Here is a 59,568-nt window from a genome sequence, read left to right as displayed (position 1 = left end):
GGTATGGAACAGCTTCCACACGTGGCGGTATTAAAAAGACAGAGACTGTTCATCTTAGAAAAGAAACAACTAAGATGATAGAGGGTCTATACAATCATGAATGGCTTGGAGAAAGTGAATAAGGAAGTGTTGTTTACTACTTCACATAACAGAAGAACTAGGGGGACACCCACTTCACACAGCGCACAGTCAGTCAATGGAACTCATTGCCAGGGGATGCTGTGAAGGCCAAAATTATAACTGGGTTCAAAAAAGAATTAGATAAGTTCATGGAAGATAGGCCCATCAATGGCTATTAGCCAAGATGGTCAGGGATATAACCCGACACTCCAGATATCCCTAAACCTTCAACTACCAGAAGCTGGACTAGACAACAGGGAATGGATCACTTCCAATTTCCGTGTTCTGTTCATTCTCTTGAAAGCTCCTGGCAGTATCAGAAGACAGGATACTAGGCTAGATAGACCACTGATCTGATCCAGTATGGGCATTATTTGTGGCTGACGCTACAGTGGGGGGAGAGGTAGATACACTGGAGGGTAGGGATAGGGATGGGTCCAGAGTGACCTAGACAAATTGGAGGATTGGGCCAAAAGAAATCTAATGAGGTTCAAGAAGGACAAGTGCAGAGTCCTGCACTTAGGATGGAAGAATCCCATGCACTGCTACAAACTAGGGACCTACTGACTAAGCAGCAGTTCTGCAGAAAATGACCTGGGGATTACAATGGACAAGATGCTGGATATGAGTCAGCAGTGTGTCCTTGTTGCCAAGAAGGCTAACGGCATTTTGGGCTGCATTAGTAGGAGCATTGCCAGCAGATCGAGAGAAGTGATTATTCCTCTCTATTCGGCATTGGTGAGGCCTCATCTGCAGTATGGTGTCCAGTTTTGGTCCCCTTGGAGAGAGTCCAGCGGAGGGCAACACAAATGGGGCACATGACTTACAAGGAGAGGCTGAGGGAACTGGGGCTTATTTAGTCTGCAGACGAGAACAGTGCGGGAGGGGGGTTTGATAGCAGCTTTCAACTACCTGAAGGGGAGGGGGTCCAAGGAGGATGGAGCTAGGCCGTTCACCTCCCCCTCCTTTTTTTTTGGCGAAGGGGTGAGAAAGTTGCGCTGTGGTGTGTAAAGGTGTAGAGATACTGCTGTGTATTGTGGAGGGGTTAAAATACTGTAAATAAACGGTACAAGCAAGGGCTCTGTGTGGCCTGTGTGGTAGAAGAGGTGGGGGTGCAGCACGCTGCCCCATCACAGTCTCTGCCATCCTGGATTGAGTTCTCTAACTAGTGGGCTATTGGGCATAAGGGGGGCTGGCACTGCTACCAACACCTCGGTTTTTTGGCTTGGGCACCTGGCTCCAGCGGAGGATTTGCAGCCGTGAATCCCAAGCAGAGGAAGGTGCCTCCTTCTAGCCCCGAGTTCCCTAAGAGGATGGGGCTTAGGCCACTTCCCTTCTCCTCACTCTATTCTGTTGGGTAGGTTGGGCAGCCCCCCTGCTCAGCATACTGCTTTTGTGGAGCCCATTCTTGGGCACTGCGATGCTCCCTGTGTCCTGGGCAGAGAGCCTAAGGGTTTGGCTACACTTGCAGCTGTGCAGCGCTGGGAGTTAAAGCTGTCTTCGTACAGCTGAGTAGGGAAAGCGCTGCTGCGTGGCCACACTGACAGCTACCAGCGCACTGTCGTGGCCACATTTGCAGCGGTGTTGGGAGTGGTGCATTATGGGCAGCTGTCCCAGCATTCAAGTGGCTGCAATGTGCTTTTCAAAAGAGGGGGGTGGGGTGGAGTGTGACAGGGAGCGAGGGGGGGGGGAGAGAGAGTGGATTTTTGGAGCCGATCCTCTGTCAGCTCCCTGCCTTGCAAATTCCGACCCCCTCCCCCACCCCTCTCTCACTCACTGAAAGCAAACAGCAGCTGATAAGCAGCCTCCCCAAAACGGACCCCCGCTCCCTCCCTCCCACGTGCCGTGCCGTTTCTCTCCTCAAGCCCCCTCCCTCCCCCTCTCTTCAAGCAAACACTAGCTGTGGGTGTTCCAAAGGGAGCCCCCTCCCTGCCTCTGCTCATTCACAGCAAACAGTAGCTGTGTTTGTTTTTTTGATAAGCAGCTTTGGGAGCCCCAAGTTCACAACAAAACAAAGAGTGTAATCTTTACTTAAAAGGATTATGGGAAGGTTCCGGAGGTCAGTTACAGCGTAGTAAGATTATTCCCTGTTTACACTGGCACCCCAGCGCTGCAGCAGCGGCACTATACTCTTTATTCCTCTTGTGGAGGTGGAGTACAAGCAGTGCTGTAGCCAGGGAGATACAGCGCTGTGTGTGCCTTGCCAGTGTGGACGGGAAGTGAGTTACAGTGCTATGAAGCCACTAACAGTGCTGTAACTCTCAAGTGTAGCCAAGGCCTAAGTCAAGGCTGAAAATTCCACTGAGCGGTAGGGCAGCTGTCGTTAGATACTGCAATGCTGATGCTCAGTCACCTTCTGGCTCTAGTGTTGAGTGCACCATGCAGTGCCCTTTAAATATTGCCGCCTTTATGGGCTGTATTCATGCTCATTGTTTGGAAGCTGAATGCAGGATGTTCAGTGTTTCTCCTTGGCATCAGTTCTTAAACCTCCCCTCCCCACAAAAAAACAACCTGCTGCTTTTCTCTCGCCTCTAGTGACTCTGACATCACTGCATCAGTTAGACCAACTCCAGCAAGGACAAGTGTGATATTGCTTTAAATACAAGGGCCTAGGATGCTAGGACTCTAGCTACTTGCACTGTAACTCTGCTCCTGCGTGAATGTCTAGCCTTTGCTACTCTCCATGGTGATGTGACGCATCCCAGCACTGGGACGAGCAATTCCACAGCTCTTTGAAGGGATGGTATTCAGAGCACTGGGGGAATAAATATTTAGCACTCATGACAGCAGCCAGATTGGGTCCTCTTTGAGCTAGGAAAGGAATGCATGTCAGCCAGTTAGGGAATAGCAGAGATTCCACTCCCGCCTGTCAGGGAGAAAAGCTTACATTGCACTCAGGCCTCTTGGTCTGACACTGCACTAGTTCTTCCCTCTCACTTTCCTTGCCATACTCCCAAACCTTCCCCACCCAGTTGCTGTGGGCCAGCACAGCTAATGTTTAGAAATCTCTATGAAAACTGTGAGCAACATGATCTCACCTCATTCAGCACCTTTGCCCCTAGCTGCCTCAATTTCCCTGCGCTCAGGCTTTCAAATCATGTCCCAGAAGCTTGGGCAAGCCAAATATCCCTTCCAGGAGATGGTATTAAAACACCCCAGGTCAGCTAAACAAAACAGACACTCGCAACGTCATGCTGGGCCTTCCCTGGATTGCTAGGGGGGCCTTACCAGGGCCTTGCACTGAGCAAATCAGGGCGATAGAAGAGAGACTTCCCCTCCCCCTTAATGAACAAGGGCAAGTGTCCAAGCCCCTCTTTGCTGTCGGCTTTTCCGTACCCCCTTTCCCAGAGCCAGCTTGTTCTCCCTGAATGCTTCCCTCCAATGCTCCCTTTCCTGGCCGGGCACTTTTACCAGCCCCTCTCTCTGGGAAGCCTGGAGAGCCCCTTCCCCAGGCCGCCCTGACGCTGGCCTGCCTGTACATTCCCCTGTATCTTTGTATCAGGACAGCCCCAGCTCTTTCCTTCAGCCCCCACAGCTCTCTGCGCAGGGGAGTGCTGCCAGCCCTGCTCCACAGAGGCCTCCTAGGGCCTTCCTGGGCTCTTGAGCCCGCCTCTTATGGGAAGCTTTGCCTGGGGCTACCAGCGCGTGATGCCTGGTCACCTGCCCCAAGTCCAACCCCATCCCGTGCCTGGCAGGCGGGCTGTGCCTTTTCCCCCCCCCCCCCCCCCGAAGGACCAGGCCACCCTATGACACGGGTTTCCGGGCTGGATTCACAAAGGGATGTGGGCACCTAACTGCCTCTTTCAATATTTAGGTGCCACTGATGTTCCCAAAAGCCCTGCTCAGCTGCCATCTCAATGCCCACAGGCACCTAGGTTCGCCTGGTAGGCAGCCTTGCGTGTGCCTAAGTCCTGACGCTGCCCCAGCAGGATGCTCCAGCCAGGCAATTCCCTGCCTCTCTCCTGTGAGGGACCCACTCTGGTAGGGGTGCGCCGATCTCACCCAGACAGGGTGAGTGGGGATGTGTTCCAGGAGTCAGGTGGGCAGGGTGTTTCCTGGGGAGAGGGACGATCCAAATTCAAATCCCTGCTCTGTCTGCTTTGGAGAAGGGACTTCAACCAGGCTCTGGCATCGTCTAGTTGAGGGCCCCAGTCACTGGGTTAGAGTCAATCCCTCACTTGCTGTCTCTGAGCCAGGTGACTAGTTATACCTGGTGGAATGACTTTAACAGGAGAGACTGAGCCATCCCCGCCCCTGAATATCCCACAGGGCCTCTCCTGAGAGCTGGGAGCCCTGGCTGCGCGTCCCTGCTCCAATCAGTCAGAGCAGGGCTTGAATCTGGGTGTCTCATGCTCAAGGGAGGGCACTGGCTGCTGGCTGTAACGGGAGGGGCCCCTTTCTGCTCTTTTCGTGAGAAAGGGCTGAGCGTGGGGCCAATGCCAGGAACAGGTTCATGGCTGAGGTGCCGGAGCAGAGACAGACCCGTCCGTCAAAAGCAATGGAAGTTAGGTGCCTGCACCCCACCTCCTTCCTCTGCAGTTCAGTCCTGGTTAGCTTAGGTGGCTCCTGCTTTGAGATTCCCTTTCTTAGCCCCTAGCTCTCCCCATGCATTCTATGGGGCGCCTGGGCCCCTAACTCAGGGCTGGGCGTTCCAGGGGCTGGAGGAGTGCCCAGGCGTTAGGCTTTCAAACGGCACAATGTTAAAGCGCACCAGGAAGCCAGGCCTGCACTTGCGACCCCCCCCAAACCTGGCTGTGACCTCCCTGGGGGGTCACAACCCCCAGGCTGAGAAACACAGCTTTAGCTTGACTAGTGACTCTCGCCAGTACAGTGGGAGCTGAGCTTTGGGGTACACTAATGATTCCCACCCCTTGGTTTGGTCTAAAGCAGTGGGTCTCAACCCAGGGTCCATGACCCCTTGGGGACCACGAGCCAGTTTCAGGGGGGTCTGCCAAACAGAGCTGGCGTTAGACTGGCTGGTGCCCAGCGGGACTGGAGCCCTGAGCCTGAGCATCTGAGCTGGACTGTGGAGTTTTTATAACATGTTGTGGGGAGTGTGGGGGTTAGAAAGAAAAAGTTTGAGAACCCCTGGTAAATCAGAGTCATCTCAGTAACCTGCATTGCCACACGTCATTTCCTGAGCTTGGAAATTGGAGGACAAATAATACACATCCAAAAGCTTTTTAAAAATACAACAGTGGGACAAAACCCCTCCGGTCATGAGACTGCCCTAGGGTCTGCCACATGCGGAAGGCCTGCAAAATGGCCAGCAACCTTTTAAAGACAGTTAGTGTGGAAGGGAAGAAAAGCCCTATGTTGTCACAGTGAATGCTTTGGATGGGCTGTGAGTGAGGTCGTGAGCATGTGCTAAGAGCACCCCAGGCTGAAGAATGTGAACATCTACTTCGGGTTGTTTGGCTTGGCATGCGGGTGGCAGGATGGTGGTCATTGCCCTGTGACTAGGTGATCTGAGGGTGGGGGCTCGTCTGGCCTTGAACTGACTTTAGTGTGACCAGAACACAAATATTTTCAGTTTTTAACAAAAAGTTATAATTTTATTAATACGTCAGAGAAATATTCCTTTTCATTTAGTGACATTTATTAGACACACTTCAGATAAAATCAAGGGTTCTTGGCATGATCTAGTAATTACGGACGTCCTCAGTTCTCCTCTGTGGTGACTTTCAATGCTCTGTGTGTTGAGTTGAGGAAGCTCAGGTTAAGGACACATCTGGTTTTCTGTTCCGGGAACCGAGAGGATGTTAATGCTGGCACTGAGTGTGCATACGGGGATCAGAAGAAAAGGACATTTTTCATACTATCATTCTGCCCTTTCGTAGTAGCTTTGCTCAGAGGTCCTTAACTGGTTCTGCTCTGTGCAGCTGACATTACATTTATATGCCATATGGAACTCTAATCCACACAGGGTACAGCTGCTCTCCTCTTAGCCACTTGTAATACGTTACAAGAACTGTATACAATTTTATATCATTATTTTTTTCTGGTTATGTACACTTTAAATAAAACACCATGTTAAATAGCAGGATGTTACTTTGGATCATAAATTCTATTGCGAGAAGGAAAAGCAAAATCAGTTGTTTTCAGTGCGTAGGGAAAAAGCGAGTCATCTTCCTTAGTCTCTAACGGATCCACTCTCTGAAGGGAGTCCTTCGGATTTTCTCCACTCTGCAAGACGCTGCTTGAACCATTTCTAGAGAACAGAGAATTGTACAAAGATGAATATTTTGAAGGAAATTAGAATGATGCACTTAACAACTTCTTTGCATTGCTATAACTTCCTATTCCATTGCAATCACACATAAGATAAAATTTTTGGAAGTGCCTATTTGATTTAGGAGCCTAAAGTCCCACCAAAAATCAACAGGAGTAAAGTCCCTAAGTCAGTTAGGTGCTTTTGACAGTGTTACCCATAGGCTTATGTTCTTGCTTTCTAAAGACTCTGTCAGTAGGATCTAGCTTTCCACTAGTCTTACATCACAACCAGATGAATCCGGAATGGGAGAAAGCATCAGAGAGAATGAGAGATGTGGCTGTCTTGGGTCTGCTTTGCTACCAGGTGTGCAGCAGTCATGTGCTCCCAGTTCATGTAGACATCAGAGTGTGGGGAAAGAAATGTGGGTCACTGGACTGAATCTTTTACATATAAAATAGGTATGAAAGCTCCCTAGGGCAGATACTATAGCCCTAATCCTGCATGGGCAAAGTATCTGCAGGCAGTTTTGTGCACGATGGGAGTTGATGTTTGCACATCTCCAAGCACACAAATAGGGCTTGGTTGGTGGTAGTGAGTACAAGTGTATGTGCATATTGAAGGCTGTGATCACAGTGCACCTTAATATGTGTGGAAATTATCTTCACTATAGGACTAAATTCTGTCTTTTTGCTGCAGATTTTGCAGGACAGATCATCTAAGTCACATTTTTAACACTGGCATTTTTGATTTTCTACTTCACAGAAGTAAGTATTGCCTAAATGGCCAGAATATGATTGGCACTGCATGAGCAGCAATGCTGGGAAACCTGGAGTAGTGAAACTCCCCTTGTCCTCCAATCCAATGGTGGGACCAACATAAGCTTTAGATGACAAGGGTGGTAATCAAAGAGGAAACTATTTCAAAGTGCACGAGGAAGAAGCAGAATGGCTCTCTGTGGATATAGGTACAGTTTGGTTAAAAATTTAGATCTCTGTGGTGCAGATAGGCTATTTTCTAGATTCTGCACCTTTAAGAGTAAAGTGAACTCCCTAGCCTGTCTGGAGGGGCGTGCCCTGTGAGTTAGCCCAAGATGGCAGCTAGTATAGAGTGAGTCACACACACTGTGCTCTCCACAGGAGACTGTATATTGTTTTTTCTTTGCCTCGTTTCCCTTAATCTAAAAGAAGTCATCCCCAGTAGATGCCTACTATACAACATTATAATGCCTCAGTTCTGCTGTATTTCCTTAGTGTTCACCTTTGCCACCTTTTAACACTTACATAATAAAATGTGTCTTGTCATCAATTCCATGTGCCTTCAATAAAAAGCCAGCAGCTGAAATAAGTCATCCATAGGGACAGTCCAATGTTGCCCTTTGTCTGTGAATAAGCACAGCACTCCTATGCCTGTGATCGGCTATTTTGCAGTTAGCAGTTATGTTTGGAGCTATTGTGGTCACTAGAAACACCAGTGCAACAACACTTTTCCTAACACTTATCATCATTAACAGGGATATTGGCCCAACTTCAGCCCGGTAACTAGCGACTTAAACTTCTCCCTGTCAGTTCGATTAGCTGGACTGTTTGACATGTCCTGTCCTAAACAGGTGACCAGTTACCACTTTGCACTTCATCAGTAGTCTCTCTGGTGTCTGACTAGTGACTGCAGGGCACTGCAGATGGAAAACACTGATATTAATAGTATTAGACGCAGTACATGTGCTATATAACTAAAACCTCAGTCTTGATTTATTACATAAACAACCCTTTTTTCAAACATCCTCAGCTCTATAGGAGTATTTCAGGTTCAGGAGCAGACAAGCTTGTCTAGGAAGGTCAAATTTTAATGTGCAGTAATTTTCACGAGAGAGACGTGAGTTCTGTGCGCCCTTTGCCCTGTGTGATGTTTGATCGTTACTTTGTAAAGAAAGAAGAAGTGAAACTTCAGAGCCATAGCACATCTCTAACAAACTAACACACAGCAGGGCCTCTGCCCATTGGCTGATGTCACCGTTTAACCGGGGAAATAAGTCTCTTAAGGGGAGACTCCAGTGAGGAGCATGGATTCTCTCTTGGGGCTTGTTTTAATCAGGAGATCGGCACGAAGAGGCTCGTGTGTGACTGATTCCCACCCCGCAGCAGACCTGGAACCAGCAGCGCAGTGTGGTGTTAGACACAGAGACCTGCACTGCTCCCCATTGGAGTATTACTTTCACTCACTGATGTCAGTTGCACTCTGGGTAAACCGAAGAGGGAGAAGGGTGCTGTGAACAAAGGAATGAATATTACACCAGCGCCACTTATGCAGGCCAGGCCAGAGACTGGGCTCACTATGTTTACACCATTGTGACTCCATTGACTGCAATGGTACTTCTGAGCTATAGAGTGTGAGAGGTGAACTGGACCCTTTCCATGCCACTTCCCCGGAGCTCAGAGACAGCCTGCAGCCCGTGGTGCAGTGGTTTTCCTGGGGTGACTTTCTCTTTAGATGCAACTTTGGCACTTTTCAAAAAGAAAGCTATCAAATGGAAATGGCCCAGTGGGTGCTTTGCTATCAGGGCCGGCTCCAAGTTTTTTGCCACCCCAAGCAAAAAATTTTCCCGTGCCCCCCCCCGGCCCCACCCCAACTCCGCCCCTTCCCCGCCCCATTCCAACCCCTTCCCCAAATCCCCAGCCCCGACTCCTCCCCCGGGCGTGCCATATTTCCCCTCCTTACCCTGGGAGGGAGGGGGGAGAAGCGGAGCGGCGGCATGCTCAGGGGAGGAGGCAGAGGTGAGCTGGGGGGAAGCAGTTCTTCTGCCTCCCCAGGGTTACTTCCTGCGGCCCTCCCCGCGCCCCCCACCGCCGCAGCTCACCTCCGCTCTGCCTGCTCCCCTGAGCGCACCGCCGCCACTCCGCTTCTCCCCCCTCCCTCCCAGGCTTGCCGCACAACAGCTGAGCAGGCGGCAGTGGAGCAGAGGTGAGCTGGGGGGGAGGGTTACTTCCTGTGGCCCTCCCCATGGCCCCCGCCCCCCACCGCCGCAGCTCACCTCCGCTCAGGGCCGGCTCCCGGCTTTTTGCGCCCTAAGCCCCTTGGAAAGTGCCGCCCCAAGCACATGCTTGGAGTGTGGTGCCTAGAGCCGGCCCTGTTTGCTGTTCCACCCCCCTGGGTCTGCTCATTGTGCTTGGTGCTATCCGGGGCTCATCTGGCCCCCTTCACTGTAGAAGAGAAGTAACAATCCTAGTCTCGCTTTTCAGCCTGTAGGAGAACTAATGTAGTATGACTGGGTGTCTCTGGGTGTGGGTTTGAGTGAAACACTCCCTGGGGAAGCTAACAGCTGACGTTTGTCTCTCATTGTGTAAGTGGCTAGGTCTGCAGTCACTCTCCTCTCCGGTGGGCGTGAGTCTCACGTAGGCCTAGCTGCAGGGTGAGGATCTGTTTCCTGGCCTCATGCGCTTGCCTCCTACTGGCCAGCAGTGTCTGCGCTCCAGTAGGCTGTAGCTGTGGTGCAGAGCAGAACACCAGGACTATGTGTTCTCGGTGACCCGGGCTGCTGCGTTGTGTGTATGTGTATGGACTGGAACGGTCTCAGGGCTGGTGGCGTCAGCCCCAGATAGAATGAGCTGCATCAATTCAGCCTTGAGCTGGCCACGAAGGCATGGATCACCGTGGGCAGGTCTGTGCCCAACAGCACGGGGCACCAGCTTCTGGCCAGCCCCGGAGGGAAGGGAGTATAGTGGGGTGTCCTGGCTGTATGGGCATTCAAGAGCACAGAACAGGCCAAGAGTACCGCTTGGCCCTGGCCTGATCTAAGAAGGTGAGGGCAGGGCCCCAAGGTGGTGAGGAATAGAAAGGAGGTAGCAAGCTCTTTAGATGGGGGACTTTTTCACTGATCTGATCTGAATGTGGGAGAGCTGGTGTCTCCTCACGCAGCCTGGAGAAGAGTATGGCAGCTGTCTTGGGAAGTAGTAAGGCCCTGTTCTCCCCCTGCCCCTGTATATTCACAGGTCTTCTCCAGAGAAGAATGAAAGAAAACAAACACATTTGTAATGCTCAGGGGAGGAGGACGAGGTACTCAGCCCATGCTGAGCTTGTTAGTAGGTTACACCCAGAGTATCGGCCTGAGCTGTATGCATGCCCTTGTGTCTCTGGGTATTGGAATGAACTCAGGCTGCAGCGTGCCTGGGGGAAGCTCCTGACTCTGCTGACCGCCCTGACCAGCGTGGGCTCGGCAGTGCGCAGGAGCTGTGCTGGCTGGCGCCGAGTTAGCCTGTCTGCCCTGCTCAGCCCTGGGAGCTAGCTCTGGTCCCAAATCAGGGAAGATCGTACTGGAACCAACCACAGGCCTCTGAGCTCGGGTCAAGGCTGGAGGCTGTGGTGGGCCATGACGTTCTGCGGGAGGAAACGTCTCTCTCACCTCAGCAGGGAAGCTCCAGCCATGCCCATTGCCAACCAAAAGTGCAACTAGCCCCCTGAGCAATGCGATCCCGAGAGAGGGGATGGTTCCTGAGCCTGGCTAACCCTGTAATGGCAGCAGCCCTGCTGGGCACTGCAGCTGCTGTCCTTCCTGCTGGCCCTCTTTGCCTTGCAGCTTTCCAGCCCAAGCTACTCCCACAGGCTAATGAAATGCGGCATCGAAATGTATTCCCTTGGCTCCTTTTCAACCAGTTACTGTTTTAATGTCCCTGGTGCCCTTTCATCCTGGCGCTAGCAGCAGGCAGGACGCAAGCTTTCCAGCTGCTGCGTGTGGCTGGCTAAAGAGCAACACATCACAGGGCCTGCACTGGGGGGCAGCACTGAGCTTGTGCCATGGGGCGGCTGTGCCTAGGAATCACCATACGTCCTGCCTGCCTGCGTGCTGGGGGACTGTGTGCGCTGCACCGCCCCTAAGGAGAATGCCGCATGCTCTTCCCGGTGCACCCAGCTAGCCTGTGCTGGCCGGGGGGGTCCCTGCCTCCATCTCCTCCCTGCTCTCTGTAGGGGTGCTTGGGAGCACACGCAGGAGGGGTGGGTTGGAGGCTTTTTGTGTGTTCTCTCCCAGCAGCGCCTGCTCACTTTGGCCTTAATCCATATAATAAGATGCCAGGATTGTCTCTGCCTGTGTCACACAGAAGCCTCGAATAGCTGAGCCAGCGAGCAGCGATGGGAGCAGCTACCAGCATGGCTGAGAGCTTTTTGTTCAGCAGATCACCAGGTTCAATCAGCCCTGGGATTTGCGGCCTGGTGCTGTGCAGGCTAAGTTCTGACGTGACACCTGGGCGCCAGCACGACCTTTCAGCCATGCACTAACTTTCCAGTGATGAGCTCCAAACCGTTACATGAGCCGGGCCTTGCACCCAACACACGTGGCTCATAAGTAGGAGAGGCGGAATAAAGCAGTCAGGCCACGAGCGAGTGTGTGTCTGTGTGAGTCTGTCCAAGCAGTTCCCCAAGAAAAATCGATGGCCGGGAGTCTCTCAGCCGTGAGCGAGCTGTGTGTGCGGACAATCCCCCAAAGACTCTGTGTGCACGCACAGCGCCCCACGGACAGTCCGACCCACCTCTCAGGCCTGACCCTGCAGCTTGCAGCCAGTCTGGCAGCTCCTGCCTCCTACTGAAGGAGCTTCCAGGATTTCTTTGACCCCTTTTAGTCCACAGAGAATTCTGCTGATGCTACTGATCTGATCGAAAGGGACGGGAATGAGGACACAGAGAGTTAAAGGGGCCACAAAGCAGCCGGCTGGGGGTGAGGTGGCAAAAGGAGAGACCAGGCAGCGGGAAAGGGGCCGTTGTCAAGGTGCTGTAAATGGCCTGGCCGGCATTGTAAGAGCAGAGCCAGCCAGGGCTGCTGCTGGGAACCCAGCAATAGAGGAGCCGCGGGGAGCCCAGCCGGGAGGGGAAGCGACAGCTAGAGCCAGCCAGCGAGCGGGAAAGAAACATGCCTGAAAGGCAGAGAGAGAGCGAGATGACAAGGGGCAGGCCGGGCGGGCCGGTGGGAAGGGACGGAGCCCTGGGGTAGCAAGGGCAGGTGCTGGCGAAGTTCTGGGGAGCAAACTGAGGCTATGGGAGGGAGTAGGGGAGCACTAACAGGGATATGGGGGCGGGCTCATGGGTGTGTGGGGCTGTGGCGTGGGGCGAGGAGTGGTGGGGTGGGAGATGGACGGCATAGCTATGGGGGAGAGCGGTGAGCTTGTGGGGCTGTGCTCCGGACAGCAGGGTTATGGCAGTGTGATGCAGCTGTGGGAAGGTGTGTTGTGAGATGAGGAGTTATGGGGTGGGTTGTGAAGTGGGTCGGGGCTGTAGGGTTATGGGGCAAGGAGGGCGTTACGGGGTGGAGTGGGTCGGAGCCGTAGGTTATGGAGCGAAAAGTGGAGTTATGGGGTGGGTGGGGGCTCTAGGGTTATAGGGCAAGGAGGGACTTATGGGGTGGGTCGGGGCAGTAGAGTGATGGGGGCAAGGAGGGAATTATGGCATGGGGTGTGGAATGGGTCGGGGCTGTAGGGTTATGGGTCGAGGAGGGAGTTATGGGGTGTGGTGTGGAGTGGGTTGGGGCTGTAGGGTAACGGGGCAAGGAGAGAGTTATGGGGTGGGGTGTGGAGTGGGTTGATGCTGTAGGTTTTGTGGTGAAGAGTGGAGTTATGGGGTGTGGTATGAGTGGGTCAGGGCTGTAGGTTATGGGGTGAGGAATGGAGTTATGGAGTGGGTCGCGGGGGACAGGTTACCAGGTGAGGATTTATGGGGTGCAGTGTGGAGTGGGTTGGGGCTGTAAGGAGTGGAGTTATGGGGTGTGGTGTGGAGTGGGTTGGGGCTGTAAGTTATGAGGCGAGGAATGGAGTTATGAGTAGGTCACGGCTCTAGGGTATGGGACAAGGAGGGAGTCATGGGGTTAGGTGTGAACTGGGTCGGGGCTGTAGGGGTATGGGTCGAGGAGGGAGTTATGGGGTGGGGTGTGGAGTGGGTTGGGTCTGTAGGGTTGTGGGCTGAGGAATCTAGTTATGGGGTGGGTTTTGGGGTGGGTCTGGTCTGTAGGGTTATGGGGAGAGAAATGGAATTATGGGGTGATATATGGAGTGGGATGGGGCTGTAGATTATGGGGTGAGGAGTGGAGTTCCGGGGTGGGTTGTGGAGTGGGTCGGGGCTGTAGGGTAACGGGGCGAAGGGTGGAGTTATGAGGTGGGTTGTGGAGTGGGTCGGGGCTGTAGGATTACGGCGCGAGGGGTGGAATTATAGGGTGGGGACTGGATCGGGTCTGTAGGGTTACGGGGAGAGGAGTGGGTGTTATGGGGTGGGTTGTGGAGTGGGTCGGAGCTGTAGGGTTATGGGGTGAGTAGGGAGTTATGGGGTGGGTTTTGGACTGGATCGGGGCTGTAGGGTTATGGGGCGAAGGGTGGAATTATGGGGTGGGTTGTGGAGTGGGTTGTAGTTGTAGGGTTATGGGGTGAAGGGTGGAGTTATGGGGTGGGTTGTGGTGTGGGTCGGGGCTGTAGGATTACGGAGCGAGGGGTGAAATTATGGGGTGCGGAGTGGATCGGGGTGGTAGTGTTATGGGGCGAGAAGTGGGTGTTACGGGGTGGCTTGTGGAGTAGGTCGGGGCTGCAGGGTTATGGGGTGAGTAAGGAGTTATGGGGTGGGGTGTGGAGTGCTCTGGGCTGTATGGTTACGGTGCGAGGAGTGTAGTTATGGAGTGGGTTGTGGAGTGGGTCGGGGCTGTAGGGTTATGGGGTGAAGGGTGGAGTTACAGGGTGGGTTGTGGAGTGTATCGGGGCTGTAGGATATGGGACGAATGGTGGAGTTATGGGGTGGGTTGTGGAGTGAGTATCAGGGGATAGGGTTACGGGGCGAGGAGGGAGTCATGGGGTGGGTTGTAAAATTGGTTGGGGCTGTAGGGGTACGCCGCGAGGAGTGGAGTTATGGGGCGGGTGGTGGCGTGGGTCGGGCCTGCAGGGTTAAGGGGCGAGGAATGGAGTTATGGGGCGGGTTGTGTGGTGGATCACTGCTGTAGGGTTACGGGGCGAGGTATGAGATATGGGGTGGGTTGTGGTGTGGGTTGGTGCTGTAGGGTTACGGGGCGAGGAATGGAGTTATGGGGCGGGTTGTGTGGTGGATCACTGCTGTAGGGTTACGGGGCGAGGTATGGAGTTATGGGGTGGGTTGTGGTGTGGGTTGGTGCTGTAGGGTTACGGGGCGAGCAGTGGAGTTATGGGGCTGGTTGTGAGATGGGTCGGGGCTGTAGGGTTAAGGGGCGAGCAGTGGAGTTATGGGGCGGGTTGTGGGGTGGATCACTGCTGTAGGGTTACGGGGCGAGGTATGGAGTTATGGGGTGGGCTGTGGTGTGGGTTGGTGCTGTAGGGTTACGGGGCGAGCAGTGGAGTTATGGGGCGGGTTGTGGGGTGGATCACTGCTGTAGGGTTACGGGGCGAGGTATGGAGTTATGGGGTGGGTTGTGCTGTGGGTTGGTGCTGTAGGGTTACGGGGCGAGCAGTGGAGTTATGGGGCGGGTTGTTAGGTGGGTCGGGGCTGTAGGGTTACGGGGCAAGGACTGGAGTTATGGGGGGGTTGTGAGGTGGGTTGGTGCTGTAGGGTTCCGGGGCGAGGAATGGCGTTATGGGGTGGGTTGTGAGGTGGGTCGGAGCTGTAGGGTTACGGGGCGAGCAGTGGAGTTATGGGGTGGGTGGTGGTGTGGGTCGGTGCTGTGGGGTTACGGGGCGAGCAGTGGAGTTATGGGGCGGGTGGTGGTGTGGGTCGGTGCTGTAGGGTTACGGGGCGAGCAGTGGAGTTATGGGGCGGGTGGTGGTGTGGGTCGGGGCTGTAGGGCTACTGGGCGAGGAATGGAGTTATGGGGTGGGTTGTGGGGTGGGTCGGTGCTGTAGGGTTACGGCGCGAGGAATGGAGTTATGGGGCGTGTTGTGGGGTGGGTTGGGCTGTAGGGTTATGGGGCGAGCAGTGGAGTTATGGGCAGGTTGTGGGGTGGGTCGGGGCTGTAGGGTTATGGGGCAAGGACTGGAGTTATGGGGGGGTTGTGAGGTGGGTCGGTGCTGTAGGGTTACGGGGCGAGGAATGGAGTTATGGGGTGGGTTGTGAGGTGGGTCGGGGCTGTAGGGTTACAGGGCAAGGAGTGGAGTTATGGGGCGGGTGGTGGCGTGGGTCGGGGCTGTAGGGTTAAGGGGCGAGCAGTGGAGTTATGGGGTGGGTTGTGCAGTGGGTCGGGGCTGTAGGGTTACAGGGCGAGGTATGGAGTTATGGGGTGGCTTGTGGGGTGGGTTGGTGCTGCAGGGTTACGGGGCGAGCAGTGGAGTTATGGGGTGGGTTGTGGTGAGGTTCGGTGCTGTAGGGTTATGGGGCGAGCAGTGGAGTTATGGGGTGGGTTGTGGTGAGGGTCGGTGCTGTAGGGTTATGGGGCAAGGAATGGAGTTATGGGGGGGTTGTGGGGTGGGTCGGTGCTGCATGGTTACGGGGCGAGGAATGGAGTTATGGGGCGGGTTGTGAGGTGGATCGGGACTGTAGGGTTACGGGGCGAGGTATGGAGTTATGGGGTGGGTTGTAGAGTGAGTCAGTGCTGTAGGATTTCGGTGCGAGAAGTGGAGTTATGGGGCAGGCTGTGGGTGGGTCACTGCTGTAGGGTTACGGGGCGAGGTATGGAGTTATTGGGTGGTTTGTGGGGTGGGTCGGGTCTGTAGGGTTACGGGGCGAGGAATGGAGTTATGGGGGGGTTGTGAGGTGGGTCGGGGCTGTGGGGTTATGGGGCGAGGAATGGAGTTATGGGGCGGGTTGTGAGGTGGGTCGGGGTTGCAGGGTTACGGGGCCGGGAATGGAGTTATCGGGCGGGTTGTGAGGTGGGTCGGGGTTGTAGGGTTACCGGGTGGGGAATGGAGTTATGGGGCGGGTTGTGAGGTGGGTCGCGGTTGTAGGGTTACGGGGCGGGGAATGGAGTTATGCGGTGGGTTGTGGGGTGGGTCGGGACTGTAGGGTTACGGGGCGAGCAGTGGAGTTATGGGGCGGGTTGTTAGGTGGGTCGGGGTTGTAGGGTTACGGGCGGGGAATGGAGTTATGGGGTGGGTTGTGAGGTGGGTCGGGGCTGTAGGGGTACGGGGTCAGGAATGGAGTTATAGGATGGGTTGTGGGGTGGGTCTGGGCTGTAGGGTTACGGGGTGAGGAATGGAGTTATGGGGCGAGTTGTGAGGTGGGTCGGGGCTGTAGGGTTACAGGGCGAGGAATGGAGTTATGGGGGGGTTGTGAGGTCGTTCGGGGCTGTAGGGTTACGGGGCGAGGAATGGAGTTATGGGGCGGGTTGTGAGGTGGGTCGGGGCTGTAGGGTTACGGGGTGAGGAATGGAGTTATGGGGCGGGTTGTGAGGTGGGTCAGGGTTGTAGGGTTACGGGGCGGGGAATGGAGTTATGGGGTGTGTCGTGAGGTGGGTCGGGGCTGTAGGGTTACGGGGCGAGGAATGGAGTTATGGGGTGTGTTGTGAGGTGGGTCGGGGTTGTAGGGTTACGGGGCGAGCAGTGGAGTTATGGGCAGGTTGTGGGGTGGGTCGGGGCTGTAGGGTTACGGGGCGAAGAATGGAGTTATGGGGTGGGTTGTGAGGTGGGTCGGGGCTGTAGGGGTACGGGGCGAGGAATGGAGTTATGGGGCGGGTTGTGGGGTGGGTCGGGGCTGTAGGGTTACGGGGCGAGGAATGGAGTTATGGGGCGGGTTGTGAGGTGGGTCGGGGCTGTAGGGGTACGGGGTGAGGAATGAAGTTATAGGATGGGTTGTGGGGTGGGTCGGGGCTGTAGGGTTACGGGGTGAGCAGTGGAGTTATGGGGTGGGTGGTTGGTTGGGTTGGGGCTGTAGGGTTACGGGGTGAGGAATGGAGTTATGGGGCGAGTTGTGAGGTGGGTCGGGGCTGTAGGGTTACAGGGCGAGGAATGGAGTTATGGGGGGGTTGTGAGGTGGGTCGGGGCTGTAGGGTTACGGGGCGAGCAGTGGAGTTATGGTGCGGGTTGTGAGGTGGGTCGGGGCTGTAGGGTTACGGGGCGAGGAATGGAGTTATGGTGCGGGTTGTGAGGTGGGTCGGGGTTGTAGTGTTACGGGGCGGGGAATGGAGTTATGGGGTATGTTGTGAGGTGGGTCGGGGTTGTAGGTTTACGGGGCGGGGAATGGAGTTATGGGGTGTGTTGTGAGGTGGGTCAGGGTTGTAGGTTTACGGGGCGAGCAGTGGAGTTATGGGCAGGTTGTGGGGTGGGTCGGGGCTGTAGGGTTACGGGGCGAGGAATGGAGTTATGGGGTGTGTTGTGATGTGGGTCGGGGTTGTAGGGTTATGGGGCGAGCAGGGGACTTATGGGCAGGTTGTGGGGTGGGTCGGGGCTGTAGGGTTACGGGGCGAGGAATGGAGTTATGGGCAGGTTGTGGGGTGGGTCGGGGCTGTAGGGTTACGGGGCGAGGAATGGAGTTATGGGCAGGTTGTGGGGTGGGTCGGGGCTGTAGGGTTATGGGGTGGGGAATGGAGTTATGGGGGGGTTGTGGGGTGGGTCGGGGCTGTAGGGTTACGGGGCGAGGAATGGAGTTATGGGGTGGGTTGTGAGGTGGGTCGGGGCTGTAGGGTTACGGGGCGATGAATGGAGTTATGGGGCGGGTTGTGAGGTGGGTCTGGGCTGTAGGGTTACAGGGCGGGGAATGGAGTTATGGGGTGGGTTGTGAGGTGGGTCGGGGCTGTAGGGTTACGGGGTGAGGAATGGAGTTATGGGGCGGGTTGTGAGGTGGGTCTGGGCTGTAGGGTTACAGGGCGGGGAATGGAGTTATGGGGCAGGTTGTGAGGTGGGTCGGGGCTGTAGGGTTACAGGGCGGGGAATGGAGTTATGGGGTGGATTGTGAGGTGGGTCGGGGTTGTAGGGTTACGGGGCGAGGAATGGAGTTATGGGGCGAGTTGTGAAGTGGGTCGGGGCTGTAGGGTTACGGGGTGAGGAATGGAGTTATGGGGCGGGTTGTGAGGTGGGTCGGGGTTGTAGGGTTACGGGGTGAGGAATGGAGTTATGGGGTGGGTTGTGGGGTGGGTCGGGGCTGTAGGGTTACGGGGCGAGGAATGGAGTTATGGGGCGGATTGTGGGGTGGGTAGGGGCTGTAGGGTTACGGGGCGGGGAATGGAGTTATGGGGGGGGTGTGAGGTGGGTCGGGGCTGTAGGGTTACGGGGCGAGGAATGGAGTTATGGGGGGGTTGTGGGGTGGGTAGGGGCTGTAGGGTTACGGGGCGGGGAATGGAGTTATGGGGCGGGTTGTGGGGTGGGTCGGGGCTGTAGGATTACGGGGCGAGGAATGGAGTTATGGAGTGGGTTGTGAGGTGGGTCGGGGCTGTAGGGTTACGGGGCGAGGAATGGAGTTATGGGGCGGGTTGTGGGGTGGGTCGGGGTTGTAGGGTTACGGGGCGAGGAATGGAGTTATGGGGTGGGTTGTGAGGTGGGTCGGTGCTGTAGGGTTACGGGGCGAGGAATGGAGTTATGGGGTGGGTTGTGAGGTGGGTCGGGGCTGTAGGGTTACGGGGTGAGCAGTGGAGTTATGGGGCGGGTTGTGAGGTGGGTCGGGGCTGTAGGGTTATGGGGCGAGGAATGGAGTTATGGGGGGGTTGTGAGGTGGGTCGGGGCTGTAGGGTTATGGGGCGAGGAATGGAGTTATGGGGCGGGTTGTGAGGTGGGTCGGGGTTGTAGGGTTACGGGGCGGGGAATGGAGTTATGGGGCGGGTTGTGAGGTGGGTCGGGGTTGTAGGGTTACGGGGCGAGGAATGGAGTTATTGGGCGGGTTGTGAGGTGGGTCGGGGCTGTAGGGTTACGGTGCGAGGAATGGAGTTATGGGGGGGTTGTGGGGTGGGTCGGGGCTGTATGGTTACGGGGCGAGGAATGGAGTTATGGGGCGGGTTGTGGGGTGGGTAGGGGCTGTAGGGTTACGGTGCGAGGAATGGAGTTATGGGGTGGATTGTGAGGTGGGTCGGGGTTGTAGGGTTACGGGGCGAGGAATGGAGTTATGGGGGGGTTGTGAGGTGGGTCGGGGCTGTAGGGTTACGGGGCGAGGAATGGAGTTATAGGATGGGTTGCGAGGTGGGTCGGTGCTGTAGGGTTACGGGGCGAGGAATGGAGTTATGGGGTGGGTTGTGAGGTGGGTCGGGGCTGTAGGGTCACAGGGCGAGCAGTGGAGTTATGGGGCGGGTTGTGAGGTGGGTCGGAGCTGTAGGGTTACGGGGCGGGGTATGGAGTTATGGGGTGGGTTGTGAGGTGGGTCGGGGCTGTAGGGTCACGGGGCGAGCAGTGGAGTTATGGGGCGGGTTGTGAGGTGGGTCGGAGCTGTAGGGTTACGGGGCGGGGAATGGAGTTATGGGGTGGGTTGTGGGGTGGGTAGGGGCTGTAGGGTTACGGGGCGAGCAGTGGAGTTATGGGGTGGGTTGTGGGGTGGGTAGGGGCTGGGTCACGGGGCGAGCAGTGGAGTTATGGGGCGGGTTGTGAGGTGGGTCGGGGCTGTAGGGTTACGGGGCGAGGAATGGAGTTATGGGGTGGGTTGTGGGGTGGGTAGGGTTGGGGGCGGGATGGCTTTCTGGGCTTCAGAGCAGGGCTGTGGGCGCTGGGGCACTCACCAGGGTCTGCTCTTCGGAGAGCCCCGCCTCGGCCGCGATGAGGCAGAGGGTGGTGGGGTCTGGGTGCTTGTTGACCTTGCTGAAGTTGTACTCCAGGATCTCCAGCTGCTCCTGCGTGGGGCCCACTGGCTGCTCGGTGGCCATTTCCTCTGCACACGGGGCGCTGGGCGAGGGGCTGAGGAGGCACCTGGGGAGAAGCAGGTTCTTCCTGAGCCCAGAGCAGGGAGTGGAGCTGCGTCCTCGTGGCCTGTGCTGCTGGTGCTCAGCTCAGGCCTTGACACCCAGCTCCAGCCTGCACCCCCCCAGCCAGCTCTGCTCAGCAGCCAGAGCCGCCGTGTTAGCAGGGCACTGCTGCCGCGCCGCACGTGCAGCACCTGGTCTCTGGGCCCTGCGGGGCCTGCGTGCGCTGTGACTGCCATACTGGCAAACGCCAGGGGCATCTCATGCTGGGGGCTGTCCCAAACCAGGCTAATCTGAATGAGTGAGATTTAGTGCCCTGGCTCATTGGGACCCCCCCAGCAAAGCCCTTCATCGTGGGCAGGGCAGAAACAGCCGCCAAATAGTAACCGGGCCCCCGATGCACAGGCCCAGCGGGCTAGTTAATGCGAGGCAATGTGCACCCAGGGCAATGCTCAGTCTGCTGCGTGTAAACCAGTCAGAGGCTCCATATCATTGTGTTCCCTGTTCCCACTTGGGTTTGAGCAGAGCCCCTTCACCGGGAACACCAGGAGCTGCTTCCCCGTGAGCAAAGGCATCGCTCCTTCCCCTGGGAGCTGGCAGAGACCCTTCCCCGCGTGGTGGAAGGGACAGAGTATCGGGCCGGTGTGATTACAACTGCTCAGCCCAAAGATTAGCAGAAAGGCCTAATTGAAATTGTTTAGGGGGATCTGGAACAGAGGAAATGGGGGGAGATGTTAGCTAGTTCACATCAGTGTGTATCTGCGTGAGATGTCAGAGCCTGCAGAGCAGAAAACACCACCTCTTTCCGTGCTGATTCTGTGCTGTGCTGGGCAAAGCTATTTTGCCATGTTTACAGTTCCAGCAGACTCCTGCAGGGCTGATTCCTGTCCGCAACTTTAGGTGTTGGCATTGCTGGTTGGGGAGGTTACAGGAATGTGCAGGACTCTGGGAAGGAAGGCTGCTAGTTATAGCACTGGGAGAGCCAGTCCTCTGGATCCTGTAGTGCCCTGCAAGCCCTGGTAACAAATTAGTGCATTAAGGGTAACTGTTAAGGGGAAAAAAATGCATTGTGCTTTTGGATGTTGAAAGAATGTCTGAAAGGTTTTTTTATGGCCTGCTTTTTTCCTTGGGTGTATCAGCAATAGAATGGCTTCCCTGCAAGGCTGGACTCCTTATAGAACCGCTGCATTGGAGTGTGACCTATTGGCCGTGATTAGAGCAGCGTGGGGAATGATTTCCCTTCCCAGGAGAACTGTCCAGAGTTCAAAAGACATTTCTGTCTCAAAATTGTCAGAAAAGTCAAAATGTCAGAAATGTTCACGAACTGAAAAATCTGCATTTTGTTTCAGATTGGGTCAATTGAAATGTTTCATTTTGATTTTGACCTTTCTTTGAAAACCTTTTTTTTTAAACTATAAATTAACTTAAAAGTTGAACCAAAGTCATTTTAAACTGAAAATGGGATTTTTCATTTTGAAAATGTCAAAACGGGACATTTTTGACAATTGTGATTTGTCTCTCAACTTTTTTGAAAGGGGAAATGTGTCAAACTTGCCCCTTTCCCAGGAGACGTTTGGGTTTTGACAAACTGGCATTTTTCCAACAAAAAAAGTTATGTGAAAAATTCCCACCCAGCTCTATGTGGGACATGATAATGGCAGGAGACGTTTTGCTCCCTTGGGGTCAGTGGGAGCCTTTCCAACCTCTGGGTGTGCACAAGGAGGGGACAGAGGAAGGGGGCTCTGTCCCTGTTTGGAGGGGTGAGAGGGACAGGACGGGGGGCGGCTGCGGATGTGAGGCGGGTTGGGTGAAGCCTGTGTATGAGTTCTCCTGGGGGAGCTGGCGTATGTGTGTGTGGCTGGAGCTGAGAGTGACCAGAGAGCAAGTGTGAAAAATCAGGACGGGGTGTGGGTAACAGGCACCTATAAAAGGCATCAGGGCTGTCCTTATAAACACAGGCCAGCTGGTCACCCTACTGAAGCTGGGGCCGGGGGAGGTGTCTGCATGGACGGGTGGGTGCATGCTGGCTGGATTTTCAGGGGGAGGCAGTGTGAGATTTTGGGGCAGGGGTCTGGAGAGATGGAGAAGACAGAGGCAGCACAGAGAGGTTGGAAAGGGGCACATAAGAGCAGGAAGGAGCACAGCGGATCTACACAGCCCGTTTTCTTGAATAGAAAGTGTAGGCACAAAAGGATTCACTAACAAGCCGTGCTTGAAGCAGGGCTGGGATGCAATGGGCCCAGCTGGCTCCCACCGTGTCTATGTTGAACAGTCCCCTCGTGCCCCCATTCCATTATTTCTCCTGCAGGTCCACCTTGGCGTGTCCCAGTCCTGAGTTTGGTCACTGTGCATGCCAGGCCCAACACCTCCTGGTCTTTCCCAGCCTTTTCCCCCATCCCTTGTTTATTAGCATTGGTAATGGTGTATGGCCAACATATAGACCTGTCCTGCAAAGATTTAAGAATATGAGGAACTTTCCTCACATGAGTAAAGCTCCATTGGACTCAATTATTCACATGCTTAAGTCTTTGTAGATGCAGATCTTTAGCTTGCAAGCCCCTTAGCACAGGGACGCTCCAGTATTTAGTTTTTGGTCTGTTAAGTGTCGTGTTCTCCTATGTCACTTCAACAAATGAGAAGGCCAGGGCAGATTCTACTGTCAGTCAAAGCAGTGCATCTCCCCACACAGCCCGGGGCCCCATGGTTTGTTCTCAGTGATCCCCACAAGTGCTTTATGGCTCTACTGGACAGCTCCTGCTGGGCTCTCAGGGGGATGAACATCCATTCCCAAAGAGCCCAACCTAGACAGAAGGAATGCAGTCCTCCAGGAACGCATCAACTGAAGTGCAAGATTTTCCACACCTGAGATCACCTTGGGGAAATGTTACCCAGTGAGCTTCCAAGGCAATACATTTGCTTGGCACCTAAACGACTCCGACACAACTTTTGAACTACTGATTGTGGAAATATTTCTTGTATGTGCTAAGCCTGAGTTTCCCATGCCCATCTTCAGTTTCATTGCTGGGGGATTTCTGTAGAATCTTGACACACTTCTCATTCTAAGGCTGAGCAGGTCACACTATTTCACATGGTTGTGACACGTGTTCATACCCTGTTAGAGAACTGCAGAATAAAGGTTTGTTTGCTAGCTCTTAGACACCAAGAGGACATAGCTGCATAAACTCTAATCTTAATAGCCCCAAAATATTCCTGTGTTCTCCCCGGTTACCGTTCTGTTCGTAGGCCCTAGTGCATTTCTAGTACACAGCGTTGGGGGAAATACTTCATGCAAAACCTTTGTTTGCCAAAAAATAATAATAATGAAGATTCGGGTCAGCCAAAACAATTTGTGAATTCAGCAAATTGTTTTGGTTGGATTTTTTTTCCATTGGAAAGGTTGAAACAGTTTGTTTCAGCAGTTTTGAGATTAAATGTTTTGACTTTTCATTTCAGAAAGGCGATTTGTATTGGGATGTCCCTTGGTCACTGGCAGGTGACCTGCAAAACGCTGACCTCTGCTACCACTCAGCAGAGGGGCAGAAACCTAATTTGTGCATCAATCTACAAGCTGTTGCACAGGCAGAGGATGCAAAGGCCACCTGAGCATGCCACTGCATCCTGCTTCTCCCCACTCCCAGCGCTTGCGCCGCGAAACAGCTGTTTTGTGCGACAAGTCTGGGAGGGAGGGGGGAGGAGGGGGAACGCGGTGTGCTTGGGGAGGAGGCGGGGTTGGGGTGGGAATTTGGAGAGGGGTCCAATAGGGGCAGAGAGGGGCAGAGTTAGGGAGGGTACTTTGGGGCAGGGGTGGAGTCGGAGCAGGGGCGCGAGCACCCACCGGCACAGAAAAAAGTTGGCGCCTGTGATGTCAATCACCCTGATATCTGCTGGGAGAGCAATACAAAGCGGTGCACAGACAATCTGGGAAGTTTTTGGAAAGTGTAGGCGACAATTTCCTGGTCCAATGCTCTAGGAACCAACTAGGGGCAGAGCTCTTCTCGACCTGCTGCTCACAAACCAGGAAGAATTAGTAGGGGAAGCAAAAGTGGATGGGAACCTGGGAGGCAGTGACCATGAGATGGTCGAGTTCAGGATCCTGACACAAGGAAGAAAGGAGAGCAGCAGAATACAGACCCTGGACTTCAGAAAAGCAGACTTTGACTCCCTCAGGGAACTGATGGGCAGGATCCCCTGGGAGAACAACATGAGGGGGAAAGGAGTCCAGGAGAGCTGGCTGTATTTTAAAGAATCCTTATTGAGGTTGCAGGAAAAAAACATCCCGATGTGTAGAAAGAATAGTAAATATGGCAGGTGACCAGCTTAGCTTTACAGTGAAATACTTGCTGATCTTAAACACAAAAAAGAAGCTTACAAGAAGTGGAAGACTGGATAAACGACCAGAGAGGAGTATAAAAGTATTGCTCAGGCATGCAGGAGTGAAATCAGGAAGGCCAAATCACACTTGGAGTTGCAGCTAGCAAGAGATGTTAAGAGTAACAAGAAGGGTTTCTTCAGGTATGTTAGCAACAAGAAGGTCAGGGAAAGTGTGGGCCCCTTACTGAATGGGGGAGGGAACCTAGTGACAGAGGATGTGGAGAAAGCTAGTGTACTCAATGCTTTTTTGCCTCTGTCTTCACAGACAAGGTCAGCTCCCAGACAGCTGCACTCTGCAGCACGGTATGGGGAGGAGGTGACCAGCTCTCTGTGGAGAAAGAAGTGGTTCAGGACTATTTAGAAAAGCTGGATGAGCACAAATCCATGGGGCCGGATGCGCTGCATCCGAGAGTGCTAAAGGAGTTGGCAGATGTGATTGCAGAGCCATTGGCCATTATCTTCAAAAACTCCTGGCGATCGGGGGAGGTCCCGGATGACTGGAAAAAGGCTACTATAGTGCCTATCTTTAAAAAAGTGAAGGAGGATCAGGCCAGTCAGCCTCACCTCAGTTCCTGGAAAAATCATGGAGCAGGTCCTCAAGGAATCAATTTTGAAGCACTTAGAGGAGAGGAAAGTGATCAGGAACAGTCAACATGGATTCACCAAGGGCAAGTCATGCCTGACTAACCTCATTGCCTTCTATGAGGAGATCTGTGAATGAGGGGAAAGCAGTGGATGTGTTATTCCTTGACTTTAGCAAAGCTTCTGATACAGTCTCCCACAGTATTCTTGCCAGCAAGTTAAAGAAGTATGGGCTGGATGAATGGATTATAAGGTGGATAGAAAGCTGGCTAGATCGTCGGGCTCAATGGGTAGCGATCAATGGCTCCATGTCTAGTTGGCAGTGGTATCAAGTGGAGTGCCCCAAGAGGGTTCCAAAGAGGATGGATCTAGACTGTTCTCAGTGGTAGCAGATGACAGAACAAGGAGTAATGGTCTCAAGTTGCAGTGGGGAAGGTTTAGGTTGGACATTAGGAAAAACTTTTTCACTAGTAGGGTGGTGAAGCACTGGAATGGGTTCCCTAGGGAGGTGGTGGAATCTCCTTCCTCAGAGGTTTTTAACGTCAGGCTTGACAAAGCCCTGGCTGGGATGATTTAGTTGGGTTTGGTCCTGCTTTGAGCAGGCGGTTGGACTAGATGACCTCCTGAGGTCCCTTCCAACCCTGAGATTCTATGGCGTGTTGTGTTGCATTGTCTGGAATCTGTTTGTGTTCTGTTTCTAGGAATGACAGCAGTTTGTTAACATGGCTGGTTATGAAAAGGCATTTGAATTGTGCAAGATACACCCAGTAGGAAGTGGGTCACCCTGAGCTGACAGGGTGTGTGTGGTTTGATAGGCTGGGAATGCATGTTTCTGAAGGGAAGGGAGGGGCTGTGCTGGAAAGGGAAGTGGTTTGACCAGGAGTCCTGCCTGGCTCTGGGTTTTGTACCTGGGGATAGATCCGGCTTTAGGTAGCGCGGGGCCCAATTCGAAAGAGCCGCTGCCGAAATGCCACCGAAGACGGCAGCAATTCGGCGGCAGCTCAATCGGTTGCCACTGTTTCCGGCGGCACTTCGGTGGAGGTGCGGGGCCCCTCTTCTGGACACTGCGGGGCCCAATTCCCTGGAATCCAGGGAATCGCCCTAAAGCCGGCCCTGCCTGGGGACCCTGAGCCCTCCATAGCGCTGTCTTCACTGCATTGGGCTTCCTGGTGGCAGAGATGAACTTCGTGGGGCCTGCGCAATGGCTGAACATCATGTGTGCCCTGAGTGCCGGGGCAGGAGCTGAACCGGCTGAGACAGCCACAGATCAGCAGGGGGCCTGGTCGGGTGGGTGTTGCTGGTACAGAGCAGCCTGGCTGAGGGGCCGCCTCCTAGCGCCCACTTGATCAGCACTGGGCCTAATGGGATCGGTGAGGGAGCTTTTAGATGGATGTGGGCCCTCAACAAGCAGGACACCTAATAACTGGGATTGTGGCGTGAGATCATAGAACCACAGGGTTAGGAGGGACCGCCAGGGTCAGTCTAACCCCCTGCCAGGATGCAGGATTTGTTGTCTCTAAACCATCCGAGACAGGTGGCTCTGTCCAGCCTCCTTTTGAAAACCTCCAGTGAAGGAGTTTCCACAACCTCCCTAGGCGTCTGTTCCATTCTCCTACTGTTCTGACAGTTGGCAAGTTTTTCCTGAGCTTTAATCTAAATCTGCTGTGCTGTAGTTTGATCCCATTGCCTCTTGTCCTGCCCTCTGTGGCAAGAGAGAACAACTTCTCTCCATCTTTTTATGGCAGCCTTTCAAATATCTGAAGACAGCTTTCATATCTCCCCCTTAATCTCCTCTTGTCCAAACTAAACATACCCAGGCCCTTCAGCCTTTGCTCCTATGGCTGCATTCCATCCCTTGGATCATCTTTGTCGCTCGTCTCTGGATCCTTTCCAGTTTCTGCACATCCTTTCTATACACCAGTGACCAGAATTGGACAGCTTGGGTTTTGCCCATTTTATTGCAGGTAAATATATAGTGACTGTGTTTTTCCCAAATAAAAGGTGTGCGCGGTTCCTTGTTCCCACGGACTCTGAGTGCTGGGAAATGGGGAAGAACTGCCTGCAATGGTGACCAGGGAATTTAAAAGTTAAGTTCCTGAAAGATGGACATGGCTAAGGTTTTAATGGGGGAGAGGGGGAGGCTAGAGCCACATGTTTCTAGAAAGGTCCCCATGGCATCTCATTGGAGCTGGCCTGGATTAGAGCCATGGACAGCTGACTGCCCCACCAGCTGAGGAAAAATGGTCTCCAGGCACAGGTGTACTTGTGGAGGTGGAAATTCCACCCTCCCCATTCCTATTCCCCTTCTCCAAAACACAACCAAGATCTGGCTTGAACTTGCTGTGAAAAGGCAGCAAATTCTGACTTCAGAATCAAACCTTGTATCCTGCTTTGTCACCAGCTATTGCTAGGACTATTGGCCTCTCTCAGGAGCCCCCTGTAGCAGCTTTATTTTCATGTCCCAGAAGGACTTGGTACAACCCCCCAGGCCCACAAACCAGGGCGGCTCTCTCGAGGCTGACAGTCATAGTCTTTAAAGTGCTGAGGTCTTATTGAAAGCAGATGGGCCTATGACTCCTAACTGCCAAAGTCATTTCTGAAAACGGGGCAAATGCTCGTAAGTCACAGACAGGACTGGTGCAACCATTTAGGCGACCTAGGCGGCCGCCTACGGCACTAGGATTTGGGGGGCAGCATTTTCTTCGGCAGAGACCATGGTGGCTGGATCTTCGCCCGCCCGTCGCCGCCGGCATTTAGGCAGAGGGAGCTGGGGCAGGGGAGCGCGGGGAGGGCCGCCTGCAGCAAGTAAGGGGGGTGGGGCAGCCAGGGCCGGCTTTAGGAAGTGCGGGGCCCGATTCAAACAGTTTCGACGGGGCCCCGGCAGGGATGACTAAAAAAAAAACATAAAAAAACCACATGGGGCTTGTACTCATCGGGTGGTGCTCCTAGTCTTCGGCGGCGGGTCCTTCACTCGCTCTGGGTCTTCGGCGGCACTGAAGGACCTGCCGCCGAAGTGCTGCCAAAGACCCGGAGCAAGTGAAGAACCCGCCGCCGAAGGGCCGCCGAAGACCTGGAGCGCTGCCGGGTGAGTAAAAATTAAAAAGGAGCCTCTAGCCAGGGAAGGGATTCTCGGCCACTTGCCCCCTACCTCCCCGGCAGCCCTGCCACTGGGCGCGGGGCCCTCTTAGGCGCGGGGCCCGATTCGGGGGAATTGGTGGAATTGGCCTAAAGCCGGCCCTGGGGGCAGCACGCAGGGGAACTCCCCGCCCCTAAGCTGATTGGTGCCGCAAGCCTGGGAGATGGGAGAAGTGAAGCAGCGAAGGCGTGCTCGGGATGGAGGCGGAGCAGGGGTGAGCTGGGGTTGGGGGGTGCCTCTGGGTGGGGGGTGGGGAGCTGCCACGGGGGGGGCACCTCAAGGCGGAGGGGGGGAGCTGCCACGGGGGGGCACCTCAGGGTGGGGGCTCGGGGATGGGGGAGGGCGCAAGGTGGAAGTTTCACCTAGGGCGCAAAACATCCTTGCACCGGCCCTGGTCACAGAGGGTCTGTTGAAATGCTACCCTCTGTCTCAATACCTTTGATCTTTCTGCTGCCAACACCCTGTCTGGAAACTCCTGCTGGAGCCACTTCTGCAGAAGGCAGCATTTGCTAGTGAAATCATTGTTTGGCAATATGGAAAGTGGTTATAAATAACACTGCCCCAGCTGTGCAACCTCCACCATCACATGACTCATTGGTTGAACACTGACGGTAAAATGCATTGCTCAAACACAGAGCTTCTTTCCTGTGTCCGAGAAGGCTGCAGGACAGTAACCACCCACATGGCTCTGGGATGTACCGATGTGTGAAATGGGTGGGACCAGCTCATTTCTCCTTGTTCCAAAACAAACGAATGACCAAACAATTTGCTTACCTAGTGAGAGGAATAGGACATCATTGCTTGTGCAAACTTAATTACTGCCACTCCCTCACTAGTGACCCACGCAAACAAAATGAGTAGCATGCTTTTCTATTGTATCCTCCAGCACCCAGCTACAGGAAAGCCAGTGTCGTCCTGCCTGATCAGCAATGTGGAGTACTTTGCATAGAAATCTGAGTGACTCCAACAGCGCACGCAGTCGAGAGACAAACATAAGAACATAAGAATGGCCGTACCAGGTCAGACCAAAGGTCCATCTAGCCCACTATCTGTCTACCGACAGCGGCCAATGCCAGGTGCCCCAGAGGGAGTGAACCTAACAGGCAATGATCAAGTGATCTCTCTCCTGCCATCCATCTCCATCCTCTGACGAACAGAGGCTAGGGACACCATTCCTTACCCATCCTGGCTAATAGCCATTTATGGACTTAGCCACCATGAATTTATCCAGTTCTCTCTTAAACACTGTTATAGTCCTAGCCTTCACCACCTCCTCAGGTAAGGAGGTTTGCCTACCCAGCCGTGGGGAGGCAGCACATGTAGACATACCTGAGCCAGCTTGGATTTCGCTAGCTCCAAGGCGGTTCAAGTGATGATAGCAGTGAAGCTGTGGCAGCAAGGGCAGGGGCACGGCTAGCCCCATTCGGGACTTGGGTGTGTAGGTGAGCCGCTCGCCCTAGATCAATGGTAGCTCAGATACGGTATGTGTAGACATGCTGCAGTCGCACCTCCTGACTGCGGTGTAGACACAGACCTGCCGCAGCTTTGACAGGTGGTGGTTGTGCGAAAAGATAGTGGCCCCAAACTGGAAACCTAAATCTGGATGTAGGCTCCTTGAGTACTGGATTTGCCAGGCTGGCTGAGTCCATCCCAATGCCTGGAATTGTCTCACTGGCCACCAGTGTCGTTTGCCGAAGGCCAGTTCCCTGCCTGCGATCCAGCAAGGGAGCGCGCTGGAAACCCCGATGCTTCTGGCTGAACTGGAAGGAGCAGGGAAGGGTGAATTCCAACCCTGGCCTGGAGGTGGTGTCCCGTGTGCGCCCACAGGGAGCTCCACTCAGGAAAGGGGCAGGCTCTCCAGAGAAGCTGGTGCTGGCCATGCTAGGCCAGAGTGGGCTTCCCTGGTGAGGGAGCAGCCCCCAGTGACCCCTGCACCTAGAGTCATTGCCCCAGGCACTCTGGGCTGGAGCCTCAGTGCCCTGAAGCAACCGCTAGGCCTCACTCTTCCAGCACCACTGGCTACCAGGCTGATGTAACGGTCTTCACGGGCGTTCCCTGGCCTAGAGGAATCGCTGCCTCTCCACCATCTCCGTTGTGTGGGGTGAGGAGAGGGGGCCAGGTGTCCCCTCCCAGACGCCAGGCACCTGTACAGGCCCCATTCCCATGCAGTCTGAGCATTTGCGCTGATCAGTGCGCTTGCCCTCCTGACACCCCATGGGGCAGGGCCATCGCACAGGTGGGAGCTGGAACACAGGGGAGAGTAAGTGTGGAGCACAGGGCCCCAGGGAGTCAGGGGCAGAACAGGGGCTGACCCAGGTCTTTGCATCCCCCTTTCCTCTGCCACCAGCTGTTTGGAAATGTCCATCTGTCTCTCTGCCCCATCTTCAGACCTGCTCCAAAACCAGATGTTTCTGGCTGGCTGCTGTTCTGCAGCCCTGTGGGGTACGGGCACGGCGGAACCCACCCAAAGGAAAGCTGTCGTCGGGATGGTTCCTCCCCCAGGCCAGCTCTCTAGCCTCCCACTGTGGAGACAGGGCTGGTTTCCACCTAGCACGGCTGTCTAGTATATGCTTGGGTACACAGGGCGAGCTAGACGGGTTTGCCCTACGTGTGTGTCAGCTGCAAGCCCCGCCTGGGCAGGCTGTCTGTGCTGTTTGGAGGGAGATGTCTTTTCCTCCAGCTCCCACCCCCTCCGGTCTCTACTGTCATGTCCTCCCTATTGCCTCTCTGTCCTCGGCTTCGGCTCTGGCCAGAGCCCAGGCCTGGAACGCCGCCCTCCCCTCCTGCTCGGTGTTCAGAGCCTGCCCATGACATTCTGTTGAGCGTCACTAATCTCACTGCTTCAGGCTCGGCCAGAGCCAGGTTTACACTGGCGCCAGGGGCTGCATGGAGCCAGGCCCATACTCAGAAGGGGCCCCGGCCTGCTCCACTTGCACTGCGCCCCGAGACCCTGCTGGCTCCCCCCCACGCCCCTTGCTCCTCTCGGCCTGCCCCCCCGCCTGGCCGAGGGCTCCTCTCTGCCCCCTGGCCCCACCCCTGGTCCTCTTAGCCCCCAGGGCACCTCCAGCTCTGGACAGTCTCAGCCTCCCACCACCTGCGGGGCCCCACCTGTCTCCCCGGAGCTGACTTGTCTGGGACTGGTGCAGAAGCCTGGCCAGTCTCAGCCGCCCGGGGGCAGGTGGGGGGAGGGAACAGTGTGGGGGGCTTGGCAGGGCCCATCCAGGCAAGGTCTTGAGGGACCCCAGCTGGGGCAGGTCCTGGCCTGGCTGATTGTGCCACTCCCAAGGGGCCGGAGCAATTCCAGGCCCTGGCTGCACTGCCAGCTCAGCCTGGCAGACACAGTCACCTCCCAGCAGGAGTGGCTCTGTGGAGAGTCTGGGGGTGCTGGGCTGTGAAGGGGCGGGGAGGATGTGTGTGTGTTGGGGCACTAGGGAGTGGGGGTTCTGTGGGGGTGCTGGGTAGTTGTGGTGGGGCTGTGGGCAGGGGGGCACTGGGCGGGGGTGGGGTTGTGCAGGGCGCTGTGCATTTGGATGCTGGGTCTGGGGGGTGCTGGGCAGAGTGGGTCCAGGGGGGCTCTGGCCATAGGGAATTGGGGGATGTTGGGTGGGGGGCCTGGCATGGGCCTGTCCCTGAGGGAAAGGGGCACACTGGCAGCACCGGGCTGGGCAGGCCACTGCTGGTTTGTAAATAGTGCCCTCGCATTGGGCAGGCCCCTGCCATGCCATGCCCCATTGCCTGTGGCTGGCCCCTCGCCCTGGGGACTAACCTCCCCGCGCCATGCTCCATTGCCTCCATGGGCGCCCACAAAAGGTTAATCCGGCCCTCTGGGCCTTCATCTGGCGCAGCGTCTGTGGCCGACAGCGCTGGGCCCAGCACCGCGGCCCTGGGGCGAGCTGGAGCCGGTTTGGGGTGCAAGCTCCCCAGCAGGGCTGGGGCCAGCTGTGGTAGGCTCAGAGCCCTGGGCATGCTGACAGTACTCAGTAAACCCTCGTTCTTTAAAATGTGTTAATTTTATGCGTGCTAATTTGCATATGGAATTTAACAGGTGCATATTTGTTTCCCCAGTTCAGCTTTATAGCTGTTTTGGTTCTGTTAGCACTCTCCCGTGAGCGACTGGAGCCGGAGGCAGCTCAGTGGCAAAGCAGTTTCCAAGGGGAGGGATATCCCTGCAATGACTTCAGGCTCAGGAGCGGCAGGGGCTGCTGTTCAGTGTTCACCACCCATGATCTCTGGCCTCAGGGGCTGTGGCCCTCAGCCTGCCGCTTCCCTGTCCCTCACTAGCCCCAGGCTGAGGCTTTTATCGCGCTCCCCCGACTTTGGAAACACGTGGTAACCTCAAGCTCAGTGGGTGTGTTTACACTGCACACTCAGCCCAGGCCCGGACGCAGGTTTGAGGCTATCCGCACTCTGGTCCCCACAGAATCAGACACTCAGGATGTGGGTCTTAGGACCCTGCGGAGGGGGCCAGAGTCTAGTTCCTGGTGTGACCCAGGGCCAAGCCCTGTCACTTTGCAGCATGGCTGCTGGTCTAGCTGCAGACTCGAGTCCGTAGGGCAGTGCAGTGCGGATGCATTAGCAGGGCTGTGAGACCAGGGTCCAGCAATGGTAAACCCAGATTTCTAATGCAGTGTGGATGCTCAAGCTTGGGCTTGGAAATGCTGTGTTCCCAAGATTAGGTCCCCCAGCTCCGTGCTTAGTGTGCAGTGTAGACAGAGGCTATAGAGCCCCCAAAGGTAGAAGCTTTCAAACGGCTCATGTCCTGGTCTCTGCTGTTGGGTAAGCTATTGCCCTGGTGTACATGTGTTCTGTGCTACCCCCAGGGGTTGGGGCTACCCGAGGCTTCCCTGAAATTCTCCCCCATTGCTCCAGTGCTGATTTAGCGCCATCAGTGCTAGCAAAGGTGGGCGCACTAGTGCAGCCTGCCCAGAGGTCTGTGCCCTAGTCACAAGGCCATGCCACATGCACCATGGCACTGACTTGTGCCTCACAAGGCTGTGCACCAGTAAAATACGGTCCAGCTCTCTGAGTGTTAGATTAGAGACTCCTCGTAACACGGGCCAGAAACCGGACAGGTGGACTGAAGAATACAGATTTCTTTGGCACTTCGTTAGAGTGAGCTGAATAACTCTCAATCTTTGCCACTCAGCTGTAGTGTAGTCAGTCTAAACTCCCACTAATAAATACCTTGTATACAGAGCCGAGGAGACTTGTTACGTGTCACCATGCACAAAGCGACTCTTCTCTAACTCTGTAGTGACTGAAGCATTACAGGGCAGGTGTCACTAAGTAAGACCTGGAGTGAGTGCCATAGTAAGCACGAAGGTGGCTTTTCCATTTCCAAGGGGACAGATCATCATGATTTAAAATCTTGCAGAAATTAGGGCAAACGCTATTCCATTGTTTATATAACAGTGTTTTGTTTGCTGAATTTTCAGCAGATTGGCTTAAAACAGTATTTTTTGCTTTTAAAATTGTAACGTGTTCAAAATATTTTTTTAAAATGTCAATACAATTTTTTGATTTAGGGATAAAATATTCCTGTATGATCAAAACTGGTAATTAAAAATCCCCACAAAATAAAACTGAAAAAAGAAAATTAAGAAACAGTCAATAGATCAAACAGGCGAGCAGCAGAATACGGACCCTGGACTTCAGAAAAGCAGACTTGACTCCCTCAAGGAACTGATGGGCAGGATCCCCTGGGAGAATAACATGAGGGGGAAAGGAGTCCAGGAGAGCTGGCTGTATTTTAAAGAATCCTTACTGAGGTTGCAGGGAAAAAAACCATCCCGCTGTGTAGAAAGAATAGTAAATATGGCAGGAGACCAGCTTGGCGTAACAGTGAAATCCTTGCTGATCTTAAACACAAAAAAGAAGCTGACAAGAAGTGGAAGATTGGACAAATGACCAGGGAGGAGTATAAAAGTATTGCTCAGGCATGCAGGAGTGAAATCAGGAAGGCCAAATCCCACTTGGAGTTGCAGCTAGCAAGAGAGGTTAAGAGTAACAAGAAGGGTTCAGGGCCGCCCAGAGGATTCAGGGGGCCTGGGGGAATCGCTTCGGCGGTAATTCAGCGGGAGGTCCTCCCACTCCAGGACCCGCCGCCGAAGTGCCCCGAAGACCCGTGGTGCGGGTCCCCCTGCCGCCGAATTACCACCGAAGCGGGACCCGCCACCGAAGTGCCCCGAAGACCCGTGGTAGGGGTCCCCCTGCCGCCGAATTACCGCCGAAGCGGGACCCGCCACCGAAGTGCCAGGTCTTCAGCGGTAATTTGGCGGCAGGGGGTCCTTCCTGGAGACCTAGAGCAGAAGAAGCGCTGGGGGCCTGGGCCCCACGAGAGGTATTTTGGGGCCCCTGGAGCAAGTGAAGGACCCCACTCCAGGGGCCCCGAAAAACGCTCGTGGGAGCCCCTGCGGGGCCCAGGGCCTGGGGCAAATTGCCCCACTTGCCCCCCCCCCTCTGGGCGGCCCTGGAAGGGTTTCTTCAGCTATGTTAGCAACAGGAAGAAAGTCAAGGGAAGTGTGGGCCCCTTGCTGAATGAGGGAGGGAACCTAGTGACAGAGGATGTGGAGAAAGCTAGTGTACTCAATGCTTTTTTTGCCTCTGTCTTCACAGACAAGGTCAGCTCCCAGACAGCTGCACTCTGCAGCACGGTATGGGGAGGAGGTGACCAGCTCTCTGTGGAGAAAGAAGTGGTCTGGGACTATTTAGAAAAGCTGGACGAGCACAAGTCCATGGGGCCGGATGCGCTGCATCCGAGGGTGCTAAAGGAGTTGGCGGATGAGATTGCAGAGCCATTGGCCATTATCTTTGAAAAATCATGGCGATCGGGGGAGGTCCCGGATGACTGGAAAAAGGCTAATGTAGTGCCCATCTTTAAAAAAGGGAAGAAGGAAGATCCGGGTTACTACAGGGCCTCATCTCAGTCCCTGGAAAATTCATGGAGCAGGTCCTCAAGGAATCAATTCTGAAGCACTTTGAGGAGAGGAAAATGATCAGGAACAGTCAGCATGGATTCACCAAGGGCAAGTCATGCCTGACTAACCTCATTGCCTTCTATGAGGAGATAACTGGGTCTGTGGATGAGAGGAAAGGATGTGTTATTCCTTGACTTTAGCAAAGCTTGGGAGACCATATCAAACAGTATTCTTGCCAGCAAGTTAAAGTATAGTGCATTCATCCAGCCCATAAGGTGGTTAGAAAGCTGGCTAGGTCGTCGGGATCAATGGGAAGTGATCAACGGCTCCATGTCTAGTTGGCAGCCGTTTTCAAGCGGAGTACCCCAAGGGTCGGTCTTGAGGCTGGTTTTGTTCAATATCTTCATTAATGATCTGGAGGACGGCGTGGACTGCACCCTCAGCAAGTTTGCAGATGACACTAAACTTGGAAGAGTGGTAGATATGCTGGAGGGTAGGGATAGGATACTGAGGGACCAAGACAAATTAGAGGACTGGGCCAAAAGAAAACCTGATGAGGTTTAACAAGGACAAGTGCAGATTCCTGCACTTAGGATGGAAGAATCCCATGCACTGCTACAGACTAGGGACCGAATGGCTAGGAAGCAGTTCTGCAGAAAAGGACCTAGGGGTTACAGTGGACGAGAAGCTGGATATGAGTCAACAGTGTGCCCTTGTTGCCAAGAAGGCTAATGGCATTTTGGGTTGTATAAGTAGGAGCATTACCAGCAGATCGAGGGACGTGATCATTCCCCTCTCTTCAATATTGGTGAGGCCTGATCTGGAGTACTGTGTCCAGTTTTGGGCCCCACACTACAAGAAGGATGTGGAAAAATTGGAAAGAGTCCAGCGGAGGGCAACAAAAATGATTATGGGGCTGGAGCATATGACTTATGAGGAGAGGCTGAGGGAACTGGGATTGTTTAGTCTGCAGAAGAGAAGAATGAGAGGGGATTTGATAGCTGCTTTCAACTACCTGAAAGGGGGTTCCAAAGAGGATGGATCTAGACTGTTCTCAGTGGGAGCAGATAACAGAACAAGGAGTAATGGTCTCAAGTTGCAGTGGGGGAGGTTTAGGTTGGATATTAGTAAAAACTTTTTCACTAGGAGGATGGTGAAGCACTGGAATGGGTTCCCTAGGGAGGTGGTGGAATCTCTTTCCTTAGAGGTTTTTAAGGTCAGGCTTGACAAAGCCCTGGCTGGGATGATTTAGTTGGGTTTGGTCCTGCTTTGAGCAGGGGGTTGGACTAGATGACCTCCTGAGGTCCCTCTCAACCCTGAGATTCTATGATTCTATGATTAGCAGGAGTGTTGTAAACAAGACACGGGAAGTAATTATTCCGCTCTACACCACGCTGATTAGGCCTCAACTGGAGTATTGTGTCCAGTTCTGGGCGCCACATTTCAGGAAAGATGTGGACAAATTGGAGAAAGTCCAGAGAAGAGCAACAAAAATGATGAAAGGTCTGGAAAACATGACCTATGAGGGAAGATTGAAAAAATTGGGTTTGTTTAGTCTGGAGAAGAGAAGACAGAATGGACATGATAACCATTTTCAAGTACATAAAAGGTTGTTACAAGGAGGAGAGAGAAAAATTGTTCTTCGTAACCTCTGAGGACAGGACAAGAAAGTGAAAATAAAGGAACAATTCACCCCTCCCCCTGATGCAATGAACACGGGCCAAGACTATCCCTGCTGCCCTGCCCCCCGTTACAACACTCCCTCTATCCCAGGGTCCCTCACTTGGGCTCCCAGGTGCACTAAAGCCAACGAGCATCACCTACCTTCACAGCGCACTGCAAGAGGGGGCTGCCAACAGACCACATTCACCAGGAGCTGCCCCCGTTTTGAACAGACCCCTAATACTAGGTGAACCTTCCTTCCCAGGGCACACGGCCTCCTGGGCACGCTTCGCTCAGCTAAGGCAGCGCTGTCTCTGGCAGCAAACTCAGCAGCCTGACTGGTTTCCCGGAGGAAAAGCAGCTTGAGCTGGTGCTAGGTTCTGGAGAGAGCCCCTCTGCGCTGTGCCTGCTCACGCAGAGAATGCTGCATGCAGAAGAGGCCTTCAGCGCCCATTGCAGGGGTGCGTTTGCCTGATAATATTTCTTTGGAACAACAGTTTAGAGCAGCATGGACAGAGCAGTCTGCCCTGCCACACGTTTGCAGAGTCCTATTGCCAACCCTGAGGTTTGTATCAGGGTCTGGGGGCCGGAGGTGCTGAGCCTTTGCGAGGTCCAGTGACGTCGCTTGGGGGTAGGTGCTCCTCACTGCTGAAAAGTAGCCCCTAAGGAGTGAGCTTTCCAAGAGCATTCAGTGCTGGCCTCACCCCATGGATGTCAGTGCTGAAACTCCCACTGGCTTCACTGTGAGCAGAGTTAGGCCAAAACTGACCCCCCCCCTCCCCCACATTATAAAGCATCTTTCCTCCCAAAGGGGCCCCCAGCTGTAATCTGCATCCTGCAAACACACATTGTTCACAACGTACCTGAGTCATCTCAAGCAGTGTACTGTAGGGTTCTCATTGAGCCCTGGTTCCACAGGCATCTGAATCACAGCTATTGAACATGGGACAGACCATAGTCTTCATGCGTAGGGCTGGTCCTGACAGTGCAAGCAGGGCCGGCTGTAGGCTTTTTGCAGCCCCAAGCTCCGAGAGCGCAACTGCTCAAGCAAAAAGAATGGTCGGAATGCAGCCCCTGGAACTGGGCCGCCCCAAGCACGTGCTTGCTTTGCTGGTGCCTAGAGCCGGGCCTGAGTGCAAGCAGCAGGAATGACTGCATCTCTGAAGCCAGGCCAAGTGCTTCCCAGGCACCTAGCATCATAGGCTCAATGATTTCAATGGGAGTCAGGTGCCTCCATTTCTTTGAGGTTCTGGGCCTTAGTGTCTGAGTGCCAGATTCGCCTGCTACCTGCAAGCTATCGCCAAAGGCTCGTCCTTTATGCAATAGATAATATTGCAATTTCAACTAAGTACAACCCAGCTATAGTTTCCTGCCTTGCTGAAATCCTCTCAACCACAGGAAGCAGTAATCTCGGTTCTGGTGCTCGGACGTTATACACAATGGTCATACAAAAGGTTAATGGTGTTCTGTACTGGCTCCCTAGTGAGTCGTTACAAACAACACCTATCCTCTCCACTGGGTCATTTGAATGCTACGCGCAATATCTGGCTGGTGGCTGCTTCTGTCAATATTTACTGAGCGGTAAATCTCACTTGAAGTTTGGCCTCTTTTTAATATTTCATGCTTTGCTAAGCTGCAGCAGCACTGACTAACCCCCACTGCTGTGCTGTGTCTCACTGACCTCCCCTGCTATCTATTCTTCAAACACAATCACTCAGCTGTCAGTGGGCTCTACCCTGACTGAATGTTTAAGTGGCTATTTTTAGATATCCCCTTTTTCCTGCCACTGGGAGGATCAAAACAACAAACCACTAGCAACCAAAAGGCAAATGTGAAAAGCCGAAAAGCCCCCAAAGCATGTCAGTCCCTTTCTCTGCTTCAGCAACGTGTCCTGGTCCAGGACTCGGTTCTGCCGCCTTTACTCTTGTTGATGCATATCGTACTTTTGCTGGTGGTCCTGCTGACACCAGTTACCATTGGTTCTGAACTCAACTGGCGGGGGGGAGGGGGGTGGAGAGACACACACAATACGGTACCACTCACTGTAAACAAGGTGACAGAATCGGCTCCTTACTACATAAACTATCTTAATCAGTGATCATGTAAAATAGTAACATGCAGCATCTAATTAATCTCCAGCTGGCTTCAGCAGCTCCATATTTATAGCAAAATATCTGGTAAAAGCAGAAGAAATAATAATCTGAATGCAACAGCAGCCAGCAGAGCCATCTCCCTACCTTTTAACACTGCGAAGTGCGGCAACCCCTGGTGCTATTACACACTTCTTTCTGCACCTGGGCACTTTCTTCCACCAGTACCTGTGCAGGGTGGTGCCAGTACAGTTCTGGCCCTCATCCTCACACCCCCCTGCTTCCCTCTTGCTGCAGCAGAGTCCCTGACAGTCCTCAGTTCCACCCTAGGTTCTCACTAAAGCCAGTGCATTCAAGTCAAAGTTTGCACTCACCTGGAGCTGTAAGTGACTGGATCGTTCTCAAAAAACCAGTGTCCTACGCGCCTGTTTAAGTAGCTGTGCGGGCGGTTGCCCCTGATAACAAGCCTATGTGTGTGTGTGTGACAAGCAGGTACCTGAAAAACCTGCAGCACACTGTCACCTGGCTGGCTGTTCAGCCACACACACTGCTGGTAATTCAGGTTTGGCATTCAGCTCGCCGAGGCAGGAACATCCGCTCTTATTCAAACCCACCGGTTCTAGAGCTCACACGAAGCCTGGCGAGAACAGAGGCTGAGGATACTTGGCTTCTCTCTCTCTGTGCCTGGCTTCTCACTAGCTGCTGCAGCACTTCAAAGAGCTCGCTGTTGATGTAATGAGTTCGCCTGGCCGCGTGCCAGGCTGGGTGTCATTCTGACGGTTGTCTAATTAACGCACACTTGTTTCCCTTTAGGGACAGAACGTACACATACCATATAGAAGGGAGGGGATGGCAGGTATGACTCACCCGCAGCTCCACCACAAGCGCTGGTAAATCTGTTTTCTTTCTCAGTGTGTCCTTCCTAGCTTGCCTGCCCTGACATCTCAGCCAAGAGTAGAAGGCTTTTCATGGCACTTCTGCCCCCAAGTTTGTGCATGTGCAGGTGTATAATTGTCTTGCTGTTGGCACGCTGCACTCGGTTATGCCTTGGAGTCCCCTGCGCAGGGCGCGAGGACACTTCCCAAACTCTCCTGGGTGGGCGAACTGGAGCAGGGAGATCCTTGGCACTGTCTCCGCAATATACAGGCCGGTGTGGCTGAGTCAGCGTCCAGGGGTCACTGTGCACGGGGAATTGCCATCAGGAGATTCCCACCACCAGTTCTGGGAAGGAGGCTGGTGAGGTCTCTGGCCTATGTCGCATGGGGGTCAGACTGATCACAATGGTCCTTCCGCCCTTGGAATCTGTGACCCCTTCTGAGCTCGGATGAAGCCAGAGAAAATTGTGCATCAGTCACAAGGGCTCCTAGGGCTCCTCGTGGAGGCCACGTGGCACACACCACCTGTCTCATGGCTGTGCTGACAGGCACCGTCTAGCTCTGAAGAGGAAGGAGCCAGTTGGGCCTCCTGAAAGTGACGACCAGCGTCAGGAAAATAAACTCCAGCAATGGGGTAAAATGCAAATACCAACCCTTCTGTGGCAGCCCTGCCCACGAAAAGCCCCCAGCCATTAAACCTAGTGGTAGCTGGGGGTGCTGACCTCTTACTCCCATCGACTTGGATTCCAGGTGCACTAAGTACACAGGCCAACACTTAGTGAGCCTGACTGCTAGAGCTCCGGGGCACCCAGACTGAAATCCCCAAGGTCCCGGGAGGTCCAGTGGGCATCCGCTTGGGCACTGAACACTGGAGGCCCCTAAAATCAGTGGCTACATTTGACCATATGGTCCTTAGCGTCTGGCCTCTGCTGCCATGAAAGGTGTGTGCCCTGCCATTGGAGCATTGCCGATGGGCATCTCTAGTGCCCTTGCTGAGGACTTACCTTCGGTTTTGGTTTCCTGCATTCAGTGGTAATGCCCCTTTGGCTGGGTTCCTGCCATAGCAAATTAGCAGTTTAGAACTGGCTTTAATCTGATCTCTAACCACAAGGATACTCTGGTGGTTAAGGCACAGGGCTGAGTGCTGCAACCATCTGCGGTCAGTTCCCGGCATGACCACGAACCTTCTGTGACCTTGAAGTCCCGTTGGCCTGGCTCAGCCTCTCCTGCAGAGATACCTTTTCCATGGGGTGTCTGAAGAGAGCTCCATAAGGAATCCCTCACTTTGCTGATTAAGCATAGATGGCTCTAATGTTACTATGGAAACAATTTTGGGGAAGGAGGAAATACATTAGCAAAAATAATGCGATTTAGGGGTGAGTTTTAGCCATGCACCCTCCTGCCCTCAGACTTTTATAGAAAATTGATAACAGCTGAATACCTGCAGAGAGGCACAGTACATGCCACTTCTGCAAACTCCTACATCCAACACGTTACTCCCTCTGGTGTGGTGATGGGAGGACGGAGATCTCCTCTGGGGTTGTTCCTGCCTCCCAGTGAATGTGGCTCAGCTGGATCCTGTCTGCAGAGCGCCCAAGTGCTGTGGGAATTTTCTGGTCGTTTTTTGGAATTTCCATTGGTTTAGGGGTTTGTGTTCAGCTGTGTTGGGACTGAATAAAACTAAACACTGGATGAGTGAAAGGGCAGAAATGATGAGTGTTGAAGTGCTGAGAATGCTGGAGGTGAATAAAGCCTTCAGTTAAGAAGCTTGTAGCTGCAAACAGGAATGCAAACTTTTCCTTTAAGGAATAGCAGAGAGTTACTTGGTTGTCAGCCAGCTGAGTTGCAAATTAGCCAATCAGAGGCAGCCAAAGCAATCCATGGTAATCTGACAGCACAGAAAATATGCTGTAAATATCAGGGGAATGCTAAAATCTCCTTTCCCAGCCTCACAGGCCAGTTTGAGATTGATATCTAAGCCCCGGGGTTTAAAGCATCCAAGGACAGTGCTTTAATACCCAGTACCTGCAGCCGCCCTCCCATGGGGTTTTAGCACTGGACTCTTTACTTATACATACATTGTTCTTGCCCGTGTTGCTTCACCACTAGGGGATGTTTCCTCAATAATTTCCATGGCCATGTGCTAATGCTTCACTAGATAAGTTTCTTGTGCTTGATCCTGTAGTCCTTACTTAGGCAAATTGAGTTCAAGCAGAGTTTTGCTGGCACAACAACTGCAAATTCAGTTGCTACTAAAAACACTAATTGAAACGTAACAAGAGCTGGGTTAAATGTACGAGTCATAGACGGTTCCCAGGTTTAACAATGAAGTTCCAGAGACACGTGGCAGGCCACAGGATGGCGCAAATTCACTGTTGCTCTCAGGCTGCTTTGGGCCACCCCATGGCATAAGGAACCATGAGCCATGGTTTGTGCTACTGGAGTGGGGCAAGACAGATAGGGGATGACTCATTAGGACACTGTCAGTACAGTAAGAGGCTCAACACCAAAGAACAGAGAAAAATAAGTCTGCAAATGCTTGGGGTGCCCTTGAAAAGCAGTGACTCTGAAAAGGAGCGTGGACAAGTAACTGAACATGAGCTGCCAGCACGATGCTGGGACACAAAGGCTCATGCAATCCTTGGCTGTAGAATGGGGAGTAGTGTGAGCAGGAGCAGGGAGGTGAGCCCGATGCAGGACTATTGAGTCCAGTTCTGGTGTCCCCACTGAAAACTGGAGAGGGTGCAGAAAAGAGCCACAAAAATGATTGCAGGTCTGTGTTGAGATAAGTTCCTGTCTGCATCCTGTAAAACTTGCCCATGGCCCATACCGGTATTGCCCTGGCCTCTTCTTTTGTCATTCAGTGTTGAACGCATTCTAAGACAATATGCATTTCCTCACCTTTTGGGGGCGAAGCCAGACTTTAAGGCACCTGCTCCCCTACATGGTGTTAACTTCGCTTGTGCCAATCAGAAACGAACACAAACAGGTTTTGGGCCCCGTCCCCTATGACACTTCTATGATGTCATAGTGGGTACTTTATGGCCTGCCTGCCATGTGCAGGCAGGGAGAGGAGAAAGAAAACGAATCCTGTGTATACCCGTGTATTCTGTGTATACCCGTGTATCCTGTGTATACCCGTGTATCCTGTGTATACCTGTAACCGAGCCTGATCACCTCGAAGCCTCTCTCTCAGCTCACGTGTTTCAAATAGAGCTTCTACGTTTGCCGGTCGTTATGCGTTGGTTTGTATTTGTAAGTATCAGTTATTACTAAATGCTGCATCTTTGTTTATAAATATTGTTAGTAGATATTTTAGTCATTGTGTGTTTTAAGTTTCATTAACTCTATTAGCTAATCATACACTGCTCCCTTACCCCTTGTAATTATCCCCAATAAAACTTTTAAATTGATTAAGTTTAGTGTGTGTGTGTGTGTGTCTGCAGTTTGCATCGTGACCCACACTCTCCTTGCATCCCTTACCAATATAGTCTGTTGCCACGTGCAGCCTGGTAAATAACAGGCCTGCATTTTTCTTTCGCCCCTGCGAGTCCGTGGCAATCCACATGGCGTCACGAACAGGATGCAAGGAAGTTGGGCCATGCCCATGGCACGCTGCAGACCGCGCAGATAATGAAACTGAACAGTTCCAACATTTGCAGTTTCACCTTTTTACTAGCCAAAATTCGACTAATCCAAAAATAGAATGGATCTGTTCCCTTGGCTCGGGCAAAACTCTAAAAGGCTATACTGTGCCATTAACCCTGGCAGATACGGGGTGCCTCCTCCGGTGCCACCCGAGCTTTAGGTGTCAGCCAGCCGATTGTTCTCTACAGCCTCAGTGCACGGAGACTGTGGAAAACCTCGGTGCTGCAGATCCCTCTCAGCTTTGGAGAGAATGTAGCCGCATTGTTAGAAAATCCGGAGGTACCGTTTCCAAATTGATTCCCCCACCTCGGGTAATGCCTGCTGATCCGGCACACAAATTATTATGCCAGATGATAAAAGAATTAGATTTAATTAAGAAAACCAAAAAATTGCGACCCGATGAATATAAATCTGAGGATGTTTCCACCGTCCTGTTTAGCATGCTATGCAAGGCCCTTGATCTGTGCTCTGTCCTTCACGGGGGCACTATGTTTGCAGCCAAACAGGCAGCCCCAGGCTCACCTAAAGATGATAATGAGGAAAAGACAGAAAAGGTAGAGCCCATCACTACCTCTCTCCCCTCAAGTCCCTCTCAAAAAATCTTGCCACCCCCATACGAAGCTCCTAAAACTCCTCTGTATCCAGCTCTGCCAACAGCCCCAGAATTTACTGAATCTGAAACTGTAGCAGAAGCTTTGCCTATTGTGATAACTAAAACTAAAATGGATGCACAAACAGGCAACACCACGCAGGTTACTGAACTGCGAACTCGTACTAAAGCCGAACTTAAAGAGTTTTTAAAGGAAACGCAACGAAAAACCGATGAGGCCCCTATGGTTTGGATCGGACGGCTAGCCTTAGAACACGGAGCCGAACTGGTGGACCGTGAGGAAGCTGGCATCTTAGCTAAAACGGCCAATTGGGCACGAGGCTTCCCGGGTCATGCTTTATTAAATAATCGCATTTGGCCACTTACTACCCCGGCAGCTGCCATTTTAGCAATGCAAGGCAGTTTTAAAGGCTTGTATATCCCCCCGGGAGCCTTAGTCACTCCACATGATTTAATATGGGCAATCGCAGGAGCTTCCATAGCCCTGTGGGATCCATTACAAAACCCACTTAATTTAACTGTTCAACAGCAATTGGTGGCCACACCCTTTATATATGTTACTGATCCCACCCAAATTCCTGTCTCAGCAGAGGCAGTTGATTTAGCATTAGAAGCTGCCCCTGGAGCTGACACCGGTGCCATGCTGCACTTGCATGCAGCTGTTCGCAGATCCATCCTAACGTTATTTGAAGTAGTTAGTAAAATTAAGTTGTCACAGCCGCCCCTGCCTGTTGTCCTCCCAGTTGAGTCGCCACCAAAAGACCCTCCAAAGAGTCAGTGGCAATCCACAGTCTGGAGAAAATGCCTTACCGTGAGCCATTTGAAGAGCTCAATCTCTTTAGTTATCAAAATGAAGAATGAGATTAGAGACTAGAGGAGCTTTCACATGGAGAAAATACCAGGTACTAAGGGGCTCTGTGATCTAGCAAAGAAAAGCAAAACAAGAACCAATGGCTGGACGCTACTGCTGACACATTCAAATTAGAAATAAGGCAATTGTTACCAGTGGGGGTGATGAGCCATTGGCACAAACTGCCAAGGGCAATGGTGGATTTTCCATCTCAGTGTCTCAGATCAAGACTGGCTGCCTTTCTGGAAGAACTGCTGTAGCCAACCACACGTTATTGGGCTCAGTACAGGGGGAACTGGGTGAAATGTAATGGTCTGACTGGATGAGCGGATGGTCCTTCTAGCCTTGAACTCTATGAACCTGCCAGGTGGAGCAGGCACTGTTTGCAATACAGTGGTAATCTTGAAACCTGATAAAACAAGCTTTGCTTTTAAATCTTTGTAAACAGACTTCCCGGGGCAGAGCACCTGGTCCTACACGCTTTACTTAGGCAAAAGGCCAGTGCCCCGTGTCCTGTTTAGCAGCACTGCCAGGCGTACAGCGTGGACAGCCCTCCCAGTGAGAGACTGGTGCTAATGAGCAGCTGCTGAAGATATGTCATGAAGATTAGCTGGGGAAGTAGGGCACTCAGCAGAGCAATAGAGGTGTCCAAGCAACATATACCAACAGTCGCACTCGGAGCAGTCCATCTTGGGATGGGGAGGGGATTTCTGCAGTAGCGCCTTCAAGAGTTGCAGTAATATAGCGACAGGATCAGGGCAGATGGATACAGGAGAGTGTTAGAAGGCAGATCTACTTAATCTGAGACTAATATATCCCTTTTCCCTGGAAGACTGAGGAGTACAAGCATCATATATATATATATATATATACACACACACACACACGTTGATCATGTATATTAACTATAAATTATAAATGTATAAAACAACAAACACAACAACAACAACTTAATCTTACTTCGTGGGACTTCTGGCAATCTTTGCTTTCAACAATTCCCTTGAAGTTGGGTTTGTGTTTAGTTGTGTTCACATGCAGCAGTTCTCTTAAGTGTCTGTCTGTCAAAACAAATCAGTGCTTGGATTTCATGTTTTGAGTGTCAAGAAAACACTCATAGGTCAAGGCAAACATCGAGATTAATTTTAGGGCCACAACTCTAATGGTGGTGTATTTATCCTTTGGTACAGATTTTCAGAAAGTAAGGGTCCCCTCTGTCTTCTGAACAGATTTCATTCTATTATTTCCATCTGGGAAGTTGCTTCATCAGTGACTAAAGGGGGCTTCAGATAATTGGCTTCAGCACTAAAAAGATCAGTCAGAAATCTGATTTGAGGTCATTTCTGTTGCAAATCTTGGAATCTTTCCTCAAAACTGTCCTTAAGATCTTTAATCATGCTCGCATACCTAGTTGTGCTCTGTTTTAGGGGTTCTGCTGCACCTTCTTTTGATCTGGCTGGAAGTTGTGACATTGAAGGAAAGTGTGTCAGCTCTCTCTCAAGCATTTGTCTGTCTGTTTGTGTTTGTTCATGAACGCAAATACACCTTGCACTAGATCAGACAGCAACCAGAATTGTTCTTGTATGTCCACATTTAGTTTATCCAAGTGCAGCAGCATGTCTGCAAGAAATGCCAAGTCTAGAACCCACCCAGGATCTGTAAGCTCGGGGTGTATTCTGTGCTTCTCCTACATAAAACAATTTTACTGGTTCCAGGAGAGAAAAAAAACGAGAAATAACATTACCTCTCGAGAGCCATCGAACTGAGCAATGAAATGACAAATCGGCAGGGGAGTCGTCTTCATCCAGTTCTTCAATTAGATTTTGAAATTGTCTGTGATTGAGTGCATTTCACAATGTGCAAGACAGGTTTCATGACATGATCAAATTTGAGATTTTTAAATACCAGTTGCTCCCGATGAATAATACAGTAAAATGTCCAAAATTTGGGAAAGCTCTCAGACTTACAAAGCCCTACTAATCCATTTGCAGAGCCCCACATGGACAGAGCCCCGTCCATTGCAATGGCAGTGAGCTTCTGTAAAGGCAAGTGGCTTTTCGCAATTACCAACATCAACACCTCCTTTAGATCTTGTCCACGAGTTCTGTCCTTTAGGGACACGATATCAAGGAATTCTTCCCTTACAACACAGTCATCAGACACAGTCCGGACAAATACTGATAAGGTTTATCCTGTACATCGGATGACTCATCCAAAGTGATGCTCAAATATTCACACTGCAGAAGTTGCAAGTGCAGTTGCGATTCGATGTCACTGTTCAGGTCGGAGATTCTGCATTCTATTGTATGGGGTGAAAGCTGCAGGCCAGACATTTTCTTCTGTAGATTCTCATTCTCTGGTGACAGGATTGAAATCACATCAGTGAGGCATGTTTTTAAAGGCTCTCCTTCAGAGTAGGGCTTTTTCACATGGGCTATGTGCCAGGCCACATAATAGGAAGCTCATGTTACAGTCTGCGATCAGTTGGCAAATCTGGTGTGGTGAAGAACTGGGCCTCTACATCTGTTTGTTTTTTCAAAGTTTTCAGTTTTAAAGTGCGGAGTTCAGAACCTCGTGAGAATTCTTGATCCATATGTACATGGCTAGAAGTGAAACCACGCTGCACGTCTGAAGATTTGAACTGAGAGATACACGTCTGGCAAAGACATGGCCTTACCATTACGTTCAAAGAAAAGTACTTATTCTTCCACTTCTGTTGGAAGCCTTGATTTTCCATCTGTGTATTTCCTTTCCTGTTTGCACTGGCCTTCCATTGTTAGATGGTGTAAGAAACATTTTGATTAAACATTTCCACACCGAGCGCGTCACTGTGTACTTTATTCAAGACGACACCGGTGCCAGCCAGGGGGTGCTGGACCCTGACTCTGTTCCAGGCCCCACCCCCACCTCTGCCCCTCACCTGAGCGAGCCATGTCCTCACTCCTCCCCCTCTGAGCCTTCTGCGCATTGCAAAACAGCTGATTGCAGTGGGCGGGAGGCAGAGGGAGGGAGGAGGCGGCGGTGCTGGGGGAGGGTGAGGTGAGGCTGCACACCACATCCTTGCTCCTCCCCCTCTCCCCAGAGCCTCCTCAATGCCTGAAACAGCCGATTGTGGCAGGTGGGAGGCACGGGAGAGGGCAGAGGAGGCGTTGATGGGGGGGCGCTAGCGGGCAGAAGGGAGGGGTGGCTGCCAGGGCTGCCAGTGGGTGCTGAGCACCGACCATTTTCCCCCAGAGGCAGCTCTGGAGCCACAGGTTGGCCCCCCCGGCCTAGAGAGTGTGGAACTGGTCTACTTTCTAGACGTGTCGGTTTGGCACTGCAGCAGCAAGGCCACCAGCTACTCAGTTTGGTGTGATTTGTGTGTGTCTGTTCCTAGCACATCAGAACTTTTCAAAACTTAACCCCCCTTACCCCTGGCAACTTTTCTTCTTTATTGCTCCCTAGGAAAGGAAGGGACCCCTAATGTGGCAGGAACTCTTTCCTTCACCTCCTGCTCCACAGCAAGCAGGCCACTGATTTGTAAGGACAGGGCATTAGGCAGAGATGTATTTCATTTAACAAAGTGTTATTATAAATTTAGAGTTGTTATTTCAGCAATATTCCTCTGAACACTAGAGCTGGTCAAACAAACATTTTCAGCTGAAAGATTTGTTTTGACAAACAATGGCTTTTCAATTACAGAGCTTTTCAGTTTTGCCAAAAACTTTTTTTTGGTCAAAAATAGAATCCCTCTAAAGCTAACTTTTATTTTGTTTTCCAGTTGTTGAATCAGTCCCCCGGATTTTTCATCTTTTGGGGAGAGGTTTAACGAGAACCTCCAAAATTTTGATGAAAACTAAAAGTAATTTTATTTTCAGATTTGTCAAATAATTTCCTGACCAGCTCTACTGAATACTCCTGTCTGAAATCAGTCAGATGTGATTTTGCAGGATGTAAATCTATTGCCATTAGCTTTGCAGGAGGTTACACATAATTGCTGTGTGTGGGATGTTCAAAGGGGAAGGTCTGAATAATTCATCTGATGAGTCATCTCTTTCCATTGAAAAGCTCAAAGGAGCATTAGGAGATTTGGAGGACCAGTGACTGCTACCCTCAGAAAGTTTCTCTCACCAACAGAAGTTGGTCCAATAAAAGAGATTTACCCACCTTGTCTCTCTAGTATCCTGAGACCGACACGGCTACCCCACCACTGCATACCCTCAGAACAAACATTCTGAAACAGGCCTTCCTCAGAAAAAGCCTGCATCTTATGCACTGTAGCCAGGCCAAATTCTGCTCTCAGTTATGGGCTTGCAAGACCCTCTGAGCAGTTCCATTTGGGTAGTCGAGGGGCAGATGCTTTTGCCCATGTAATGGAGAACAGTATTTGTCCCTCTCTACAAATTGTCTGCTGGGGAAGATGGGAGAATTGCAGGATTAAGGGCAGAGGGAAAGTTGGCCAAGTGATTTTAATGGAGTTTCTCCAGACTGTCAAATGTTTGCTTTGTTTTTAACCTGGAGCCTGCACCTTGATTTCCAGACTCCCTAATGTTAAGTTTCTTGGTTTTTTTTCAGAAAACTACCGTAGTATTTGATGGTGTCCCCCCTGAAGTAAGTGATATTGGGGAAAACTGAACTTCAGCTGAGCAAAGTTTCTGTCTGGGGATAGAACTGAGAACTGCGTTGCTCCCTGCACTGGCAAAGATACAGCTGCAGGAGCTATCAGTCCTCCTGTGTCTGGGCATAAAGCACTAAGCCCCCACTGGGGCCACCGGGCTGTTCTCAAGGTGAACTATGCCTTCCTGGGACACCTTTGTTCTTGGCCACTTTCAGAGACATGCACAGGATGGATTAGGTAACCCACAGGTCTATGGCTGTATGGCAAATACTAGCTCATGGCCACACTGGTTGTATATTACTAGGACCCTACCAAATTAAGATCCATTTTCATCAATTTCACAATCACAGGCTTTTCAAAATGATCAATTTCATGGGTTCAGATATTTACCCCTGAAATTTCATGGTGTTGTAACCCTGGTGGTCCTGACCCAAAAAGGGTTATGGGGCTATTGAAGGGGGAGTCGTGGGATTGCTCCCCTCACTTTGGTGCTGCTGCCAGAGGTGCTGCCTGAAGAACTGGGCAGCCGGAGAGCAGAGGCCAGCGCAGATGGGAGGGTCACATGGTATTGGTGGGGGGGTCATCACTCTTTTGGGGAGCAGGGCATGGTCGGAGCCCCAGCTGGGGCACCCCCACCCCTACCCCTCCCCAGCAGATTTCATTGGGGAGATCAGATTTCATGGTCCATGACGTGTCTTTCATGGCTGTGAATGTGGTAGGGTCCTATATATTACCAACCAAATGTTGAGCAGAAGCACAATGACCTTTTTCATGTCCTCTCAATCCTCTTTTCTGGGTTTCCGTTTCTTTAGTAAGATTTTATTATTTGACAAATAGCCTGGGTTTCACTGCATGGCCTATCCCAGAGGTTACACAAGCGGATGCAAATTTCCCAAAAATGTCCCTTGCCCTGCAGTTAGGAGCGCACCTTTCCCTCTGCCCCTGCCATGTGCCATACAGAGCCATAGAGTTTAAAGCTAGAAAGGACCACCACATCATCTAGTCTGACCTCCTGTATATCACAGGCCACCAGCCCCAGCTGGCACCTGCACCTTAAGCCCACCTACTTGCATGGGATTTTTACTGCTTGGCCAGCTTTTCATACAAACGAGACATCTGCTTGGCATTTCCAGTTGTAAGCTGTGCCAAATATAGATCCTTTCCCCAAAAACCTTTAGGGATTGCTCCTGAGTGACTAAAACACATACAGAGTCTGCAGCTCCCTGCCAGGAGACATCTGACAATGCTGTTGTCATCCTTAGGCACAGCATGCCCTAGCAGGTCAAGGAAGCATGCGAAATATCACACATGCACACGTGTGAGTTGGCTGCCTTACCCACCTCACAGAAACATTTGCTTCTCATTGGAAATCCTAAGACCCGGAGAAACACTGTAAGAGGTAACAGACCATTCATTTGGTTTTGGAAAGTTGGGCTGCTTGCCGAGATGAGAAATACCATTGTGGTTCTAAAAGGCTCCTCAATGGGTAATCATCATCATGATGTTCGCATTACACCTCTGGCGTTTAGGGCAGCGACAAAGCTCCTCCACTCCACCTCCCTTGTAAGGTAACTCCCTTCTCTTCATGTGCCAATATATTTATGCCTGTATCTGTATTTTCCACTCCATGCATCTGAAGAAGTGGGTTTTTTAACCCATGAAAGCTTTTGCTCAAATAAATCTGTTAGTCTTCAAAGTGCCACCGGACGCCTCGTTGTTTTTGTGGACACAGACTAACATGGCTACCCCTCTGATTCTCAAACCAGAAACAGACAGGAGTGAAGTTTGTTCTGGGCCAAAAGATATGGAGGATTTTCCTGAGGCAGTTTGTATGGAATGAAGACAGTTTGGATAGGTCATACTTTTCCATTCCCGCGCATTCTGCACTGCAAAGTCATGTTGAAAGTACACAGCTCTGATAAAGCTTGAGTTTGGTTTTGGTTTTGTATGTTGATGATTTCCAGACTTATTTAAGCTCCTGAAGGTGTTCCTGGCTTTACTGATTTTGTTCTAGATGTCCTGGCTTGTTCCACCTCCTGGCTGATGGTGCTTCCAAAGTACGTGAATGTTTCTACATTGGTGATTTCTATCCGTACTGGTGATGGTGAGGCAATATTAAGGGTCATGATATCTGTCTTATTGCTGTTGATTTTCAGTCCAATTTGCTGGCTGAATGTGTTGAGTCAAGTTGTTTTTTCCTGTATATGGTTTTTGATTTTTCTTGCCAATAGGTAAGGCAGACGCATTTTTAGATACACTGAGCTGTGAGACTCATTACAACGTGCTGGATAGCTCTGTTAAAATAAATCTTGGACCAGTGTCTCCATGATAGAGCCTGCATTTTATGGTGTTATAAGGCAGACACAATGAATCTGCTACTGGCTGCCACTGGGTATACTCGGCAAAATAGATGTTTATCCTTCTGTAATAATTAACTTGGCAGGTTTGTGTTACAGGACAGCTTTACTGAAAGAATAACACATCAGTAGACGTGACCCATAACGGACAATAGAGGGCCAGATTCTGCCATCCTCGGGTTTGCAGAGTATCCTATGAGCAGCCCCATTTAAACCAGTGTAGAGATCATGGAGTACAGTACTACTCTGGGTGAGCAAGGATGGTAAAAATATGCCCTAAAAGGGTGATAATACATAATCATTTACATTTATTTAGTGCTTTTCACCTCCTGGGGTCCCGAAGTACAAACTCCCAGGCCAGTCAGTAAGTTACATTTTTAATAAAACAAAACAACCAGAAAATCTGGACATACTCAACTCAAAGTCAGCCTTAACTCTCACACATAGCCCTGATCACCATTCATCCCCTTGCTTACCACTGCAGGCCACAGATCCCCACTGGTCCAAAGAAAACTCCACGCACTGGCTTGTAAATTGCCAGACCAGCCACTAATTAAGACCAAAAGACCAGATGCTTTCCAACCTTCACCACCTGGGCCAGAGACCACAACACCTCACATTTTATTCTTAACACGTGACCCTGTACTTGCAGAATCTGTAAATTCCTTTGGTCCAGCCCATTTGGCTGGTGGAGTTTGCAGATTCCATCAGCTACACTTGCAGAGTTAGTAAAGTTCATGAGGCGTAGGAAGAAATGTCTAAATATCCCCAGGATGGAGCAGAGAACTTACAGGCTCCAATGTTTGTAACAATTTATTCCAGAACGAACCACCCAGTCTGATCCAGCAGGAGCAACAGTGGAAGTAGACAAGGTTTTAACTACCTTAAGTGAAATCCTGGCCCCATTTAAACTGAAGAGAGTTCTGCCATTGACTCTAGCATTTCACTTGAGGTTGTTTAGCCTGGCCTAGTATTGGCTGACTACCTGACTTGTGCTTAGTCCACTAGCACACAGAGTTCCCAGGCAAGTCACTCCATTTCCCCAGTCATACAGTCTGTAGGGAACCTTCCCTACAACATTCACTATCACCATGTGCCATGAGCATCTCACTGGGGGAGTTGCTGCGGGAGCGAGAGGCAGCCAGGTAAATAAAGCCTACGCTGAGCTTATCATCGCCTCTTCATGTTTTCTTCCCTCTTCAAGGTGTGGCTCAGTTATTCGTGAGCTCCATGTTGCATAGCTGCACCTCCTGAAGTGGGAGAGCCCTTCACACTGGAATGTCGAAGGGGAACTTTCCTTTTATGACCAAGAAATGCCTTGCAATTGAATTCCAGGTGATGAGAAGGCAGGTGCTTTTGCATATGCAGTTGTTGGCAGCTGTGAAGGGCTGTGGCAGGCTTGCTGGAGGGATTTGGTTTTAATTTCCTCTGATAGCCGTTTCTGTCAGAGCTGCTTGTCAAGGAGGCACTTGGGTTAATGTGGCCTAACAATGAAAGACGTGCTGCTCAGAAAGTATGAACGGGAAGAGACAAGAAGTGGACTGTAGCCCACGAAAGCTTATGCTCAAATAAATGTGTTAGTCTCTAAGGTGCCACAAGTACTCCTGCTCTTTTTGAGGATACAGACTAACACGTCTGCTACTCTGAAACTTGTTTGGCCGCGTTCTTTTTATTAAATTATATTTTTCTTATATGTTTAGACAAGAAGGGACCAGTAAGATCTAGTTTTACCTCCTGCATGACACAGGCCAGAGAACCTCACCCTGCATAATTTTCATGGGACATACTGTTCATGCCCATTGCAAGAACTTTCACAGGATTAGAACCATTCTAAGCCAGGATCTTACCCCTAGCCCGATAAACCTCTTTACATTGGAAAATGCAACAAAATCAAATACCGTAGGTGTAGCAAATTGCCTTTTGATAGCATGTCATGTAGCACTCCGACATGTTACCCTTTTCTTACATATGTAAGCACAGAGTCAGGATGAGCTCTACCCTGACATCTGGTGGTACATTATGAGGAGTGGGCAAAGGAATTTTAGGAATGTGCATTTGCATTGGTAAACCCACTCCACTTAGCATAACACACAGCAGCATGGGATGGTTATTTTCACACTGTGGAATCCCCAATTTCTTTGTTATTGGGGCAGGAAGGAAAAAAAGGGGCTGTTACCTTAATTATGTGAATGAGGAACTATGAGACTGCTTTATGACAGAACTGACTCAACCTACATTAAATAGTACTTGCTAGACAAGGGACATGGGTTCCAAAACCCAGTGAAGGGAGAGAGGCTGGCGACTGGTGTGTGTACCTGATGGAATGGGTCTCTTTTGAGGGCCTGGAACACCAATTACACATCCTCCTCTCTCCACTGTTAAAGAGCAGAGCTAATTTTGAATCCTTTAGGAGTCCATCTGGAGGCTGCTGACCTGAATTCATGTTGGGCCAAGGTAGCACTAGGGCTCCTCTACTACAAGAGCTGAAATCACTAAAAGAGCTAAGCTTACTGAGCTGAGATCACTGTGTGGGGGAGCCTGAAGATTGATCGCTAAGCAGCTGGCAGAGCGGAGCAGTCTGCAGCACTTTGGCGCAGCCTGCGGAACAGTGAGCAGTGTGGAGCAGTTCGCGTGGACGGCTGATGTGGTTCATGGGTTGGCTGGAGGAGCGGCACAGCTGATGGAGTGGAGCCAGTCGTGGTGAAGGCTACAGCAGAACTCCACGGAGAAGCAGGGCAGTCGGCCCTGGCCCACGTAAGGTGTCCCTTAACACCCTGTGTGTGCCCCCACATTTCCACCCAGGCTGGGGGGGTAAAACTCTGCAGATAAACTTTTGAACTCTGGGGTGGCACTGACCAGAGACAGAGACTCTTGGGTTGTTGGACTTTGGGGTGATTGGACTTAAGACCCTAAGGGAGAAAGGACATTGCCAAATGTACTTGGAGGTGGGCTTTTTGCTTATGGTTTGTGTATAGTCCTGTTTGTGGTTTCTCTCCAACGTGATGCTGCATTGTTTCCCTCCTTTATTAAAAGGATTTTGCTACACTCAGACTCTGTGCTTGCGAGTGGGGAAGTATTGCCTCCTAGAGGCGCCCGGGGGGGGGGTAGGTAATTGTCCCAGGTCACTGCGTGGGGGCTCGAGCCGGTTTTGCATTGCGTTATTGAAACGGAACCCCTGGATACTGAACCCGGCCCTTGTTGCTGCCAACTCAGAGGGGCAGAAGGGTTACACATATGACATACACAAACCCTGTTAAAAGAACATCGTGAAGGTTCTAAAGTCAAGCATGCAAAGGTTTGGAAATGCCAGATTTACAGTTGTCCATGCAACCTTAATTTGGCCCCCTTGTGCATATACATTATGCAACAGTCTTTAATGACATGATCACATACTGATTTTGCCATAGGACCCCCATATTAATTGTGTTCTTTTAACAGTTTTTTGTGCATAATTTCCTAGGTTTTAAAAATAGCAACTTGAGAAAACAGAATTTCCATCACGTGGCATCATATTGACACCCACATGGGTCTTTGGTAGGGCTGGAACTTTTAGATCCATCACACAGCCCTCTGACACTTGAGCTAATGGAGGAACTGATAGCAGTAGTAGGTTGTCATCTTCTCTGTGGATCAGCACAAGAGGGTAGGGGGTGAGGCACATTTTGCCAGCGGGTTTCACAGCTATTTGCTGACAGAAGAGGAATGGTGAGACTCTGGATTCTTGGGTTCCATTCCAGGCTCTGGAGGGAATGTTCTCCAATGGGTGCAGATTCTTCTGCCTATTTCCCACCAGCTTAACCCCTGGTGCCCCAGGTCAAAGACTCCCTGTCTTTGTCTCAGTCCTCACCTACTCAGTCCCAGTCTCCACTCCTCAAGCTTATTATCCCAGGCCCAGTCTCCTTGTTGAGAATAGTCTCACTGTACAAGTCCCAGTCTCCCCTGACTCCCAGTCTGTCCTTCTCCTCACACTCAGTCCCAGGCTCCTGCCCAGCCACTCCCCATTCCTCATTCCCCACACCTTATTCAATCTGTCTCTCCCATGCACCTCCTCCCTGGCTCCTTGTCCCAGTCTGTTTGTCCAGCCAGTCCCAGTTCTTCCCCAGCACTCACGATGGGGGAGGTGGGGATAGCTTGGTGGTTTGAGCCTGCTAAACCCAGGGTTGTGAGTTCAATCCTTGAGGGGGCCATTTAGGGATCTGGGGCAAAAATCTGTCTGGGGATTGGTCCTGCTTTGAGCAGGGGGTTGGAGTAGATGACCTCCTGAGGCCCCTTCCAACCCTGAGATTCTATGATCTGTCTACCCTCTCCCTCTGCCCGTTCCTCCCGAGAGTGGTTCCTAACGCCAGTGTCTTTGTCCAGCTAGTCCCACTCTCTCACCTCTGTGAGCCCTCCAGTCAATTGGGGTCCCAGTCCCACTCATTTCCCTCATGGGCACCAGTCCCAAGGTCTCTCTCTCTCTCCAACTTTCAGGCACAGTTTCTCTCTCTGCTCCAGTCTCAGGCCATGTCTCCACTACAGCTTATGTCAGCATAACCCCCCCCCCCCCCCAAGGGATGTAAGTTAAACTGACCTGGTGCAGACAGTGCTATGTCAGCAGGAGAGCTTCTCCAACCGACATAGCTACTGCTGCTTGCAGAGGTCGTTTTATTATGCCGACAGGAGAGCTCTCTCCTGTCAGCATAGAGCATCTTCACCAACGTGCTGTATGTGTAGCCAAGCCCTCAGTCTTAACAACCTCTTTTTCCTAAGCTGTTCCTTTCCCCCTCCAAAGTCCAATTTTTGTCCCCTCTGCATTCAAATAAGTTTGCTTCCTCCTACACACTGCCTGCATGCCAGCAGGCTATCACTGAGCGCACACGACTGCCAAGGCTCCCCGCACTCTATTCTAGTGCCCAGCCCCATCCTGCCCCAGAGTCATTGGGAGCAGAAATTATAGGGAAATCCTGTAGCCTATAGGCTGACGCGTGCTCAGCTACACTGTGGGAATGGCACATGCAGAGTCTAGGCAGCTGTGAGGGAACTGAGCATGCTCAGGGAGGATGGACTCTCTGAAGATTTTAGCTGCTAAAAATCTATGGCTCTGCTGAGCATATATGAACTGTGATTTTCCAAAGGCTCATAAATTGGCAAAATTTGGGTTGATTCACACAGGGATAGTTAAAGGCACATCTCAGACACAAAGGCTACCCCCTTTCAAATTTCAAACTCCTGCTCCAAAGTGTGGGGGGAGCACTGCGGCATCTCAAAACACACCAGCTAGAGACGTCTGATCGATACGCAGGAACGGCAGTGCAGGACTGGGTCTAGGAGTGGGTCTAGGAGTGGGGGGAGGGATAGCTCAGTGGTTTGAGCATTGGCCTGCTAAACCCAGGGTTGTGAGTTCAATCCTTGAGGGGGCCACTTAGGGATCTGGGGCAAAAATTGGTCCTGCTAATGAAGGCAGGGGGCTGGACGCAAGGTCCCTTCCAGCTCTAGGAGATTGGTATATCTCCAATTATTACCTTTATTCCACCCCAGAAAAGATGAAGGCATGAGGCCAGACACCAGGGGGACGGTGCTCGGAGACCAGAGAGGGTACAGACTGCAGATGGCAAAAATCATGAGACCTCTTTCCAACCAAAAAGCTCTTTTAGGCCATTTTAGAGGTAATTCCTTTCAGTGTTTTGCTCCCTCTACAGCAGGAGTGTCAGCTAAGCCTCCTGGCTTTCCAGGAGGAAGGATGCCTGAAATAGCATGAGTTCTTTCTGCAACCTCTTTGTCTAGAAAGTCTGTGGCAAGTGTAGGGTGCATGCTGGCATGGTGCAGCGTGAAGGTGGTAGAATTATTCTTACCCTTAATTTAAAGCATCCAGAAGAATGCAAGACACTTAATATAATACATTGACAGGCCTGGCCCCTGCCCTGAAGCTCTTACAGTCTAAACTGTGGGCATGCCAAAGCAAGCAAGCGTTACAAACAGCAGGAACAGGTGACAGTCTCACAGTCACTTCCATCTGGCTGGTTCTGCTGACAACACCCAGCAAGGAAGCTCGATATGTGATAGTGATCAGTCTTGGTTGCAGGCATCCCAGAGGCAGTGAGCGTTGGGGAGGGATTTAAGTGAGGGCAGGTGGTGGCTTGGGGGACTCCAAGGAACAGCAGGAACAAAGGTGCAGGGTCAGGCTGGCTATCTGGGAGAGCAGAGGGCCAGCTGGGATACAAAGCAGTGGAGTCCAGGGATAGGGCACTGGACTAGGAGGATGCAGGGCCCCTGCGTTCTCTTTCTTGGGCAAGTCTCCTCTAGGGTGATCAGTTGTCCTGATTTTATAGGGACAGTCCCAATTTTGGGTCTCTCTTATATAAGCTCCTATTACCCCCCACCCCCGTCCCGATTTTTCACATTTGCTGTCTGGTCACCTCCCTCTCTAGCCTTTTGTCTCCCCTCCTGCCTTTTGTTGGCCTCGTCCATGTAGCCGGTCAGTCCTAGGGGGAAGGGGTGGACTCTCTTTTTCAGTACCTAGCACAGTGGGGCCCTGTCTCACCTGGGGCCTCCAGCTGCTACTGTCAAACACACAGTAGTGTGAGCTAACCAGGGCAGGGTGGAGCTGTGCAGCATTTTGAAGGCAAGGACAAGAGGGGGGAGCCAGTGGCTACTCAGGAGTAATGTAGCAATCCCGAAGGACTGCTGATAAAACTCTTCTATGACAGCCCACCGTCATGCAGCCCACAGCTGGCACACATGGACACACATTGCTTACACACGTGTTTCAGAGCGTACCAGTCATTACAGGGGCTCTCAGAGTTGATTGTGCAGGGCTTGAAGCAGCAGTGTTCGGCACCAGAGTTGTTGACTCTAAATGAATTGCTGCAAGTGCAAGCTTAAGCATTCTATCCTGCATTGTTTGAGAATCGACGTCAGTTTCAACCATCCCAGAATAGCTGTAGGGAGATGCATGAGCTCATTTGCGAGGGTAGCTTGTCAAAGGCAGCAGAAGTGTTTCAATTACCATGCCTGTCACAATAATGCCATCGTTACAACAAATAAATCCGGGTGAACAAATCACAATGATGACATTTTTAAAGTACATCTTGTTCCCTTTTTCTTACAGCTGTTATTGGTTCCAATGGCATTCCTCAAGATTAGACTTTTAGCCATGATGAAGTTAAATGCCATCTGCCTTTTACACATGAAGAAACTGAAGCTCGGAGGTTAAATGACTTGCCCAAGGTTACACAGCAAATCTGTGTCAGAGCAAAGATGGAAGACATGCCTCCAGCCTCTCAACAAATGGCTAACCTCCTAGACCACACTTCCTCCCAGGCAGCCTGTCTAACCGTTCCTTAGGGGTCTCGATTCCCCAGCCTGCACATTCTGTTGCAGATTACCTGTCCTCTGCTACCTACCCTGGCTTCCCACAGAATATCTGTGCAGGGATGACTTCTTCAGGGGCTGGGCCGAGACTGTGGAATGAACCCCCCCGGGAACTAAGAACCATCACAAACCTCCCCACCTCTTGCTCCCGGTGCCAGGCATGCTGTGCCAACCTGCCTTCTCTAATATAAATATATAGCGCTCTCTCTCCCCCCTAATATAAAATATATTTATTTATTTATTTATTTATAGTGGGAGAGAGAGCGCTATATATGTTGAGAGCCATTATATAGATAGATATAGATATAGACACACACACACACACACACAAAATATTCCAAAAGAGAAGATTTCACTGCACACCTTTCTCCCCCTGGGGAGAGGAAGAGAGAATAAACAACCCATGACAGTGGTTAGTGGTGTTGCATTACGGAAAGTGCTTTGATACTATAGTGAC

The 59,568-nt window shown here is 52.0% G+C and overlaps 1 protein-coding gene across 4 annotated transcripts; it reads right to left on the bottom strand.

The window, feature by feature from the left end:
* Window positions 1-5,653: 5,653 nt before the first annotated feature.
* Window positions 5,654-39,915, bottom strand: HOPX (HOP homeobox). 4 transcript variants are annotated; one of them, XM_045018122.1, is made up of 3 exons: window positions 39,695-39,915; window positions 19,890-20,076; window positions 5,654-6,331 (listed from the first exon to the last, which is right to left on the bottom strand). In XM_045018122.1, exons 2-3 carry the CDS (start codon window positions 20,031-20,033, stop codon window positions 6,254-6,256), a joined length of 222 nt encoding a protein of 73 aa, XP_044874057.1. In that variant the 5' UTR covers window positions 20,034-20,076; window positions 39,695-39,915; the 3' UTR covers window positions 5,654-6,253. The 4 variants fall into 4 exon arrangements, with proteins under 4 accessions (XP_044874057.1, XP_044874056.1, XP_044874059.1 ...); XM_045018121.1 differs by lacking the exon at window positions 39,695-39,915 and adding an exon at window positions 39,202-39,613; XM_045018124.1 differs by lacking the exon at window positions 39,695-39,915 and adding an exon at window positions 38,975-39,099.
* Between the last annotated feature and the right edge of the window lie 19,653 nt (window positions 39,916-59,568).

Source organism: Mauremys mutica, chromosome 5 (genome assembly GCF_020497125.1).
Source record: "Mauremys mutica isolate MM-2020 ecotype Southern chromosome 5, ASM2049712v1, whole genome shotgun sequence".
Lineage (NCBI taxonomy): Eukaryota > Metazoa > Chordata > Testudines > Geoemydidae > Mauremys > Mauremys mutica.
The sequence above is the reverse complement of the archived record's forward strand: the minus strand, read 5'-3'. Positions and strand labels throughout refer to the sequence as shown.

Coding starts and splice junctions, on each gene's coding strand:
- HOPX (XM_045018121.1), bottom strand. CDS start 39,398: ATGCCAAACCTGAATTACCAGCAGTGTGTGTGGCTGAACAGCCAGCCA. Junction 20,077..39,201: donor CCAGTCACTTACAGCTCCAG/GTGAGTGCAAAC, acceptor GCTTCTCCCCAG/GTGCCTCCTCAGCCCCTCGC. Junction 6,332..19,889: donor TCTCCGAAGAGCAGACCCTG/GTGAGTGCCCCA, acceptor TCTGTTCTCTAG/AAATGGTTCAAGCAGCGTCT.